Source organism: Panthera pardus, unplaced genomic scaffold (assembly GCF_024362965.1).
Source record: "Panthera pardus isolate Hobbes unplaced genomic scaffold, ASM2436296v1 HiC_scaffold_16, whole genome shotgun sequence".
Classification (NCBI taxonomy): domain Eukaryota; kingdom Metazoa; phylum Chordata; class Mammalia; order Carnivora; family Felidae; genus Panthera; species Panthera pardus.
The window spans coordinates 128,203,787-128,274,063 of record NW_026526721.1 but is presented as its reverse complement, the minus strand read 5'-3'; the positions used below and the strand labels follow the sequence as shown (position 1 = coordinate 128,274,063).

General features: G+C 42.5%; 1 protein-coding gene, 1 long non-coding RNA gene and 1 other non-coding gene across 11 annotated transcripts; 2 read left to right on the top strand and 1 right to left on the bottom strand.

The window, feature by feature from the left end:
- The first annotated feature begins 14,372 nt into the window (after positions 1 to 14,372).
- On the top strand, positions 14,373 to 14,479 carry LOC128777565 (U6 spliceosomal RNA). The gene has a single exon (XR_008422783.1). It is a non-coding gene; the product is annotated as a U6 spliceosomal RNA (small nuclear RNA).
- A 14,980-nt stretch (positions 14,480 to 29,459) lies between these two features.
- Positions 29,460 to 48,280, bottom strand: LOC109259298 (uncharacterized). Its single transcript, XR_002076622.2, has 2 exons — positions 47,447 to 48,280; positions 29,460 to 30,126 (listed from the first exon to the last, which is right to left on the bottom strand). It is a non-coding gene; the product is annotated as an uncharacterized LOC109259298 (long non-coding RNA).
- Positions 48,281 to 52,025: 3,745 nt separating this feature from the next.
- Positions 52,026 to 69,501, top strand: CDV3 (CDV3 homolog). Of its 9 annotated transcripts, none has more exons than XR_008422584.1 (6): positions 52,033 to 52,682; positions 53,462 to 53,538; positions 62,631 to 62,776; positions 65,571 to 65,730; positions 67,121 to 67,669; positions 69,197 to 69,501. XR_008422584.1 is itself a non-coding variant. In XM_019436765.2 (6 exons), the coding sequence occupies exons 1-6, from the start codon at positions 52,443 to 52,445 to the stop codon at positions 67,304 to 67,306; spliced, it is 681 nt and encodes a 226-aa protein (XP_019292310.1). In that variant the 5' UTR covers positions 52,033 to 52,442; the 3' UTR covers positions 67,307 to 69,501. The 9 variants fall into 9 exon arrangements, 7 of the variants coding, with proteins under 7 accessions (XP_019292289.1, XP_019292310.1, XP_019292281.1 ...); XM_019436765.2 differs by having other exon boundaries at positions 67,121 to 67,170; positions 67,299 to 69,501; XR_008422585.1 differs by having other exon boundaries at positions 52,035 to 52,682; positions 67,574 to 67,669.
- Positions 69,502 to 70,277: the final 776 nt, after the last annotated feature.

Below are 70,277 nucleotides of genomic sequence, written 5' to 3'. Positions count from 1 at the left end.
TGAGTCTGCGACTGGCTCCTTCCACTCACCTTCCCAAACCTAGAGGTATGACAGTGCCCCATTGTTCCCAGGCTGGGATACTGCACCACTTTATATGATCTCTGCACCCTGTACCTTTGTTCATAACCCATTTATCGGGCCCTACTCAAAGCAGCCAGGTAGAGCGTGCCTTCTGCTCAGTGCCAAAACTCTGGTCACACAGACAACTTTATCAGGAAGTTGCACAAGCTGGCCTCGTAGGGGTTCACATAGAACGTAGGGGGCCCTCGTAGGGGTTCACCATAATGGAGGAGGTCTCCTTATATAGGAGACTCCTTCCAAACAGGTGGCTGCTTTAGTTGACCCTAACATACATGTAGGTCACTCTTCTAACATTGTCACTTGAGCAACATTAAGATAGCCCTTAATTTTATTTTTGTTTATAATCGATGCCCTTATTATTTTTGATAGAACAATACATGCTCCAAGAATGAGCCATATGGTTATCGTGTGCCTCCTGATGATACACTGGGAGGGACAAATGTCTGTCCTATGCTATTCCCACCAAAAAAATGCATGGTCCAAACCTAATCATGAGAAAACATCAGACAAACTCAAATCGAGGGACAGTCTGTGAAATCACTGACCTATATGCTCTAAAAATGTCAAGTTTATAAAAGACAAGGAAAGACAGAGGGATTGTTCAGATGAAAGAGAACTTAAGAGACGTGACACCTGAATGTAACCCACACACCTGGGTTGTATCCCAAGCCAAAATTTTTCTTTTTTCTATAAAGGACATATTTGGGACAATTTACAAAATTTTAATAAGGTCTGTAGGTTAGATAACAGTATTGTATCAGTGTTTACTTTCTGATTTTTATAATTGTACTCTAGTTACCCAAGAATATGTTTGCTTTTACACCTGGGGTATGTAGGAGTAAAGAAACCGTCCTGTCTACAACCTATTCGCAAATGGTTCCCAAGAAAAAAGAAATACACACACACATGTGCACACACTCAAAATGATAAAGCAAATGTGGTAAGATATTAGTATCTGTGAAATCTAGATAAGGAATATGGAAATTATTTGTACCATCCTTGCAGCTTTTCTGTTGGTTCACAATTATTTAAAAATATAAATCTAGGGGCCCCTGGGTGACTCAATCGGTTAAGCATCTGACTTTGGCTCAGGTCATGATCTTGCAGTTCATGAGTTTGAGCCCCCCATTGGGCTCTGGGCTGACAGCTCAGAGCCTTGAGCCTGCTTCAGGTTCTGTGTCTGCCTCTCTCTCTCTACCCCTCCCCTGCTCACACTCTGTCTTTCCTCTCTCTCAAAAAGAATAAGCATTAACAAAAATTTTAAACAAAAATCTAAAAGCCTTCTCATTATAGAAATCTTAAGCCACACCAGAAAGTTCAAATAAGAAACAGTAAATCACTTAAAATCTCACCCTGCAGAAATACTCTGCGCTAGGGTTTGGTGATCATTTGTCCAGCCCTCTGTCTATGCCCACAGTGGGTGAGAAGTATTGATCAAAAGAGATCTGTTAAAGAGAGGCACCCGGAACAAATTATATGTGATTAGGCTCAAGCTACACAAGCTGCTTTTTTGAAAAGAAAAAAAAAAAAACACTGAGGTTTTAGTTTAATTCCACATGAACTTAAAAAAATGATATTGAAAGAAGTACTGAACTTTTGATAAATGCTTTTTTCACCTCAAGAAATATTAGTTGCTATAGGATTCTTTTGGGCCCAGAGTTAAAAATAAATAAATAAAGATAATAAAAACTGTTAAGAGGTTGGAATATTATATATTACTTTTAAATACATGTTTGTTTTATATATAGTATCAATTGTCCCTGTACTAGAACACATGTAATTATTAACACAGCTACACTTTCTTTCTTCTTTCCCTCTTAATGCTCCTTTTTTTTTTCTTGCTCACATCATTTTTACTTTATCAAGATTTATAGTATTCCCATTCCTTTCTGCAACCATAATTCCTTTTATGATTTAGACTTGGTCCCCCTATATTTATTTTTTTCTTCTTTTTTTTTTTAATTTAAATTCAAGTTAATTAACTACAGTGTAGTCTTGGCTTCAGGAGTAGAATTCTGATTCCTCTCTTACATATGACCCCCAGTGCTCAACTGAACAAGTGCCTTCCTTAATGCCCATCACCTATTTAACCCATCCCCCCAATTACCTCCCCTCTAGCAACCCTCAGTTCTCTGTATTTAAGAATCTCTTATGGTTTGCCTCCCTCTCTGTTTTTATCTTATTTTTGCTTCCTTTCCCCTATGTTCATCTGTTTTATTTCTTAAATTCCAGAGATGAATGAAATCATGTGATATTTGTCTTTCTCTGGCTGACTAATTTCGTGTAGCATAATACACTCTAGTTCCATCCACATAGTTCCAAATGGCAGGACTTCATTCTTCTTGATGGCTGAGTATTATTCCATTGTATATATACCACATCTTCTTGATCCATTCATCAGTCGATGGACATTTTGGGCTCTTTCCAAACTTTAGGTTATTGCTGATAATGCTGCTGTAAACATTGAGGTGCATGTGCCCCTTCGAATGAACATTTTTGTGTCCTTTGGATAAATACCTAGTAGCATAATTGCTGGATCGTATGGTGGTTCTATTTTTAATTTTTTGAGGAATCTCCACACTGTTTTCCAGAGTGGCATTCCCACCAACAACGCAAAAGGGTTCCCCTTTCTCTGCATCCTTGCCAACATCTATTGTTTCCTGAGTTGTTAATTTTAGCCTTTCTGACAGGTATGAGGTGGTATCTCATTGTGGTTTTGATTTGTATTTTCCTGATGATGAATGATGTTCAAAATCCTATAGGAGAAAACAGACAACAACCTCTAGGCAAGGGAAATAAAAGCAAAATTGAACTATTGGGACCTCCTCAGGATAAAAATCTTCTGCACAGCAAGGGAAACAATCAACAAAACTAAAAGGCAACCAATGGAAAGGGAGAAGATATTTACAAATGACATAACAGATAAAGGGTTAGTATCCAAAATCTATAAAGCACTTACCTAACCCAACACTCAAAAAATGAATAATCCCATGAAAAAATGGGCAGAAGACATAAATAGACACTTTTCCAAAGAAGACATCCAGATGGCTAACAGACACATGAAAAGACGTTCCCTTACATTTAAATGAACATGAGTACTTTTACCACAATATTGTAGTTCCTGAGCTCTTTATTTTCTTTCATCTCTTGGTTGAATGGATTTATCTTTAAGGAGTTTTCCAAAAAAGGCTGATGGCTAATGTATGCCCCACTTCCTGACTTTTCTCAGGTGTGAACATGTCCGACTGTCTCTGCTATATTTTAATAAGAATTTGACTAAGTACAATGCTCCTGGGTTGCACTTGGTTTCCCTCAGCACTTGGCAGACATGGCCTCATCATCTCTTGGCTTTGACTATTGCTGTGAAAAAGTCTGAGGCCAGCCTCACGCTTTACCCTACCTGCTTCTTCCTGGACACCTGAGTAGTTTTTTCTTCATTTTTCAAGTTGTTAAAGAAACCAGAGGGTAGATGTGCTTTGATTGCCATCATGTTTAATCAGTTTTCCCAAGTGTATGATATGCCCTCTTTGCCTGAAAATTCTATTCTCCTTTCATCTCAAGGCAATGTTTTTGGGTTATATCTCTGAGTGTTCTTTCTGTTCTGTTTGTTAGAGTCTCTACTTCAAAGCCATCAAAGGATTGCCTTTGCTCTTCTCTATGTCTGTCATTGTCTCTCTAGTTTTTAAAGTCTTTTTCTCTCTTTTCTCTGCATCCTCTCAAACCTCTCCACCAACATTTGACTGCCAGTCATGTCAGTTCATGACCGCATTGTTTATTTCATATCTAATAGCGTTAACTTTTCTTTAGTCCTGCAGTATCCTCTTCAACCCATTTTGTTGTCTTAGCTTATCGTCGCATAGGTCTTATTGTATGCAATTAATATTCTGTATGTTCTCCTAGTGCAAAGCACTTATGGAGAATAACCCCTGTGTGGGTGTTATTTTCTTCTATACAGATATCTTTCTCTATCATTTATTTTCAAATTACTTATTCAACATATATTTGAGTGCCTACCACTGCATGACAGCGATCTTTGGCAGCGCCACAAACAGAGAAAGAACTTGCTGTCATGGCACTTACATTGTGTGCATGTGCCTTTGCACATACATGGTACATGTGAACTAGGGGTTTGCGATGATATGCTTACATTGCATCTCATCATTTTACTAATGGTTAAGCTGAACGGTGCTACCCACGTCCTTCATCTCTCTAATGAAGTGAGATTGAATTTTCCTTGACATGTATTGTTTTCCCATTATCTGGAACCAGTTTGAATTCCCCTCAGAGCTTCAGATTAAATTACCCATGTTGATTCTAATCCACTTTTGTGGAGCCTGAAGATAGAATTGCGTGATTAAATTTATGGACTTTAACCTTACAAATGTGAATTCAGTTTGTTGTCATAACAAACTTTTCTTTATAAATTTAATTTTTAACTACAAATTATATAACCACATTTTCAAAAAGTTGGAAAAGAATATAGTCACCTATATATGACTCTATTGGAAAACTATTCTTGTGTGTGTGTGTGTGTGTGTGTGTGTGTGTGTGTGTGTGTTGTTTGCGGGTTTATTTGTTTGCTTGTTTTTATTGTTGTTTGAGTAACTGGATCATTACCTAAAAATGAAAAAGCTGAGGGAGCCAATAGGATAAGCCATGGTCTCTATAGTAACCTACAAGAACATTCATCATATAACTCTGGAAACTCTTTACTGACTGCTTAGAGGCAAAGTACTAAGCTTTTTCTAACAGTTTCACACAAATGAGCAATCCTAAAGGTGTTCCATATCCTAACTGTATTTCATGACAAAAATAACCACACGCATGGCTATAATCCATTTCATTTGGGATAATTTCATTTGGGTCCAAACCGGAAATATGGCCTCCACCTTCTCCTTTGTCTTCCTGTCAGTCAAGAATCATGTTAGTTTCTCAGGTGGAATGGAAAGGAATGATGTCAAGTATCCAAAATAAAGAATTTCCTCTCTAGATTGTCTCTAAAACCCAAGGAGAAGGCAAGAGGGATGACCTTTAACAAATTCAATAAAGACAAAATTGCCTCAAGCATCCACAAAGAAATTTTTCAAAGGGCATTACAGATTCTCAAAGGAACCAAGTACAGAATGATAATACCAACTCAGATTAAAGAACACTTCTGCATCCAAGGAGAAAACATATCTCTGAGTTTTCTGGCAGCCAGTGAAAAAAAGGAAAATAAAATACATGTCATATTTTCTTTGCCTTAAAAATGTTTTCCAGACGATTGGAAGACTCAAAATTACCTCCTATTTTTGAACACTGAAAAGACAATTTTTACATGGATCTGTATGTATAGGACCATGAACAGTGGAAGAGATGATATTCTCAGTAATGTTTTTTTTTTTAATGTTTATTTAGTTTTGAGAGAGAGAGAAAGAGAGAGCCTGCAAGCAGGGGGAGTGGCAGAGAGAGAGGGAGGCACAGAATCCAAAGTAGGCTCCAGGCTCTAAGCTGTCCACACAGAGCTCGACGCCGGGCTCGAACTCATGAACCATAAGATCACGACCTGAGCCAAAGTTAGACGTTTAATCAACTGAGCCACCCAGGCGCCCCCCTCAGTAATAGCTTCAACCAAAAATAAGGGGAGATCTACTTATAACTATTTTTTCTATGATCCCAAATATGAAGACAATATAGCAAGATGTTGTTTCATAAAGCCAGTGCCACAAAAGTCATTCCTAAAATTTCTGTCTAGATTCATGAATCCATTGTGCGATTTTCTTCTTACTCAGTGTTCTATTTTCCACTGCTCCTGCCTCTGTACATTTTCTCTGATTGTGTTTCTCTCCTGGGGATGAAAGCATCATCTGTTATAAGCCATTGTTCAACAAACCATGTTGACAGCCAGAACAGACTGAGTAAGCTGTCATCAGAGGCAGGTCCTGGTGAAAGCAGGAAGCAGAAACCATTCTTCCTTTGACACTCTCTCCTTTCCATGGCCTTTAGATCTCCAAGCCCCTGAGGGTCCTCAGTGCTGTCTGGGCTTACAACTGCCCGCTATGTCCTGTGCAGGTTCACCTCCAATATTGCCACAGCTTTAAGATTACCTCTTCTTTTTATTTCCTATCAAAACCTCCCTTTCCCCAGGGCTGAGTGCAGCGTCAAAAGGAAATGATGTATATCAACTCAGGTTCAGTTGGAGAAGCCGCACCACATGAACTCAGGAATAAGGGACTTGGAATTAGACCTTACACAGTGATAGGAGGAGCTGGGAAGTGCAGGTTGGAGAGGAAGAGTGAGATCAGAGAGTCACCAGCCTGTCCATCTGAGAAGCACCATCTGCTGCCAAAGTGGGATGCAAAGGGGAAGCTGGTAAGGAAATCTTTAAGGAGCTATTGCTTCTGTCGGCTGTGGGAGGTCCACAGCCAAGCATCTGGTGACGGGCCTGGGGCTGCCGTTGGTCTTCAGGGTCAGCACTTGGATAGATGAGCTGCTCTCAGAGTATAGGAAGACCAGGACAAGAGGAACCCGCTGGCACTTCATCTGTCACTGCATTTAACCACAATGAGAGTCTAAAAGGCATGGCTGCAGCTTCTCTTCCATCTCCCAAATTTTATGCAGGTTCCTCTTTTGACCAACTCTAACTTGAAACCATCCAGGAAAAAGGATTTGGAAACATTCTTCCCAATTTAAGTTGCTTGCTGGATACATTTCTTAACTTTCTCTCCCCTCGCCATTCAGTTGCGTAGAAGATGCAGCCATTTACCCTGTGGCTTCAAAAGCCCCGGCCACCACCACCAAACCACCCCTGCCACATCACCGAAGTCTCCACCACCAGCCACACCACCCTGGAAAGTGTGTACTCGAGACTGAGAAATATGGGCTTTCTCTGGATGCTCAGCTAATCAACCACTCCCCTGCTTCAAAAGATCAAAGGCTCCCAACTGCTCTCAGGATCAAGTCCAATCTCCCTAACCTAGTTTTCAAGGCTTCTGTGGTCTGGGCTCACTCCCCTTCCCCTGCTTTGTTTCCTATCACTCATCACCCACTTCTGCCTCTGGAAGTCTCCTTTCCAGCACACTTCCGTGGGTCCCTGACTCCCCTGTGCTCTTGCTGTTTCCTCACACTTCCTCGTGATGTTTCTTCTTCTCTGCCCTGCTTCTTTGCCCGAAGAAATCTTCCATAAGCCTCAAGACCCAGCTCACATGCCTGTCATATCCTTGAAGTATACCCCACCCTTCATCTCTGTATCATGAGTGCCACCTTTTTCACTTTGCATTACCTGCTGGTGTTTTGTTGGACTTCCAGTAGACTGTGAGATCCCCATGGCACACCGTCAGAGCCTACCCCAGCCTTTCTCCTCTTCCTACTTGCTAACATTAAGACCGATCGTATTGGGGAGGGCGGGGGGAGTGGGGGTGGGAATCATGAGCAGGCTAAACCAATCACGGTGACCCCGTTGTCTTTCGCCAGGGAGTGATCTAAGGTCGGGCACATGGCTCAGTTCTGGTCATTAGTATGTATAGAAAAGTTTGCCATTCCTCACTCTTTATGCACCGTGTGAGGGCACAGCAAGAAGGCAGCCATCTGCCAGCCAGGGAGAGCCCTAACCATGAAGTGAACCCTGAAAGCCTTGATCTTGGACTTCCAGTCTCCAAAACTGTGAGAAAATAAATTTCAGTTGTTTAAGCCACCCAATCTGTAGTAATTTGTTATAGCAACTCAAACTGCTAATCGATACATACTTAGATAGCTAAGACTTACTGAATGCTTATCATATGCCAGACACTGTTCTAAGTATTTTTAAAGCACCAATTCATTTAATATTCACAACTTTCCAGTGAAGTAGGTACAAGTACGACCATAGCCATCTTAGAGGTAAGGAGTCTAAGGCACAGAAAGACCGAGAAACTCACCCCAAACCACAAAGGTGATAAATAGCAGGGCTGGGGTGTGAACTGAGGTCGTCTGGCTCCCGAGTTCACACTCAGTCACTATGTTCTACTGCTTCTCAACAGCTGGCCTGGGTATCTGGTTCACCTTAAAATTCTCAAAGGCCAACAACGTGCCCAACACATGTTAAAGCATTTGTTAGACCCTGATGTGCCAGGCGTCTGCCATGCTTTGTTAACAGTCATCTAACTTCACCCTTACAACAAGCTTATCAGCAGGGTGGCTGATGTACCACCCCCACACACACACACAAACACACTGGCTGAGGGGGCTCCTAGTACATGGACTTTCAGTTTAAAACAGGGACAAGTTGGAGCACCTGGGTGGCTCAGTCAGTTAGGCGTCTGATTCTTGATATAGGCTCAGATCATGATCTCATGGTTTGTGAGTTCAAGCCCTGCATCAAGCTCTGTGCTGATAGTGCAGAGTCTGCTTTCAATTCTCTCTCTTTCTCTCTCTCTGCCCTTCCCGTTCTCTCTCTCAAAATAAATAAATAAACTTTAAAAAACAAAAAACAGGGGCAAGTGGGTCACCCCACCTAATCAGGTCAGTTCATAATTGCATTATGACTTTCATTGACCTAGATACTTTTTCTTCTTTGGAGGGCCCCTCCAACCATAGTAGATTTTTGTGGGCCCCCCAAAGTTCATGTTTTTAATGATAGAAGAAAAAAGATAAAATAGTTTCCTCAGGGGCACCTGGGTGGCTCAGTCGGTTAAGCATCTGATTTCGGCTCAGGTCACGATCTCACGGTTGGTGAGTTCAAGTCCTGCATCGGGTGAGCTTGAGCCCCGGGTGGGGGAAAAAAAAACAAAAAACAAAAAACATGAGCCCCTCTTTGGGTAAGCCCTGCTTCTCTCTCCCTCTCTCTCTCTCTCTCTCCTCTCTCTGCCCCTCACTCACTTACGCCCTCTCTCTCCCTCAATAAATAAATAAATAAATAAATAAATAAATAAATAAAAATTAAATATTTTTTCAATGCTGAAGGTTCATTTTTATTCCTTCTAATTTTAAAAGAAATCAAAGCATCTTAGTGAAGGTCCTAATAATATTATGTGCCCTAGTCGTGCCCACGTGCCTCCTGGTCCTAATGGATGCACTGGCCCCAGGTCATAACCTAACATAACTGCGTTTCACAGAGATTTTAAGTAATTGGCAAATATTCAAACATCTAGAAAATAATGGAACCAGGATTTGAACTCATGCTGTCTCACTCCAGAGACTGTACTCTTAACTGTTGTATCAGTGTTTTCAAACATTTAAAAAAAAAATTTATTACATTTAATTTATTTTTGAGAGTGAGACAGAGCACAAGTGGGGGAGGGGCAGAGAGAGAAGGAGACACAGAATCTGAAGCAGGCTCCAGGCTTTGAGCAAGCATTCAGCATAGAGCCCTACATGGGGCTCAAACCCACGAACTGTGAGATCATGACTTGAGCCGAAGTCGGACACTTAACTGACTGAGCCACTCAGGTGCCCCCAAATATTTTTGATGGTGACCCACAATAAGAAATAAATTTCTAACACAATACAGTATACACACACACAAATACAGCTGAATCAAAAGTTTCACATAACAATATATTTACCCTTCTACGCATAATTCACATTGATGTTTCTATTCTACTTTATTTGGTTTTATTTCACTTTTGTATTTTTATTTTATGTCTTTATGTTTATTTGCTTTTGAAAGAGAGAGAGAGAGAGAGAGAGAGAGAGAGAGAGAGATGGAGCATGAGCAGGAGAGGGGCGGAGAGAGAAGGAGTCACAGAATCTGAAACAGGTTCCAGGCTCTGAGCTGTCAGCACAGAGCCCTACACGGGGCTTGAACTTACGAATCATGAGAGATCATGGCCTGAGCCAAGGTCAGACACTTAACGGACTGACCCACCCAGGCCCCACTTTATTTCACTTTTTGAAATGCCAGTTGCAGCCCAACAGATTTCATGACCCATCAATATGCTCTGACCTAAACTTGAAAAATCTTGCACTCCACTGTAATTCCATTTAATATTTTTTGAATGAATGTCTTAGGTGTAGGGACAGGATAGGGACATCACCCAATACAAATATTTTCGGTCGAAAAACTGTCAGTTTGGGGGGTACCTGACTGGCTCAGTCAGTAGAGCTTGAGACTTTTGATCTTGGGGTCAAGTTTAGTTTTTTAAAAAATTTCAGGGGCGCCTGCGTGGCTCAGTCAGTTGAGCGGCTGACTTTGGCTCAGGTCATGATCTCGCGGTCCGTGAGTTCGAGCCCCGCGTCGGGCTCTGAGCTGTCAGCACAGCTCTGTGCTGACAGCTCAGAGCCCAGAGCCTGTTTCAGATTCTGTGTCTCCCTCTCTCTGACCCTCCCCTGTTCATGCTCTGTCTCTCCCTGTCTCAAAAATAAATAAACGTTAAAAAAAAAAAATTAAAAAATTTCAAAGTCTCATTCCAAATCTCTGTACTCTGTATCACCCCATATTGCCTACATCCAAAACAGAATAAATCTTTAAGAAAAAAAAAACTGTCTGTTTTATCTGTCTCTTTAACAACTGAAATAACATGAAAAGGAAACACATGTTTAGAAAGACAATGCCAGTGGTTCATTAAATATATTAAAGTATCTCCTTCCTAAAAAGAATGGAATGTGGTAAGAGCTTTGATTTTATACAGTTTTGACTTGAATAAGTCTTAACATTCCGTCCTTCTTCAGCAGTTTGTAAGACTGAAAGGTATGAAACCATGCTTCAGAAAACTCATGAACCCAGGGGCTAAAATGAGACAGTTCAATCTCTTAGGTCTATGTATGCCTACTTCCTCCTTGATTAATCAAACATGAGGCGTTCACTGGGTTTCCTTAATGGCGCGTACTAGAGGAAAAAGTGAATTTCAAGCTGGCTGGGTAGATAATAATTGTTGCTAAACTAGACATAAAATGCAGACCAGGCAATGTAAATATACTATTGGGCTCACTTAAAATCACCCTGATGCCTGTATGACTTCTGAACAAAGATGCTAGTGCATAATTAGATATTCTCAGGTGACACTGAGGAGCTGGCTCTCTGTCCGTCTACATTTGGGGACTAGTCTTGATAATGAAAAACCTTCATTCACTGGGACCCTCTGATAACCAGTGGTACACTCAATGTCTAGACTGGCACGGGCATCAAATAACAATTGGTCGATAGTGGATGAATAAAGGCCTGCATGAAGGAAGGAAAGAATGTCGGCATGATCTCAAATCAAGGAAGTTCAGACCAAGAAGCTATAAAACCCAAGCTCTCAAAGTGGGGCTTAGAAAAGGAGGGGAAGCAAGGAGAGGAAAAGGAAAGGACAGTTGAAGACATAGGTCACGTCATAGTGAGAAGAGTTCAGAACTGGCAGGCAGGGGGTATAGGATCTGACAATTTATTTTTTAATGTTTGTTTTTTGAGACAGTGCACCAGCAGGGGAGGGGCAGAGAGAGAGGAGAGAGAGAGAGAGAGAGAGAGAGAGAGAGAGAGAGAGAGAGAGTGAGAGAGAGAGAGAGAGAGAGAGAGAGAGAGAATCCCAAGCAGGCTCCACGCTGCCAGCACAGAGCCCGGCACTGGACTTGAACTCACCAACCATGAGATCATGACCTGAGCCAAAATCAAGAGTCTGACGCTCAGCTGACTGAGTCACCTAGGCACCCAGGTTCTGTCAATCTTGGTGTCTAACTTGCTGTATGATTTTGGCCACAGCCTTGACTTTTCTGAGTCTTGGTTTCCTCAACTATAAACTGAGTTATCTCTACTCAGTGACATTAAATTTTCCTTTCAGCCCCCAAATTTCAAAATTCTCAGATCTGAACTGAAAGCCCTGGCAATGGCAGGCTATGCATGCCACAGTTAAGGATGGAAGGCAGAGAGAAGTGAATTTCCTCTTGGAATTTTGGTGTTAGAAAGGGGTTCTCATGCCCAAGGATGTTGGGACCTACATTTTCACTGGTGGCACTGCTTTTCTGGGGCTGGGGTTAGCAATCCCTCCTCCTGCATTAATTTGCTAGTTACTCTGAGGAGAAGCCCCAGCACACACTGTACTTTATGTTCCTAATTATGAGTACATTTGATAAATTTTTTTATGTGCATGATCTCATTTTGTCCTCACAGCATTCTGTGAAGTAAAGACTATGCTTGATTATGCTGCAGATGAGTAGAGAAAGCTTCAAGGCTTTCTCTTGAAATGGCCCACCCTAAATCATTCAGGTGGGATGTAGTAGAGGTTGGATTTGAACCCAGATATATCTGCCTCCAATTTTCATGTTCTTTCTACAGCACCAGGCTGTACAAGTCTCCTGATTTGCAAGAAATAAGCCCCTCCCTCCCCACACATTTTGGCCTAACAGGAGGATTAACATATATCCCACCGGATACTTTTTATTTCTTTGTAATTTATAGCACACTTCTAAAAATGGATCTAGGGCAGCTCAAAATATTAAAATACATACTATAGGACAGTTTTTAAAATTAAAGGATATACGTAAATAAGTGCACACACACACGAATGCAGATTTAAAAAATGATAACAACTGAATAAGGTCTATAGTCTACTTAACAGTAATGTACCAATGTCAATTTCTAGCTTTGTTGTTGCTACAACTATAGAAGCTGTCTCCTTTGGAGGAAGGGTTCACATGATTTGGTACTATCTTTGCAACTTCCTGTAAGCCTACCTTATTTCAAATGACAAGTTTTAAATTATATAAACAAATAATAAAAAGATTAAGGGGAGGTCAGAAATAATTTAGATAAGAAATAATGTAGATGAGAAATAACCTGGGATCACATGCTGGGAAGTGCTAGTCCTCCACCCCAAATCTTTCTTCTCCCTGGGCACTGAAGCTAGACCTATGTCCCAGTCGTCTTTGGAGTTTACAACGGTCATGTGACTGAGTTTAGCCAATAGAATGTGAGGAACGAATGGGTACCATTTGCAAGCTGGTCAAAAAAAAGCCTCCCAAAGGCTTTCTTCCCTGCTCTTTCCCTGTGTTAAAAGAACACAGATGCTAACCAGAGTCTAAGAGTTGGTATAACAAAGGAGAAGCCTGAATGACTAATTACAGTGGGAGAGCTGCCCACTGACCTTTCCACCTTGGACTGTTACTTGCCTATTACTTGCCCCAAGAAATAAACTTCTATTTGTTCAAACCATACACTCTTTATGATTTCCCCTTTACATTCTTACAACTATTGAGGACTCAAAAAGTTTTGTTTATGTAGACTATATCCAGTGATATTTGCTGTATTAAAAATTAAAATTGAAAAATATTTAAAATACTTATCAATTCCTTTAAGAAGAATAGATCTAGGGACACCTGTGTGGCTCAGCTGGTTAAGCATCCAACTCTTGGTTTCAGCTCAGGTCATAGTCTCATGGTTCCTGAGATCAAGCCCCACATGGGTTAGTGTGGAGCCTACTTGGGATTCTCTCTCCCTCCCTCTCTCTCTGTCCCTCCCCCAGCTTCTGCTTGCGTATGCACTCTCTCTCTCTCTCAAAATAAGTGAAATAAACTTAAAAAAAATAATAGATCCATTACATATTAACATAAAAAGCATTTATTATAAAAAATAATATCTTCTAAAATGAAAAAAAATTTTACATTTTTATAGATCTCTTTAATTTCTGGTTTAAAATAGAAGACAGGCTAGATTCTCATCTCTGCTTCTGCATTTGATCTGTGAGATAAATTGTTTTTGTTTAAGTACATGAAAAAACCCAGCATCACACAGATACATGATTGAAAAAAGAGGAATATTTTAATAGATTTTTTTCAGATAATTGTGGGTATTTTTCTTTATACTACATCTAAAGTCTACAAGTGATAGTTTATTAAAAGTTAATTGCAATATAACATCTGAAATCATATCAATGAACTTTTCATATTCTGTTAAATTAAAATCCACAAAATAAACTTTTTGTACTCTGAGTGGATCTTTTACCCACGCATAATTTTGTAACATCATTCATTGGTCATTTAGAAAATGGTGATTCACTGAGCTATGCATATCTTCCAAATGTTGACATATGTTGTTACACAACATTTTATTTTATTTTATTTTATTTTAAAGTAGGCTGTATGCCTAACGTGGGGCTTGAACTCACAACCCAGACATCAAGATTCACATGCTCTACTGACTGAACCAGCCAGGAACGCCCATATTACACACAATATTTTAAAAATCATATGTGTTAATATCACCACCAATATTATCAGAAAAGTCTTTAAAGTATTTGGGAAGATGTAAAGTTCATAATGGCAGATATTAGTTTTCCAAAATTCTAATTATCACTTAAACCCTGAGTATTATCACTGGCAACAAATGCTGTCATTTGTTTTCCTTAAAATAACAGATTTGGGTGCTCGCTTCGGCAGCACATATACTAAAATTGGAACGATACAGAGAAGATTAGCATGGCCCCTGCGCAAGGATGACACGCAAATTCGTGAAGCGTTCCATATTTTTTACTGATGCATAGGGGCACCTGTACCCCAATGTTTATAGCGGCACTCTCAACAATAGCCAAATTATGGAAAGAGCCTAAATGTCCATCAACTGATGAATGGATAAAGAAATTGTGGTTTATATACACAATGGAATACTACGTGGCAATGAGAAAAAATGAAATATGGCCTTTTGTAGCAACATGGATGGAACTGGAGAGTGTGATGCTAAGTGAAATAAGCCATACAGAGAAAGACAGATACCATATGGTTTCACTCTTATGTGGATCCTGAGAAACATAACAGAAACCCATGGGGGAGGGGAAGGGAAAAAAAAAAAAAAAAAGAGGTTAGAGTGGGAGAGAGCCAAAGCATAAGAGACTGTTAAAAACTGAGAACAAACTGAGGGTTGATGGGGGGTGGGAGGGAGGGCAGGGTGGGAGGGAGGGCAGGGTGGGTGATGGGTATTGAGGAGGGAACCTTTTGGGATGAGCACTGGGTGTTTTATGGAAACCAATTTGACAGTAAATTTCATATATTAAAAAATAAATAAAGAAAGAAAGAAAGAAAGAAAGAAAGAAAGAAAGAAAGAAAAAATAAACATAAAAAAAAAAATAAAAAAAAAAAATAACAGATTTGGGGGTGCCTGGGGGTCTCAGTCGGTTAAGCATCTAACTTTAGCTCAGGTCATGGTCTCACAGTTCGTGAGTTTGAACCCTATATCTGGCTCTGTGCTGACAGCTGGGAGCCTGGAGCCTGCTTCAGTTTCTGTGTCTCCCTCTCTGTCTGCCCCTCCCCCGCTCATGCTCTGCCTCTCTCTGGGTCTCTCAAAAATAAACAGACCTTAAAAAATTTTTTTCAAGTAACAGGTTTGCTTCATTCAATAAAATGGTTGTCCAGTCTCCAAGCCTAAATTATAAGTTTTCTGTCAGTCATTCTTTCTGGTAAAACTGAAGTTCCATGAAAAAAGCATCTAGTTCATTCACCTCACAGCTGGATTGGGTGAGCGCTCTCCCCCCAAGACAACAGGAGTGCACTTCAGTGTGCGACAGCAGTCGCATATCCTTTGTCATTTTTTCTCTTTCTCATAGTTGTCTCGGCTTCACCATTGGCAGACCCTGAAAGACATGGATTCAGGGATAACCCATTTGGTTTCCTTTAATATCTTCAGAAGAATGACTGAAAATACAAGCTAAAATTATCACCATTATCTTTCCCTTTCTCTGATGACCTGTCTTTAAAATGATATATTTTGGTATATTTTATGAAGTTTTCTTTCTTCCTTTCTTTCTCTCTTTCTTTATTTCTTTCTTTCTTTCCTTTTCTTTTTTCTTCTTTTCTTTTCTTTTCTTTCTTTTTGCCTCTCTGCCATTTTTAAATGTCCTAGTATTCATAATATATGGTGCTGCCCTCAAATCATCAGGATTTCTGAATTCCATAACAGAAATTCTAGCAGTCCCAAAGGCTTCTGGGAAACTCTTGACCTGAAAGAGAAAGGAATGTCCCTTCTCTGGAAAAGCTGACTGATCATTTCTATCCAATTAAGATGGCCACATGCAGCAAGGTCACAGGATCAATAGTGATAATAGAAGCCCCATAAATGGGAATTCCAGACCCTTCTGATTCCTCTCTGCTATAGCCCCCCTACCTGCAGAGAATTCATTTTCTCTTTTTTCTGTTCTTTTCCTCTTCCCATCTTTCAAACTCCTTCCTGGGGCCCAGATGGACCCCCTGAATTTGATAATCCCCCCTCCTTCTTGGTTAAACTGACCATGAAAATCTCATAAGATTCCTTTACTTAATCCTCTGGTATTTGTTACCTAAGCTTTACTGTATAATTCTTTGTGTTTAGTTATTCTTGTTGGTTTGGGAATTTGACTTGAACCAGTCGTATTTGCTACTCTTCATCTCACGTGTTGCCAGTTTCCTTGAATGATTTTTAAATTAAAAGCCATAATGGATTCCCCACCTGTGCATCTGTGGAAGATGCTTTCTGTGGTGTCAATGTGGCTTGCCTCACCCCTTCTTGAGACCCCCTCAACCACCTTTATAAATGGGCCTTGCAGGCATTATTGTTATCAGTGCTCCTGCCCTTCCCAGACCACAGCTGACTGGACCAAGGGTGGATACCCAACTCCAGCAGGTCAATGAGAATTTTTTCTCCCAAGAATGTGCTGTTGGGCCGAAAATAAATTAGTCACATTTTGCTGTTGCTGGATTCAAAGATGGGTCAGCTCAGGAGTTGTGGGTAGGTAGAAAAATCAAGAAAGCTGTTCTACTGAGGCAGGGGCAGGAGGCAGATGTGAAGAGAAGAGTAGAGACATAGACCTCAAAGCTTTGGCAAGTCAGATGAAATCTCTACTTTGGTTCCCAGAATCTGTCCAACTCCTGGTCTCAGGCCTTGAGAGACCCTGTTTCCTGTGGGTTCCAGGACAGCCCCTGGGTGCTCCACAAAACTCCCCCTTTTTGCTTAAACTAGCTCCAATTTAACCAAGATCCTCCTTACCCATCTCATCCACCAGGCCTCCTTCAAGCCTAGGCACAAATATCCTTGCCCTGAGAGTCTTTATGCTTTCAGTGGAGTAACCATGTCTTGACCAGGATTTCTGTACTACCACAGACCCCTGCATGACCACAGTTCCCACATACTACCATAGTCCCCTGCACAGCCTCAGTCCCTGAACTACCACAGCCCCCTGTGCTACCACAATTCCTTGCATGACCATAGTCCCCTGCACTACACCAGTACCACTCCACTACTCCACTCCCATTACTGCCGTTGGTTCATAAGTTTATCTGTCATCTATTAGACCTGAGCCCTTAGATGACAATGACAATCTCGTATGGTTAGAGCAGCACCTGGGACCTAGTAAGCACTAAACAGATTTTTTTTTTATGTTTATCTATGTATTTTTTGAGAGAGAACAAGTGGGGGAGAGGCAGCGAGAGAGGGAGAGAGAGAATCCCAAGCAGGCTCTGCACCTTCAGCACAGAGCCCAACATGGGGCTCAATCTCATGAACTGTGAGATCATGATCTGAGCTGAAATCAAGAATCAGACGCTTAACTGACTGAGCCACCCAGGTGTCCCACTGGCTGAGTCAGTTAAGAGTGCCACTCTTGATCTCAGCTCAGGTCATAATCTCACAGTTCACGGGTTGGAGACCCGAGTCGGGTTCTGCACTGACAGCACGGAGCCTGCTTGGGATTCTCTCTCTCTCCCTCTCTCTGCCCCTCCCCCACACGTGTGGGTGCACTCTCTCTCTCTCAAAGTAAATGAACATTTTAAAAACAAATAAATACATAAAAAGATTTTTGAATGAATGAGTCAGTGAGAAAGTGAAATTTATGAGTGTGGAATTCACTTGTCTATTATTTAACGACTCCCATTCAACATTTCAAGTTGAAATATTTTAGCTGCTCAGGAGAGCTAGAAGGCGTGCCCCAAGGGAGCAGGTACTTCCTGTCCTGTGACCGGTGTGGCCCCAGTACCCAGAACAGCTCCCAGCACAGCAGACACCTAATGTTAGTCAAATGAATGAATCAGTTAGCAGGTATGTAAGGAAGGAGAAGTAGGGGGTGTTTGAGCTGCAAAAAATCTCCCTTAACTTCCTATAAATCCTTGCCTGTGGATGGCAATTTTTTAAGTTCTATTCATAATTCTTGCCCTATTATTTGCATGCCTTTTTAAAGAGAATCTACAGAAGGAAATGAAGTGCTCATTTAGAAGGAGTTATAGACCCCTGGTTAGGCCTACCCATCCCCCAATTCTGCATTTCTGAGCAGGGCAGAAAGGCCTCCAAAGTTCTGCTGTTTGCTCCTCTTTGTCATCTCAGGAAAGATTTCTCTTCATTGATGCCTGTAGCCTCATATTGGCATACATACAAGTTTGTAAGGCCTGCCATAACAAAATTCCACAAACTGGGAGGCTTAAATAACACAAATTTATGTTCTCGTAGTTCTAGAAGTGGATGTCCAAGATCAAATAGTCGGCAGATTTGGTTTCTTCTGAGGCCTCTGTCCTTAGCTTGCAGATGGCTACCTTCTTGCTGTGTCCTCACGTGGTCTTTCCTCTGTGCACACGCATCCCTGATGTCTCTCTGTGTGTCCAAGTTTCCTCTTCTTAATAAGGAAAGCAGTCACATTGGACAGGAACCCACCCTAATGACCTCATTTTAACGTAATTGCCCTTTAAAGGCTCTCTCTCCAAATACAGTCACATTCTGAGGTGCTGGCGGTTAGACCTTCAACATCTGAATTTTGAGAGGACACAATTGAGCCCATATAGTATTATATTGGCCAAACACACTGGAACCAATTAAATATATAATGATAAGATAATGATTAAATTCATTCAAGAAATATACCCTCAGTGCCCCCAGGCCTGGGTACTGCACTGGGTGCTCAGTCCAGTGGGGGCAGGGGGCAAATGGGCAGATCATAAGGGAGGCAGCCTAACATGACACTTCCAGGCACAGACCCTGGATGTAGATTTCCTTGCTGCCCACTCTCCACTTATTGACTGGATGACTGTGGGCAAACTGTTGAACCTTCTATGTACCTCAGTTTCCTCATCTGTGTAGTGAGGTTCATAACTGCACTTACCTCATAGGTCTGTTTTGAGAATTAAATATTTATAAAACACTTAGAATAGTTGCTGACACCTAATGCTGTATTGTGTGGTAAGTAAATGAATTTGTGAGCGTCCACGTGAGTCATTGAAAATGAGGTGTGCAGGAGACTACATTATTGGCCCCAATTTTACCTCCCTCCTTGTATCCATGTGCTTTGCCACGTAACAGTGATTCCTCCACAAACCTTGGAGTCTACTTCTTTGTCTCTTTACTTCAGGCTCACGCACATGACTTGTTCTATCCAAAGGGATAGTAGCAGATATGAAATCGGTAGATATTTGAAGGGTACCCATTGGGTGTGTCCCCTTGTGTTTCTCTCATCATCATGAGAACATGCTGGAACTAGCCTGCTGATCCTAGGGGCAAGATGGAGACATATGGACCAGAGTCATTCACACTGACCCACAAACCCCTACATGAGAACTAATTTACTGTGTCTGTATACTAAGACTTTGAGGTTGCTTGTTACACAGCAAGAACTGACTAATAGAAAGTTGATTGAGACTATTTAATGGTGTGAGGAAATGTTCCCACTAAATTAAGTGGTGGAAAGGCAGATAACAAAACCATTTGTACAGTAAGATCCTATTTTTATTTTAAATAAGTGTGTGTGTATCCCTAAAAAATAGACCAAAGTGTTAATCTGTGGTAATTGCTGATTGGTGGTGATATTTATTTTGTGTGTGTTTCTCTCCATGCTTCAAATAATTGCCTTTGGATTGTGAAATGTTATTTGAGATGATATCTAGACAGATGTAATGAGTGGTAGCTGGGTATTCTGAGCAGTCCCTCCATGGTGCCTGTTCTTTCATCCCAGACTTCAGTCCAGATTCTTCTATGGTAACCAAACCCACACTACAGTGGGGTTGCAGGCCATACAGAATGTCTGTGATTGTAGGAGTTTGGAAAACGATTTGTAAGATAGCCTTTCAAGGTGAGACAGCTTGTTAAGATTCTCTGGTGCCCTCTGAATGGTTCCCTCAGGGCTTGGAACATTGTGTTTAATGCATTTTGGACACAGGCCAGGTCAGTGCTGAAATTAGAGGTTAACATCTAGTTTAAGAGCAAAACAACAGAGGGCCTGAGGAGCAAGCTTGAAATACCTGATTTGCTTACAGCAATTACTTCATTTGTGGCCACATTGTCCCACACCACTGCAGTGGCCTCCCCAGGTGATCAGCTCTGGTAAATGGAACCTGACTGGATGGGGCCTGGCTTCTCCAGACAAAGCAGAATAAAATGGGCAGGTCTCATTCATAATCTACACTGGCACCACAAGTGGTTTCCAGGCCTTGGGAGGGAAGACTGTTGCTATTTTCTTTTTTCTTTTAATCAACTTTGTTGAGGTATTATTTAGAGACAATAAAATCCATCCATTTTAAATACACAGTTCAATGAGTTTTGACAAATGTATACACTCTTGTAACCACCATCACAGTCAAGATATAGACCTTTTCCATCACCTTGAAAGGTTCCTGCAGGTCCCCTTGCAATTAATCCCAACCCCCACCCCAGCATCAGGCAACCACTGATGTGTTTTCTGACTATAGATTAGATCTGCCTTGTCTGGAATGTGATAGAAATGAAATCACACAGTATGTAACCTTTTGTGTCTGGCTTCTTTTTCTCAGTATGATGTGTTTGAAGTTCATCCAAGTTGTGTGTATCAGTAGTTTGTTTCCTTTCATTTATTTTTTTAAATATTTATTTTTGAGAGAGAGAGGGGGAATGAGTGGGGGGAGGGGCATAGAGAGAGAGGGAAATACAAAATCTGAAACAGGCTCCAGGCTTTGAGCTGTCAGCACAGAGCCTGACACGGGGCTCAAACTCCGGAATGGCGGAGATCATGACCTGAGCCAATGTCAGACACTTAACCAACTGAGCCACCCAGGCACACCCTGTGAGTTTGAGCCCCATGCTAGGGGTAAAACCTACACACAAAAAAAAGATGAATGAATAAAGAAATTGTGGTTCATCCATACAATGGAGTACTATTTTTTAATAGTATTGAAATATATAGAATATATAGAATATGGTATAGAATAGTATTGAGCCTGGGTGGCTCAATCAGTTAAGGGCCTGACTCTTGGGGTACCTGAATGGCTCAGTCAGTTAAGTGTTCAACTTTGACTCAGATCATGATCTTATGGTTCATGAGTTCAAGCCCCACATCAGGCTCTGTGCTGACAGCTCAGACCCTGGAGCCTGCTTGGGATTGTGTGCCTCCCTCTATCTCTGCCCCTCCCCCACTCTCTCTCAAAAATAAAGAAACAATAAAAACATTTAAAAAAAAAAAGAGTCCAACTCTTAATTTCGGCTCACAGAGCCTACTTGGGATTCTCTTTCTTTCTCTCTCTCTCTTTCTGCCTTTCCCCGACTTGTGCACACATACTCTCTCCCACTGTCTTAAAATAAATAAACATTAAAAAAAAATAGTATTCCGTTGTATGGATGAACCACAATTTCTTTATTCATTCATCTTTTTTTTTTTTTTATGTAGGTTTTACCCACAGCATGGGGCTCAAACTCACAACGCTGAGAGCAAGAGTCACATGCTCTACCAACTGTGTCAGCCAGGCACCCCTATTCATTCACCTTTTAATGGACATTTGGGTGGTTTCTAGTTTGTGACTATTATGAAAAGCCTTTTTTTTTTAGTTTCAACTGTACTTGTTCGGTGGGTTTTATGGGACTCACTAGCTACTGATTGGATAATTTTCCCGGAAGCTTGCTTTTGAACTAAGGAAAAAGTAGATGATCACATGAGTTGATAGTTTATTCATTCATTTAAGCACTCATTCAGTTAGCCATTTATCCAATAAACATCCACTCACCACCTACTATTACCACCAGTAATCGTTTAATAATATTATTTATTGAGTGCTTAGGGAACAGTAAGGTCACCGTGCTTAGAATGTACCTGGGATGATACTGCTCATTTCTCACAGCAATCCTGCAGGATAGCTGTTAACTGGCCTCAGCTTTAAGTGCTTTCTTCAACCAAAAATGCTATGCAAATAAAATTGCATTTTTTAAACAAAAGCATTTTCCATACAACTGAGGTCTTTCATTTATTTATTGGCCTTTCCTCCTCTCTCTCATTCCACTTCCTGTGAATTGATGAGGTTTTATTACATCTCTTCTTTAATCAAGACCAAATGGTCTATGACATTGCTCTGGCTTTTATGTTTATTGGGGTTGAAGTGGCGCCTGGCTGACAGAGGAAGACATTACACTCCCAACATCCCTGGTGTCTGAGGTAGATTGGTATTCATTCCCAGCATACACTGAACACTTCATCTTCCAGACACACAATTGAGCCAAGGTGCTATATAAGTCAAATAAATAAGTAAAGCCAAGGACACTTCTGTCCTTATTGGGCATGTGGAAGTATAGTTAACTTTCTCTGAGTTTCTACTGAATGCTAACACTCACCAGGAACTTTGGAAAGAGAAAGGAAAAAAAGAGACACATGAAAGACTGTTTTGACTCTTGAGGAGTTTAATCAGTATGAGAGCCAAGAATAAGCTGGAAGAATGGTTATCAAGAAAGTATAAAGAAGGAGAGAAAATTAGCATTTCTTGAGATTCTACCATCTGCCAAAGAATGTGCTAGTCCAGTGGTTCTCAAAGTTGACCAGTCATCAGAAGCCCCTGGAAGGCTTGTTAAAACATAGATTGCTGCTCTGCCCCCTGGAATTTCTGATTCAGATCTGGGACAGAGCTCAAGAATTCATACTTCTAATAAGTTTCCAGGTGATGTTGATGCTATCAGTCTAGGGACCACACTCTGATATCCACTCAGAATTGTAAATATGTGCTAGATACATCTATTTTCTCATTTAAACATCCCAGGAGCACTATTAATTAGGTCTCATCCCCATTTTGTACATGAGGAAAGTAAGAGTTCAGAGAATTTTCAGAATTTGCCCTGGGTCCACAGCTGGTAAATGGCAAAGCCAAACATTGAACTTTGATCTGCCTCACTCTAAAACCCATGATTTTCCCCCTATTTCAAACTTCTCCCAAATGCTTCCTGGAAAAAGTAGACATAGAATATTATCTGAGTTTCTCCATGTTGTTAGAATCTCCAGGATTTGGGAGTAAACAAGCATGGTGACATCATTTAGGATCACATGCTACTAAAATAATAAGGCGGTTAAGTGAATGGTTTGGAAAAGATCCAGAATGTAGGAGTCAATGTCCCTGACCAAAACTACCTGATTCTTTGAAGCTAACTCAGAATTCAAAAAAAAAAATTCAAGGCAACCTATCCTCTCCATTTTCTCGTTTCATAATGAGAGAGCCTGGTTACAAATCAGATTTTCATCAGACTATCTCCCTTCTGCTTCCCATAAGCCTCTGGCTGCATGAATTCAGCATTAGAAACAATTCTATTAAAATGTGTAAAAGCAAAGACTTCAAACTTAAATAGGTTTTCTCATGTGAACAAAGCAATTCTATCTTCCTGTTGATTTTTTGTCTCCTAAAAGTCTTTAATTCAGACACAAAGTACCAATTTAAGAAGCGAGAGAGGAACTATCACTATAGATTCTACAAGATTAAAACGATGGGGACATCTGGGTAATTCAGTCACTTAAGCATCCCACTCTAGATCTTGGCTCAGGTCATGATCTCACAGTTTCATAAGTTCGAGCCCCACATTGGGCTCTGTGCTGGTGGTGCAGAGCCTACTTGGGATTCTCTCTCTCTCTCTCTCTCTCTCTCTCTCTCTCTCTCTCTCTCTCCTATCTCTCTGCCCCTCCCCTACTCACACTGTCTCTCTCTCTCTCTCTCCCTCTCTCAAAATATATAAATAAACATTAAAAAAATTTTAAACGTGATAGGGTAAATTTATGAACTTTATGCCAATAAATTTAATGATTTAGATGAAATGGATGAATTCTTTGAAAGATACAAACTACCAAAGCTCACTGAAGAATAAGTAGTAAACTGAAAATCTATTAAAGAAATTAATTTATAGTTTAAAACCTTTCCATGAAGAAAATTCCAGGTCCAGATGGCTTTACAGGTGAATTCTACCTGACATGTAAGGAAGAAATAATATCAATTTTTTACAAATTCTTTTGGAAAATTGAAGAGGAGGGATTACTTCCAAACTAATTCAATGAAGCTAAAATTACACTGAAATGCAGACTTTCATTCAAAATTAAAGACTGTACTTAAGGGGAGAAAAATGTCACAATTTGGTAATGCTAGCCAATATGGAAACCTGAGCTTCATAGCAGCTCCTGGGAATAAGCGAGATTCATTCATGTTCCTGTTTTGCAGATAAGGAAATAGGTGAGAAAAGCTCAAGCTACACACCTTTCCTCTGGTGGTAGGGAAGGCAAAGATAGGAAGACATCAAAAATAAACTATTTCACAACTTCCGTGTGAATGAGGTTAGAAAATGTTCAAAGTCACCAGAGAATGTTAAAGAGGGTCCTTAGAGTAGGACCCCAGAGATGGCAATTTACCTCATGGGAAGGTTTTTTAAAACTTTTTATGACAGAGAATTTCAAACTTATCTAAAGGAGGTAGAATATAATGATCCCCCCCCATAACCCACACCGAACCCCAAACAACAACAATCAACCAGCCTATGCATCTAGACCTTCATCCATTTCCTCTAACATACATTATTTTGAAGCAAATACCACCTATAGTGTCATTTTGCCCATAAATATTTCAGTACGTATCTCTAAAACAGGGCCTCTCAATCTTAGCACTGTTAATATTGAGAGCCAAATAAGTCTTTGTTGTGAGGAGCTGTCCTGTGCATTACAGGATGTTTAGCAGCATCTGTGGCCTGTACCCACTAGAGGCCGGTAACACCCCTTCTCCTCAGTTTTGACAACCCAAAACATCCCCAGACATTGCCAAGTGTCCTAGAGAGCAAAATCTCAAAACTGAGAATCACTGCTCTAAAAGATGAAGACGTTTTTATTTTGTTTAAACATCGGGTTTTTTTTTTTAATGTTTATTTATTTATTTTGAAAAAGTGTCAGTGGGGAAGGGGCAGAGAAAGGGAGAGAGAGAAAGAGAGAATCCCAGCAGGCTCTACACTGTCAGTGCAGAGACTGATGCAAGGTTAGATCCTACAAACTGCGAGATCATGACCTGAGCCAAAACCAAGAATCAGATGCTTAACTGACTGAGCCACCCAGGCACCCCAAGATGAGAACTCTTGTTGAATCTAATGGGAGTTCTCTGTGCTTCTTGGATTTTGATGTCTATGTCTTTCCCCATGTTAGGAAAGTTTTCCACTATGATTTGCTCAAACCTTCTACCCCTTTTTCTCTCTCTTCATCTTCTGGGACTCTTATGGTTCGGATGTTATTCCTTTTTAATGAGTTACTGAGTTCTCCAATTCTTATATCGTGCTCTTTTGCCTCCGTAGTTTCCCTCTTTTTCTGCTTCACTAGTCTCCATAATTTTCTCTTATATGTCACTGATTTGCTGCTCTGCTTCATCCATCCTTGCTGCCATGGCATACATTCAAGATTGCATCTCAGTTAAAGCATTTTTAATTTTGTCCTGACTAGATTTTACTTCTCTTATCTCTGCAGAAAGGGATTCTATGCTTTTTTCAACCCCAGCTAGTATTCTTATTATCATGATTCTAAATTCTAATTCAGACATCTTGCTTATATCTGTCTTATGTCCCTGGCTGTAATTTCTTCCTGTTCTTTCTTTTGGGGTGAATTCCTGCTGAGTTCTGTGGCTCACGTTATGCAGATTGTGTTAATCCTCAGATCAATTTTCTAGATGTGCAAAATGGTTTGGTGCTAATCTAGCTGCATTTCAGGGATGAAAGAATCAGAGTACTTCCATGCTGCACCACCATCTTGGCCCCTTCTCCCCAAGATGAGAACTGTTTTTAAAAATACAGCTATGGTACTATTATCACATAGAAATAATTAATAACTTTTCTGAATGTAATTAAATATCTAGTGTCCAAATTTCTAATTGTCTCATAAATGTTAAAAAGTTCATTCTTCCAATAGTTTTTTTTTTTTTTTTAAATAAGAATCCAAATAAGGTCCATACACTGTGATTGACTGATATATCTTTTGGATATCTTTTAATCTTTAGGTTTCCCCCCAGTTTTTATTTCTTCATTCATTTATTTTTTCCCTAAAGAAAAGAGATCATTTTACCTATAGAGTTTCCCACAGTCTGGATTTCACTGATTACACATTCATAAAGTAGTTTAACATTTTCTTTGTGATCTCCATTTCCTACAAATTGGTAGTGAGATCAAGAAGCTTAATCAAATTCAGGTTCCAAGGCTACTTCAATGTGACATTGTGTTCTTCCATGGGGCACCTGATATAAACAGCCACCCATGATCAATACCATTCTAATTCAATCATTCTTTCTCCATTTATTGACTGAGTTTTTCTCTAAAGGGAAATTTTCCCTGAGAAGCAATTGTTTAAGATTAGTAATGGCCACCTGCAAAACTAGGATGATTTATGATTCTGAAGCCTTGTCCAAACGCAGTATAAAGAAAGGCAGAATTAATGACTGATGTCTGATATGGGCATGTGTTGGAACAGTCAGTAATTTCTATCCCTAATCTGATTTCTTCTCTATTTTAGAACTGAAGACTCAGTAGAAAGAAATAAGACCATTAAGAGTGGCTTAGAATGTGCTGAATGTGATTATGGAGTCAGGGTAGTCTCAGAATCAAAGTGATTATTTTTCTTGTTTGTTTTTAATGATAATCCCCAGTGTTGGCAATACACAAGGAATACCACTTTGGAATACTGTTTGTGAGAATGTAAACTGGCACAACTTTTCTGAAGGATAATTTGATAATATGTAACAAAACCTTAAAAGTTTGCATATCCTTTGACCTAGAAATGCTACTGCAAAAATTTGTCCCAGGGATGAGCAAGGAGACTTAGCCAAGATTGTTCATGGCAAGTGTATAATAATGAAACATTGGAAACAACCTAATGTTTGTCTATAGGGAGATAGCTAAAGGCAGCATGCTATCCAATTGATGACCTTGCAGGTTTGAATATTACAGAATACATAAGGGCATGGAAAGATGTTCATGATATATTACTGAGTGAGGAAAAAAAAACATTTCTGAAGTAGTATATTCAGTAAATCTCATTTTCTATTTTTAAAAAAGGAATTTATGCATATAAGTACATGCATGGGAAAAACAGTCACCGTAGATGTATCAAAATATTAAGTTAATATTGAATTATTAATATTACCCCATGGTAAAATTAGGAGTAATTTCTATTTTCTTCCTTTTGCTTGTATGATTTTTCAAAATTTCCTATAGGTAATTCACATATTTTAAAGGAAAAAGTTTTAATAACAAGTACTTGTAATTAGGGTTGCCAAATGAAATACACCATGGGACATACTTACACTAAAAAATTATTGTTTGTCTAAAATTTAATTTAAGGAGGCATCTTGTATTTTTATTTGCTAAGTCTGGCAAGCCTACTTTTAATGCAGAGTAGCCAAAGGAGAAGGAAGGCCTGGCTGGCTCAGTCAGTAAAGCATGTGACTCTTGATCTTGGGGTTGTGAGTTTGAGCCCCATGTTGGGGGTAGAGATTACTTAAATAAATAAATAAATAAATAAATAAATAAATAAATAAATAAAATATTTTTTCAACAGTAATCAAAGAAGAGATTGGGGTACTTGACCCCAACGTGCTGGCCCCTCTGAGGACAGGAGAGGAAATTATTGTTCCAAGACTTTTAAGCCAGGAAATAGGATTTAGTGGAATAAGAAAAGATCAGTTTAGAAGCCACACAGTCCTTGTCTGAAATTCGGACTCTACTACCCCCACCAGTTTCCCCATTCCCTGCCTTTCCCCAATACCATTCACCCCACAATAGGTATGTCCTAGGGACGAGTTACTTGTCTTCCCTGAACCTCAGTAATAATGCTTGTCTTGCAAGGATCACATGAAAAGTGTGTGATGGCACTTTGTAAATTGCAAAGTGCCAGGCAGCACATTATTATCATGTTAGTAAATTATACACACAAGGACATGTTGAAGAGGAACAAAACATCTGCCACAGATGACTGTAGAATTGTTCCTTGTAGAAGATTTTTGATGGCTCTCTGAGGTCAAAACAACTCAAGGTTTAGTCACTCGGAGACTGAACCCATATATTAACATCTATCCAAATTGTTCTTACAATCCTATTTATAGATGCACTGATCACTAAACATTGTGGAAATACTTTGCCGCAAGTCGGTTGCTAAATTGGTTGGCGAGCAGCGGGCCACGAGTGGCTCAGAGGAAGCCTGTGTTCTTTACGAGTTTGGCAGCTCATAATTCCAGGCCCTCACCTTGTCCTCACACACTAGTCGCGGTCACCTTGGAAACTGCCCTATTCTAGATGCAGAGCACAGAATGCATTGGCTGGCATGGAATTAATCAGCAGCTGCTTCTCTCTTGCTCTGTTATTGACAAACCATCAGTACCTCTCAAGCCACTTTAGGGAGGATCCATGGTGGGGTTTCAAGGCTCTTCCAGGGGAAAATTAACACCAGAGGTTAGGGTTTATGGAAGAACAGAAAAATAAAACAAGGGAGAAAGAAATTAAGGGAGAAGGAAAGAGGAAAGGAAGAAGTAAAAGAAGAAAAGGTCAGAAGGAGGCAAATGAGATTATTATCCTATTTTACAGATGAGAAAACTGAGGCCTAGCAAGGTCTCACAACCAGTAAATATCAGAGCTGTATTTCAAATCCAGGAGAAATAAAATCCATGGAGGAGGAAAACAAAATCCCCTAAGGTGAGTGAATTTTCCAATGTCCAAAAAAGTTCCTGATGGGAATCAGACACTCTGGAAATAGTGCCTCAAAAATGCAACTTGTGGCATGACACAGGCAGGATGCAATGAGAGGTGGCCATCTGCAAGCCAGAAGAGGGCCCTCACCCAGAACCCAGCCCTGATCTTAGACTTCCTAGCCTCCAGAAATGTGAGAAATAAATATCATCGGTTAAGCCTCCCAGTCTGTGGTATTTAGTTATACACAGCCCGAGAAAACTAAGACATGGTAATTCCATGGTTAACTTATTAAGGAATCACCGAACTATTTTCCACAGCAACTGCACCTTTTTCTATTCCCACCATCAGTGTTTGAGGGGAGAATGCCAGTGTGGAGTCCCACCATCCTCAGCTTCAATCTTAGCTCTGCTACTGATGTGACTCAGTAACCTCCTCACATAACCTCTCTGGCTCTCAATTTCCTCACTGGCAAAATGGGGGTAATAGAGTTGATGAGGATTACACGGATGACGTAGGAAAAGCTCCTAGTCCACGCCACTCAGTACATGTCAGTGGTTTTGTTACTGTTGCAGAGAGAATCACAAAATCTCAGTATGGGAAGGGGCCCAACAGGCACAATACACAATTTTATTTCCTGGATTATCACAGCAGGATTCCACATCATGTGTCCTGCCAGAATATCCCCATCACTGCTCACCGTGAGGCATTAAGTGTGAGAACCAGTTCCTCTGGACATTGGGATAGCATTTTCCAAGTGGGTTGTTGGAAACGTGGCTTTCACAGAGTATAAATGAGGGTTATGAAGAGGGAAAAAGAATTCTGAGGTCAAATAACTTTGGGAAACACAGGGTCAAAAACCCTAAAGCAGGTTCCTTTCCTGCAGGACTTCTCAGAGCATTGAGCAGGGTTGTACACTTTGAAATCACCAATGAGGAATGGAGTCTGCAGCATTTCCTCAACTTCCCTGTCCTGGTAGACCTTTCCCAGCTGGACAAAGTCTGCATCCATAAATGAGGCATCTGTCCCCACAGTGCAGAAACCACACACAACCACCAAGGTCGCCCTCAGCCTTGAGTTCTAAATATTCACTCTCAACCACAGCATTGCAAAAATTTTCTCCTTTGCCACTTTGTCCCAAAAGGCAGTTTAGAAACTGCAGCCACTGCTGCTCTGCAGTCTTCCTTAGTGTCCCCATTCATCCCTGCTGCGTGAAGCCAATCTCCAAGTACAAATTTCAGGTGTTAGATAATCTTCCGAGCCTGAAAGAAGAGAATCACCTTGTCAGGCCTGAGGAAATCCGCCCTCCGCATTCCCATCCTGAAGCAGGTCCTGGACGAAAGTGGGCAGGGCTAAGTTTCCCTTCTCAGCCAGGTTTTTCAACTGCTGTGTTCAGTAAATTTCCAGAGCCACTAGAACTCACTAGAGTTCTGCAATTGCCCCTTCGTATGCTAATGCACTTTCTTAAAAATCCATGATAAGTTTGGAGGACATAACTAAGAGATATGAGGAAAGGTCAGGATCTGGGACAAACCAAAAGACTTAGTAATTTTCTGAGACACTAGGAAAGGGGCTGGAGGCATTGTTCCAGAAGACCTGACCTCCAACATTCGCACATAATGCAGATGAATGCAAATAAGTTACGCCTTCTGTTGTCACTTCCAGAATGGTGAATAATTCCATCTCAGTGACCAGAGGAAATGACTCTCACTTCACATACAAGCTTACCTTGAGTCTTTTATTCTCAGGGACACTGAGGAAACTCAGGGCTTTTCCTGAACCCTGAACTAAAATGAAAAAGACAGTCCCGGGTTGACCCCAAGACAGGAACGCTAGCACGGGTGAACCTTCGTTAAGCATTTGCCATGTGACAGATGCATGTGGTCCCACAGCCAGAGAGGAGAGCCAACTGCACACACATGCATGTGGCTGGGATTAATCCTAGCCAGCCCCAGGACCACCACCGGCAGCTCCTCAGACGACTCAGCTGGAGTTTGGGAAACTGAGCAATGTCTGCAATGTAAGGAATCCAATCCACCCGACCCTTATAGACCCAGTCAGAAGGCAGCAGCTGGGGGTGAAGCCTTTGGGAAGATTTGCTCTAGTATGCTGGGCACGGGTTTGTCTTTCACTGACACCCTCGCACAGAGCAGGCCCTGGAAGTAGCCAGAAGGAAGGCCGGCTGAGCTCTGCGGGTAGGGAAGACGGACCTCTGCATGGGAGGCAGGGGGCCTGGCTGCAGAAACTATGGGGTGGCATGCATCTGAATCTTCAGCTCAGGACAGCAGCAAGTGTGCTGAGGAAGAGAAGCAGCCTGCTGTGGCAGGCCGAAGGTCAACAGCGTGGCTGCACCCCCGACAGGCTGGGTGATCTCACCAGGTCATTCCCCTTTTCTGACCTCAGCTTCCTTGTCCGCAAAAAACGAGATGGCTGGTCTAAATCTGTTGATTGGGATTTGTTTCTTCTTCTTCTTGCAATAAAATTCATGTAACATAAAATTTGTGGCTGCTGACATCTGGCTCATTCCCTGTGTTGTGCAACCATCACCACTCTCTAGTTGCAAGGCATCTTCCTCACCCCAAAAAGAAGCCCGTACCTATTAAGCAGGTTATCCCCCTGCTTAACCCCCCATTATCCCCCACCCTCCAGTCCCTGGCAACCACTAATCTTCTTTCTGCCTCTGCAGACTTGGCTGTTCTGGACATTTCATACAAATGGAATCATACAATAACATGGCCTTTCCTGACTTGGCTTCTTTCACTCAGCACAATGTTCGCAAGGTTCATTCATGTTTATCAGCACTTCATTTCTTTTTATGGCTAAATAATATTCCATTGTACAGATGTACTACTTTTTATCTACTCATCAATTGATGCACATTTGGGTTGTTTCCACCTTGTGGCTATTGTGAATAGTCAAACATTCGAATGTTCGTGTACAAGAATCTGCTTGGGAATCTGTTTTGAATTCTTTAGGGTATATATCCAGGAGTAGAACTGCTGGGCCGCATGATATGATGGACCAAATATTTGTGTCCTCCCAAAAGAAGGCCTAAGCCCCAGTAAATGTGATGGTATTTGGAGTGGGGCCTGTGGGAGGTAATTAGGTTTAGGTGAGGTCATGAGAGTGAGGCCCCCATCATGGGATTAGCACCTTACAAAAAGAGGAAGAGATTAGAGCTCCTTCCCAACCCCCATGTGAGGATACCGTGAGAGGCAGCCAAGTGCAAGCCAAATAGAGGGTCCTCACCAAGAACCTAGCCCTGATCTCAGAATCCTAGCCTCCGGAACAGTGAGAAATAAATGTCTGTTATTTAAGCCACCTAGACTATGGCATTTTGTTATAGAAGCCCGAGCAGACTGAGACATATGATAATTGTATGTTTAAGTGATTGGGAACCCTGAACTATTTTCCACAGTGGTTGTACCATTTTCCATTCCCACCATAGATGTTTGAAGGTTCTGTTTGCTCTTCGATCTCACCAACGTGGGAACTTTTTTAAGCAGGGAGGGCATTTAGTAATAAAACTATTTCTTCTGGGCACCTGGGGTGGTTCAGTTGGTTAAGTGTCTGACTTTGGCTCAGGTTATGATCTCACGGTTCAGTTTGTGAGTTTGAGCCCCGTGTCAGGCTCTGTGCTGACAGCTCAGAGCCTGGAGCCTGCTTCATATTCTGGGTGTCCCTCTGTCTCTGCCCCTCCTGGCTCGTGTTCTGTCTCTCTGTCTCTCAAAAATAAATAAACATTAAAATTATTTTAAAGACAAGGAGGGGGGCGCTTGGGTGGCTCAGTCAGTTAAGTGTCTGACCCTGGCTCATGATCTCACAGTTCAGTTTGTGAGTTCGAGCCCCACATCGGGGTCTGTGCTGACAGCACAGAACCTGGAACCTGTTTCGGATTCTGTGTCTCCCTCTCTCTCTGCCCCTCCCCCCACTCACTCTCTGTCTCTGTCTCTGTCTCCCTCTCACAAATAAATATACATTAAAAAAAAAACTACTTCTAATGAAATCTTTCTTGGAACCCTACCATAACAAAACAAGATTAAAGAGAAACTGTCAGGGTGAGGTGATGGCACCTCTAAAATCCTAGGGCTCTAAAGAAGAACAGTGTGAAACCTGTTGCTCCAGATAGGTTTGTTGGATCCTTCCTGGCTTAGAATCCAAAGATCCCATCTTGACCTGCTTTCCAGATCCATCCAGGTCCTCAGAGGTTTGGCTTAGAGAAGACTCACCCCATCTCCATTCCATGCTTTTATGGAACCCCTGAGGTTGCAGCCCTCTTCCAGATGCATATGGGGCCCATCTGTGCAAAAATCATCTGGTTCTCATGAAAATGAAAATTCTGGGATTCCCACCCCAGACTTACAGAATGGGAATCTTTTTCAGAGGAACCCTAGTATTTTTTTTTTTTTACATACTTCCAGATGTATTTTGATGTCCCCCTGTTTGAGAACCACTAGACCAGAAAGGGCTGAGAGGTGAGGGAGCCGAGGGTAAATGCCTAAGTTAATGAGGCCAAAGAGCTACTATCTCGCTGAATTGTGGCGACTTTCTCCTTTGCTCTTTAAGTGAAAGAGAGGCATTGGATTTTGCTTTGAGATCCAAGCGCCAACTGGGGCTACCCAAAGGTCATATTGGCACCACTTCTTTCCCACAAGACTATGAAGTTCAAAGGATAAGGACCCTCTTAGGCCCCTCAGAAACTGTGCACAGTGTTTAAGCATTTCCAAGTGCTGTTATTTTTTTTTAATGATGGTTATTATGGTTACTTTTTTGAAATTTGAAAATATAGCAGATCAGTCATAAAGCAATGACTATTTATGCAAGTTTTAGCAGTGTTAAGCAATGCCTTCCTTGTGCTGAGAATCAACATTATTTACTTTGGGAATCTTGCCCAGATTTCTGTTAACTCATTCACACATAGTTTCTCCTCCCAGCCTTGTGACTCAGTGAGGTTTTTCCCAGCTGGGGCAAGGAAAACTGTTATATACAGACCTAATCCAGTGCAATGAACTCATCAAGGATCATCAAAAGCCCCCTACTCCAGTTACACCCCCAGAGCAGAAAATCACTCTTCAGGCTCTGTGGGACTCCTCCAAGAATGAGTAACTCCCCACCTGTTTTGGTTATCCATTGCTATGTAACAAATCTTGCCAAAACTTAGTGACTTAACACAACAACCATTTTATTAGTTCTCGCTGGTCTTTGGATTGACTAAGCTCAACTGAGTAATTCTGCTCCATGTGTTGTCTGTTGAGGCTACAGCCATCTGGGGGCTCAACTGGGCTGAAGAATCCAAGCTGGCTCACTCACATGGCTAATGGCTGATGCTGGTGTCAGGTGGGAGCTTAGCTGGGCCTGTTGGCTGAAATGTCCTATACATGGCCTCTTCATGTGGCTTGGGCTTCCCACAATATGGCAGCTGGGCTACAAGAAGGAGCAACCCAAGATCAAATGTTTCAAGAGGGAGGAAGTGGTTCAAAGCACTGATTGGGATTAAACCCTAGTTCTAAGGCTTTGGACAAATTACTTAATCTCTTAGAACCTAAACTTCTCCATCTACCACATGAAGATAATGCCTTTCTCATCAGATTGATGTGAATACTGAGGTGGTATATATGAAGCTCTTCACGCAGTGCTCCAAAAACAAGACTGAGTTATGATCATGGACACACCAACACCTAATCCTGGGACACCCTGGATAGTGCATGCTGGATCTCCCCACTTTTTCTCCCAGGTTTATTATACAAATTCCCCAGTTGCCATCTGTCATTTGAAGAAAAGGGAGAGTTGCTGTCTTCAACGGGATCCTGCCAGTCTGATGCAGAGATCAGAAACCGACATGACTCCTTGGAATTTATCTAAAAAGGAAAAAAATCTTACAAGTATTCAAAGATATTTGTAGAAAACATGTTACAATAACATGCTATCAAACTAAATGTCTATCAATAGGGACTGAAATATGACACACTCATATTCTACTGGATGGCTTTTGCTCTTAGGGTATCTAGGACCTGATCATCCTCCCTCTTAGAGGGAAACTCTAAGACAGGAAATAAACACCCCTGCTGTTCACTACAGAGGCCAAAAGAAGGCAGATAGGCCCACTCATGCTCCCTGGAAGGCAACATATAGACAATGTATAAGCATGTGAGCTGAGTGTGGCCAGGGAGATTTTCCTGCCTGAGGCTTTGCCCACAAAGGCACAAGGACAGTTAGTGATTTTCAAGACTGTCATGTTGGCAGTGGAGCCTAGATTCCAGTGACATACAGGCAAGTGTCTGGTGCAACAGAGCTGCCTCCCTGACCTAGACAACTCAGCTTGGAACTGATATATATGAGATAAATAAACTTTTATTCATTAAGGCCACTCTAAGTTGGGCTTTTTTTTTTTTTAATTATTATTATAGCAGCTTAGCTTATCCTAGTTACGGTGACTTTAGAATATGGTCACATTCCTTCCATTGACAAGGAGAGCCTATATCTCCTCCTCTCAAATCAGGGCAGGATTGTGAGCACTTAGATCAAGAGACTACAGTGAAAGTGACTCCCAAGGCTAGGTCATGAAAGGCCACACAGCTTTCTCCCTGCTCAGTAGAACACTAGCTCCTGAGCCACCCTGTAAGAAGTCAGACTACCCAGAGGCTGCCACACTGTGAGGAAGCCAAGCCATACAGAGAGGCCATGTATAGGCCCTCTGGACAAGAGTTCTAGCTCAGCCCAGGATTCAAGTCATCCCAGCCAAAGCTCCAAACATGTGAATGAAGAAGCTTCCAGATGATTCCATTACCCTCCCCCTTCACCAGCTTTTCATCTCACTCCTTGTTTGAGTTTTCCCAGCTGAGGTCCCAGACATTGTGACGTCATCCCTGCTGTATCCTGTTAGAATTCCTGACCCACAGACTATATGAGCATATTAAAGTGGCAATTGCTTTATTCCACTAAGTTGTATGAATTGCTATACTACAATAGCAAATAGAACACTAAACTAACATGTAATAGATTCTGTGGACTATTATACACCCTTACAAAAAATTCCTCTTTTATTGATTCAGTTAGCCAGATTTGGTTGCTGTTGTTGCAATCAAGAATCTTCATGGTGGACTGGGACAGGGGGAGGGGTGGGCGGTGCACCTGTGTGGCTCAGTCAGTTAAGCATACAACTTCAGCTCAGGTCATAATCTCACAGTTTGTGGGTTCGAGCCCCACATCAGGCTCCACACTATCAGTGCCTGGGGTTCCCTCTCTCCCTCTCTCTCTGCCCCTCCTCACCCCTCTCTCCCTCAAAATAAACAAATAAACAAACAAACAAAAAAAGAACCTTTATTGGTGGATATACAATGAAACACTCCACAAAGCTTAAACTGATGTAGCTCTATGTTAACTGTCCCAGAAAGATGTTCACACTGTAGTTTTAATGAAAATGGTAGGTTCTAAAACAGGTACAGACTAGTTCTATTTTTGTAAAATAAAACTATTTTTGCATAGAATTCTAGGATGCTATGTACTAAAATTATACAGTATTGTGTTTAGGTATTGGAAATACAGGGAGTATTTTCTTGTGCTTATCTGTATATTCTAATTTCTTACTAATGAATATAATTACACAGTTACTTGCATAATTTTTTTAATTAAAAAACATTTTAAAAAATAAAGCCAACATTATAGATCAAGGAATTTGAGAGTGGTTGGCACACCTCTCCACCTCTCGGGATTTTGTACATTTTCCAGTGAGAAACCCAAAAGTACAATCTTTAGGGAGTGTGATAGCCCCTAATAATTCCTCCTCTCCCTATAAACATATGCTGTTTCTCACATCAAGAAGTAGTGTTTGGGCATTTGACTGGCTCAGTAGAGCATGCAACTCTTGAACTCAGAGTCATGAGTTCAAGCCCCATGTTGGGCATAGAGATTACTTAAAAAAAAAAAAAAATAGGGGCACCTGGGTGGCTCAGTCGGTTAAGCATCCAACTTCTGCTCAGGTCATGATCTCTCGGTTGGTGAGTTCAAGCCCCGCATCAGGCTCTGTGCTCCAGAGCCTGGAGCCTGCTTTGGATTCTGTGTCTTCCTCTCTTTCTGCCCCTTACTGCTCACTCTCTCTCTCTCTCTCTCTCAAAAATACACATTAAAAGATTAAAAAATATATTTTTAAGTAGTGTTTAGTTCCCCTTTTCTTAAGTCTAGGCTGTTCTTGTGACTCCTTTGGCCAATAGAATACAGCATGTTTGAGGATATCTGATCTCAAGCATTAGGAGGACTGGTAGCTTCCGTTTCCTTCCTCTCACATACTTGTTCTTGGGACATTCTCTTAGAACCTAGCCCAAGCCCTGTGGAGGAGAACCAAGACTCTCCTGTTGGTAGCCTCAGCTGAGCCCCTAGCTAATAGCCAGCACCAACTGCCAGCCGTGTGAATGAGTCATTTGGAAATCTAGCCCAACTAAGCCCCAGGTGACTTCAGCTCCAACCAACAACCTATGGGACAGAAGAACCACCCAGCTGAGCCCTGTTAATCCACAGACTCATAAGAGGTACTAAAATGGTGATTGCTTTAAGCCACTGACTTTTGGGATAATGTAATAGCTAGTTTCCAAGATGGCTCCAATGATCCCCACCCTCTGATATTCACACCCTTGTATAGTCACTTTGTACATTGTACGAGGGCTTGTCTGTGTGACAAACAGAATATAGCAGAAGTGATGTGTGTTATGTTACTTCCAAGATTAGATTATAAAAGATCTTGTTGTTTCTGTCTTAGTCACTCTCTCAGATCACTCTTCATGTTGTGAGCAGCCCCAGGGAAAGAAATCTACATAAGGTGACCAACTTGTCACCAGGTTGCCCAGGACTTTCCTGGTTTTAGACTGAGAGTCTCATTCTGAAACCCCCTCAGTCCTGAGCAAACCAGGATGGTTGGTCACCCTACACTCCTGATAAGGAACTGAGGCCTTTGGACAACAGTGAGCTAGAAACTGAAGTCTCCTACCACAGCTGTATGTGATGTGCCATCTTGGAAACAGATCGTCCAGCCCCAGTCAAGCCATCAAATGACCACAGCCCCAGCTGACCACTTGACCACAACTTTGTAAAAGACCCTGATCCAGAACCACCAGGCAAGTTGATCCCAAATTCCTGATGCCCCAGAAACTGTATAAGATAATAAGTATTTGTTATTTTAAGGCGCTAAATTTGGGGCAATTTGTTAAACACCAATAGATAATTTAAACAGGTGGCCTATTACACCCAAATAGGTAACAGAAACAGGGAGCATGTTCATATTCTCCACCCTGTTTGAAATAGCCATGATAATCTTTCTGTTTGGGGACTTCCTTTACCTTCCTGAAAATCAACCCAAGGGAATTTTGCTTCTAGAGTTCCTGAAGAGCAGTGCTGCACATGGCCCCTGCTTGCTGTTGGGGAGCTCAGTCCAATTCTAATTATCTTCCAAGCTCTAACAATGAATCTCTTGGGCTCCCAAGGTCCTCCCAACTCTCCGTTTCCAAATGCTCTTGAGGCCATCATGATTCCCCAAAAGGCCTGAGATGCTTACCCAGGCTGCTTAAACAGCCTTCTCTGCTGGAAAGTATCCCCTGATCTCTGACAACATGAATGTCTGCATGCAGAAAACAATGCATGGGATGCATATGTCTGCAGAACATGCAGATGGTTTTATGAGGGTCTGGGAGACTTGACCTAAGTTTTTTTCCAACCAGCACCAAGGTATTTGAGATTTTACCTTTTAACTTACTTAGGAAGGCTAGTTTATTCACAAGCACCTTCTTCTGGACGGGTTTTGAAGACATCACGTTAGTCCAGGGGAGCACAACAGGCGGGTGGGCACCTTAAAAGCCTCTCTTGGCTCCTCCTTCAGTCTAGTATGGTTTACACTGACTCTGTCTACAGGCAGGCTTTGGGCTCCGCACATGCAAGGCACCCAGCGCGTCTGGGCAGGCTACTGTGTGCACCCAGAGACCCAAAGACACCTGGAAAATAGATACAGATACAAGAAACACGTGCAAGCCATTAGTTTCCTGGAGCTGCCATAACAAAGTACCACAAACTGGGTGGCTTAAAATAACAGAAAACTATTCTTTTAGAGTTCTGGAGACAAAAGTCCAAAATTAACATGTCAGCAGGTTTGCTCCCTTCTGGGGCTGTGAGGGAGAATCTGTTCCATGCCTCTTTTAGATTGTGGTGGTTCGCTGTCCATCTTTGGCATCACCCCAATTTCCTGTTCACATGGCATGCTCCCTGTGTGTCTCTCTGTGTGTCCAAATTTCCCATCCTAATTGACGTCATCTTAACCTCAGCATCTGTAAAAACCCCACTTCCAAATAAGGTCCTATTCACAGGTACTGGGAGTTAGGACTCCATCTTTGGGGAGAACACAGTTCAAACCATAACACCAAGCATTTAATAAAAACAGGAAATATCCATGAAATGCCAGGCACTTGCTATGATAGGCATTTTATACACACTATTCTTAATCCTCACAAAGATTTCCTAATTTTATAGCTATAGGAACAGGATTGGAAAGATAACAGTGCTTATCTTAACTCATATAGCTAGAAAATGTAGGGTTCTGAAATCAGATAGCCTGGCTTCACCACTTACCTGGGAGGGAGGCCTTGGACAAGTTATTTAACCTCTCTGTACCTGTTTCTTTATTTGTTAAGTGAGGGTGATAATAATCATGCCTCCATCTATGCTGAGTTGTTGCAAAATCTTTAAAAGACAATGCACAGAGTCTGACACATAATAATTACTGAACTCACGTAGCTGTTATTATAAGTAGTAGAGTCAAGATTTAAATCCACATCTCCTTAGCTCTGATACCTTCATTCTCTCTCATCTATGATCCAGCATAATGAGGTGCCAGGCACTTTGGCATCCATGATCTCACTGAATCCTCACGATCCCTGGGAAGTCAATATTTCTGGATATATTTTATGGATGAGGGAACTGAAATACAGAGAGGTGAGGTGACCTGACGAAGGTCACCTAGCAAATAAGACACTCTGATCTAGCTCTGCTGACTGTAGTATTTTTCCACTACGTTACCCATCATCCCATTGCACAGATACAAGGTTGTGGAACACTCTCCTCTACCGTAGTTTGCTAATAATCTCTGGGTCTAAGGTAGTCAACCAAGTTGATGAGGTCAGTCAGTGGCCCACCCCAAGGCTGTAACAGTCAGCTCCTGCCAGTTCAGAAAGCTCAGCGCAGAAGGTATGCTATTTTTTCTTGAGAAAATCCTTCAGAAGGAAGAACTCTTTCTCACACACACACAAGCACACACACGTGCACACGCATGCATGCACACACAAACATACAGAATGCTTACACAAGGACGCACCCCTGGAACAAAGTCACTAACAGTTGAAAGGGAATGGGCCATAGAAGAAGATGTCTCAGTTAGAAAGCCTAAAAATTAAGAACCAGCTGCTAGGCCCAATCCAAAATTCCCTGGCAAACTAGGGTCGAGAAGATTCCAAAAGGCAAAAATAAAATCCAGGGACGCTTGAGTGGTTCAGTTGATTAAGCGTCCAACTTCAGCGCAGGTCATGATCTTGTAGTTTATGAGTTCAAGCCCCACGTTGGGCTCTGTGTTGACAGCTCAGAGCCTGGAGCTTGCTTCAGATTCTATGTCTCCCTCTCTCTCTCTGCCCTTCCCCTGCTCATGCTCTGTCTCTCTCTGTCTCTCAAAAATAAATGTTAATTTTTTTTTTTAGTAAAATAAAATAAAAACCAAAAAACCATGCAAACACCTCAGAGATAAACTCCCTCAGACTTCTCTGCCAGGACGGAAAGAGAGACAAAGCAGCTAGGTTCTCTGGCCTGGACTTTCTCAGATCTTTGTACCACCACCTCTGTCCAGCTGCTCTTGCACACCACAGCTCAGCCCTACAAACACCTAAGGAGAGTGGTCATGGAATAATGGCCACCCGTAGGCCTCCTCTGGCCCATAGACAAGTTTTAGTTAGCCTGCACACAGTTTTTAAGTTAGTTGTTAACATTTCGGGTTTTTTTAATGTCTGTTTATTTTTGAGCGAGAGACAGAGCACGAGCAGGGGAGGGGCAGAGAGAGAGGGAGACACAGAATCTGAAGCAGGCTTCAGGCTCCGAGCTGTCAGCACAGAGCCCAATGCAGGGCTTGACTCATGAGCTGTGAGATCATGACCTGAGCAGAAGTCAGATGCTTAACCAACTAAGCCACCCAGGCACCCCAGTTGTTAATATTTTAAAAGAGAGACATTTCACATAATAATTCTTGGTTTTTGCGCCTTAGGAAAATCAAAAGTTCTGGCCAAGTGGCTCTGTATCTGAGAGGTAACTGTGAGCCAAAGCTGAGTGGTGGCTGCCTCCAGGTTGATTATTTTTATACCTAGACCACTTGACTCATTTATCTTCCTTGCCTGACCCCTCTAGGAATGTAAGTTTTTCACTCAGGGCAACTGAGACCTCCCGTCTGCTAGCAAATAAAATAGCACCTCACCTGCCCTGGCATTCAAAAGTCCTTCAGAGCATGGCTCATTCAGACTTAACACCTGTGACTATACTTCATTCCAAATGTATCTACTCCTTCATGTCCAAAGGAGTCCCTTGTCTTCCCACACTGGTACCTTTGCTAGTGCTTTTTTATTTCCTCTAAGATGCATTTCATTCCAACCTGGCCAGAACTCTCCCACACTCACTGAGGTCCATATGAAGGCCTTCTCAGAAACTCCCAAGTGGATGTGAGCTTTCTTTCATTTGATGCTCCAAAGCACCTTGTCATTTTGAAGTACTAGCTCCGGACTCTCAGGGCTTCACACATTTGCATATTATAATTTTTCTCCCTGTGATTCATTCCCCCTCAGCCAGTAGTTCCAGTGGAGCCCAGCCTTGCGGTCAACTTCACCATAGCATTAGCATGAATAAGGACACTTCAGACCAACCTGGTCACCAGAAGAATACCACTGAACTAATCCCTCAGTTCATGCCACCTGGAACAGAAGAATTGCCTGACTGAGATCTGCACACATCTTTGACTTTTGTGACAATTGTGAGATAGAGCGAAAGGGTTGTTTAAGCCACTAAGTGTTAGGCCAGTTTGTTACACAGCAGTAGGTAACTGAGACAGTTGGGAATCTTGCTATTGATTTTCTTCACGTCTTTTTATGAAACTAAAAATATATACATACACACACAACTTAGAGAAGGGGAAGATAACTAGTATTTATGGAGCTCCTAATTTGATTTCTGTCTGACAATTTTACATGCATTACCTCATCTAGTACTCAAGACAACCCAGCTTATATTATTATTTATGCTTAAAAAAAAGAAGAGGGGCGCCTGGGTGGCTCAGCCCTTTCAGCGTCTAACTCTTGATTTCGGCTCAGGTCATGATCCCAGGATTGTGGAATCAGGCCCTGTGTTTGGCTCCATGCTGAGCATGGAATCTACTTAGGATTCTCTCTCTTTCTCTGACCCTCTCCCCCACTCACTCTCTAAAAATAAAAAATTAAAAAAATTAAAAAAAATTAAAATTAAAATTAAAAAAAGGAAGAAGAAACCAACCAAAGCCTAGAGAAGTTCAGTAACTTGCAAATGATCACGTAAGTCCTGAGTGGGGGAAATGGGAATTGAATGCCTAGTCTGCTCTATCCAGCTACAAAATCCTTGTTTTTGTCACCACCTCACATCTCCACACCACCTCTCTGGGCTCAGATAGTGGTCTACACTCCTCTTAACCTGACACCACATGTGGTCTCTTCATGCTGCCACAAAGCCTTCAGAACCTTCCTCTTAAACGACCATACATTATTCCAATTATAGTTTACATACCATTCCCCTCCTGTGGAGCATTTACATTCCTTCCAAATCTTTTTGCCATTAAAAGAATTCTGACAGTTGCATTCTGCTACAAAGAATAGGAATTCCGAGGGCGGGGTGAGCCTTTCTTGGGTTTCTTTGGTATTACCAGGAATCTCATCAACGTGACTCTTCCAGCCCTCTTCCCACCCACCCTCTGACCCCTGACTGCCTTAGTGAACCCCCTCACATCAAGCTGTGGCCTAAGGAGAGTGTCCCAGGTGGAGCAGAGGAGGGGAGAAAAACAATCCCCTTGAAACTCGCACCCATTTGGCCCAGATGAGTTCATCACCCTTTATCAGTGTTATGCAGACCTCATTAATCTTAAATCGCTTTGATGGCTGGAAAAATGAAGACTGTGTCAGGATTCTTGTTGATTTTGAAAAGATTATACACATCCTGTTATTTCAAAAGGGCCAGGTGAAAGATTTTTAAATCCTGTTAAGAATTTTAGCCTATATCCTGAGAGAGTAGGTAGACATTAAATGGTTTTAAATACAGGAGTGATGACCTAATCTGATTTTTTTTTTTTTAACTAGAAAGAACACCCTTGTTTGGAGGACAATGACAGGATTTAGTGATTGAGAGGACAGAGGGTGGAGGCTAAGGGAGGACTCCAGCAAGACCCTAGGATTCTGCCCAGGACAGCTGGGTGGGTAGGATGAGAAGCAGTAAGGGAATAACAGCACAGTAGTCCCCTTTGGGACCAGGTGAGCTAGGGGCGCCTGAGGGCAGCGCCTGGGACAAGCCTACTTCCGCAGGGACCAGGGACACAGGCCTGGGAGAGAGGGCCCCCTAGGCCAGGAGTGAGAGGGATGTGGAGGGTCACCGGCAGGCCCTGCTGGAGAACTGCGCACCCTGGCGAAGGCCCTGAGGCCTCAGCAACCCATGAGGCTGCTAACCCTTTCCTTCCCAGGAATAGAATCCTGAACTACTCCATCTTAAGGAGCTGTTTGAGCCAGTCACCGTGTCCCTGGAGGTTTTCAGGTCAAAGATTCCCACTGATTTTATACTTAGGAGAAAGCACTACCCCCCAGGAAGTAGCCCCAGGAAGAAAATCCCCTTGTTTCTGACCTCCCAAAGATCTGCAGTCAGCCAGACACAAATGCCAAGGTGACCTGCACAGTCTTGGATCCGTTCTTTAAGAGGAGCAAAGACAGGCTGCTGGGGACAGGCAGTTTCACCCCACCTGGGCATCTGGGAGCGTGAAGACGGGATGGGTTTTCCTCCAAGCCATAAAAGAACAGGTTGACTTCCTCAGGTGAGTAGGAGGGGATAGAACGCTCTAGGAAGAGGGACCGGCCGTGCAAAGATCCAAAGAGGGGGAAATACAGGACAGGCTGGAGCTGAGGGAGCTTTGCATGACTCTTCTTAGATGCAAGGGGATAAAACTGTTTCTACTACTCAGACTCACAAGTCTGTGACGTTCTGGGGCAACAATCTAACCATGGCCCCGAAGGCTTCTTCGTCATTAGTGGCTGAGACAGAAATTTCCTGTGATGTCATCTGGGAAAATTGCTAGGAAGCTCAGTCCCTAACTTGCCCTGGCCTGACCTCTAAAAAGCAACTTTCCAGAGCCTGTGGATGTGCATTTTTTGAACTAGCCTCGTCTCTCCCTGCCTCTTCCTTTCCTACCTGTATTTTTCCTTTTGCCTTCTTTCTATTTAAACCTTTAGAGGAAGAGATAAGCTATGTAAAAATAAGCCTATAAAACACTGAACCTATCATCTTTCAAAAGAAAGCCAGTGTCCACCAAATCTACAGAGGGGTCAGTGGTGCGGCGGGTCTCATGGGTGGAGCTAGATGGAGGCCAGGTAGGCAGGGTCCAGGGAGGAAGTACAGGAAGGAGCAGGCCTGGGCAGAGGACTCTGGGGACAGCAACTGAAAGCACAGAAAATCCTGGGGGAACCCGGAAGGTTATTAGTCCAGCTACATACTTAGAGTCAGCTTCAACTGAGGCTGGTCAAGCAAACCCAAGTCATTTTGTCCCAAAAGTCATATTCAAGAGTTAAGAGAAGAGGGGTGCCTGGGTGGCTCAGTCAGTTGGTTAAGCATCTGACTTTGGCTCAGGTCATGATCTTAACAGTTTCGAGCCCCGCTTCTCTCTTTCTCCCTCTCTCTGCCCCTCGCTCACTTGTGCCCCCTCTCTCTAAGGAAGAAAAAAAAAAAAGATTGAAGAGAGGGGATTTTCAGGCTTCATATTTTCTACCCCCCGTCCCCCTCCCACCACCAATGAGGTTCCCTTTTGTGTGGGGTATCCTGGGAGATGTGAAGGGCCCAGGGATGTGGAAATCGGGTGGGGAGATTATGACAAGCACTCTTGAACAACTTCAGATTTGCTGCAGTTTGGCGGGGACAGCAGCGGTAGGTTGGGCTCTGAGCTGCTTTGCCATGGGTGTGGGGGCCAAGAGGAGGAAGAGACACCATACCCCTAGGAGTCTTTAATTAACTTGGCCATTTTTTTTTTTAATGTTTATTTTTGAGACAGAGAGAGACAGAGCATGAACGGGGGAGGGGCAGAGAGAGAGGGAGACACAGAATCAGAAGCAGGCTCCAGGCTCTGAGCCATCAGCCCAGAGCCCGACGCGGGTCTCGAACTCACGGACGGTGAGATCGTGACCTGAGCTGAAGTCGGACGCTCAACCGACTGAGCCACCCAGGCGCCCCAACTTGGCCATTTTTGCTGAGAACTTACAGGTGGAATCCTTCTCCGTGGAGCTGTGTTTGGCAGCAGGCTCAATATATAACATGTAATCGTTACATACATTTATAGTTGTTTACAAATACACAACATGGTATTTGCTCCTCCAGGGCCAAGACCCACAGATGCCGGTAAGGAGATTTGCCAGCAACAAGGGAGAAAGCCCCAGGCAGCCTCACAAAAGTTTTCCAGTTTCTAACCTTCCAGCATTCCTCCGAGGCCGGTGGGGAGGGACTATTGGGGTGGCAGATGGCAGAATCATACCATCTAGGACTAAGTCCGTGCAGGAGGTTGGGTCATCATCATCGAATGCTTTCTTCCTCTGTGTAATCATTTGACAGGAGGCTAATCAGTGCTCACCTGAGGAGACCCCTAGCTCAACCTTCAAACCCCGGACGGGGGAGTCCTAGGCCGGAAAGTCCTGCTCTGCTCGAGCTGAGTGGGAGAGGGACTCCCCAGCTCAAAAGACTGAGTGGGACAGCAGGTAGCAGGACAGCAGATGTGCTCGGTCTGTCACTAGGCAGACAGGGTACTTTGTTATGGCTATTTTGATCCAGACATCTTGAGGACACAGAGAGTTTAGCGTGAGTAAAAACTATATGATCAGGGGCGCCTGGATGGCTCAGTCAGTTAAACATTCAATTTTCGATTTCGGCTCAGGTCATGATCCCAGGGTCGTGAGATCAAGCCTGCTGTTGGGCTCCACACTGAGCATGCTTGGGATTCTCATTCTCTCTCTCTCTCTCTCTCTCTCTCTCTCTTTCCGGCTCATGCTTGTGCTCATGCTCTCGCAAAATAAATAAATAAACATTTTTTTCAAAAACCTACATAATCATATTTGAGAGAAGATGCCAAAATACTAAGTGATTTCATACATAGTAACTGCAAACATGAAGGATGAAACCTTATTTTTAACAGCCAACAAATGTTCAGTGATTGTCTACTCTGGGGATGGCACTCCGTAGGCATAGCACCGAAGACCCAGTAATGAAGAAGAAGCAGGGTCAATGAGGACAGATAAAAGGAACAGTCAGCAAACACCCCCATATAACTCTAATTCATGATACATGCCTTAGCAATAACATGAGCACTCTTTTTTTTAATGTTTATTTATTTATGACAGAGAGAGACAGAGAGAGACAGAGCACAAGTAGGGGAGGGGCAGAGAAAGAAGGAGACAGAGAATCGGAAGCAGGCTCCAGACTCCGAGCTGTCAGCCCAGAGCCCAACGTGGGGCTTGAACTCACAAACTGTGATCGTGACCTGAGCCGAAGTCAGATGCTTAACCGACTGAAACACCCAGGCTCCCCAACGCGAACACTCTTAGTAACAACAATACCTAACATTCATTGGGCTGACAATTCCAGGCACTGAGCTGAGTGGTCTTCAATTCATCCCATCATACAGTCCTCACACAACTCCACAGGCAGGTGTATTTATCAGCCCCCTTACAGATGAAAACACCTAAGGTGCAGAGAAGTTAAGAGACTCGCTAGGTAGGAAGAGGCGGAGCTGCTACTTGAACCCAGGTCTGACTCCAGAAAGTAGGCCCTTGACCCTGAAGTAAAGAGCAGGAAGAGGAAGTAAAGATCTTGCCTTCAGCACGGGGGAGATCTCTCTGCACTCCCCGTACACTCACCCTTTCCTTGCCCTTTTTAGCCCAAGTAGGAATGACAATTCCATTGACCTACTGGCCTAGTAACCAGGGCCAGACAATTTCACATCTACTTGTTGGGTCATGAAATAGGATCAGGAACGGAGTTAGGGTCAGAAATAGGATGATCGTGCCTTGCGAACATAATTATATCCCTTGCACTCTGTGATCAAAATGAGTCAGAAGGTTTTGCTTAATGTCAGAGTCACTTGACTGGCTCTCAAAGAGGTCACCCAGGGTAGTTTTACCTTGATGAATTTTCCACAGAGCTGAACCTGCTTCACAGCCAAGTCGGTGCTCTGAGGTTCAGCTGCCTGGAGAAGCCTGACTCCCAGTAATCCAACACATAGGAGGCTGAAGTATATAACCAGATACTCACGTATTCATTAACAGTTGGTATTAGTCCTTCAAGAGCTGGAATGCTCCTCCCTCAACTGGAGCACCCTTTTCTCAATATCAGCAATCAGAAAGCCAAATCACCCATCAGCTGGCTGGTTACTGAGTGTATCCCAAGAGTTGGCCTAGGCAGATTTCTTTCAAATCAGGGTGGGGCTTAGTGAGTCATCTTTACTTCACAGCAGGGCACATCTGTATGAGCTCCAGTTTCATTTGCTCTTTCCTGGACAGTGGTGGATAATAAGTGTCAGCTCTGGCCTCTGGGCTTTACCCTACTTCTTTTTGCTTTCTCTTCTCCAGCCTTCTCTCCCTTTCTTGTTTCATGCTTTCTCCATACAGTACAACTGATTAGGTTGCTGACCATTCAATTGTTATCACGTTCCAGCCCTGCCCCCCTGAGATTACATGAGGGAGATGACCTGATGGGTGGGTTGGTTGATCCAAACTCTCCATTTATTTATGGACTTTTTGTGTATATTCTCAGATATATTAGGTTGAACCATATGAGATTGCTATTTGGGTAGGTCAAAAACAAAGAGCAGCAACTTTATGTGGTATAACTAACAACAGACCAGATTTATTAGGGGTGGGCTTACTGAGTCCAACTCCTTTTTGCAAGCCTTGATGGTAAGCGTGTGTGTATATGGAGGGTCATACATGGCAGGCTTTTATGTCCCTCTGGAAACAGGCATCTCTGGCTAGCCATTAGCATCTGGGACTTCATTCCTCTTGCTGTCCATTCACCCTCTGACAAGGGCCTTAATGTCAAGGATGAGCCAAGGAGGGACTTGAGGTTGAGGGAGAAAGTCAAACTCTTTGTTATATGTGACAGAGTATGTGTTCTGAAGCCAACAGAGAACAATTTTAAGGAACACTTTTAGATAGTTCATATTTTGTTTATTCCCCTATTCATGTGAAAAAATTAGGGACTACTGGAGACATTTTACATCCTATAAACATCAAACACCTGTGTGAAATAGGCTCATGCCCGACACCATTCCTACCTTCCAGGGTTTTCACTGGTTATAGTTGTATGTACATATACCTGTGTGTCTGTTTCTGGTAGCAGATTACCATATGGTAAGCTCTGTGAGGGTAGGGCTTATCTCTGACTTACTGGTCTTTAATTCCTATCATAGGGCCTGACATACAGTAGGTGCTCATTAAAAAAAATGTTTTATATAAATTAATGAGCGAGTGAATGAATGAATGAGGTTAAACAACAAACAAATCATGGAAATACCAAGAAGGCATCAAATACCATACCAAACAAAAGGTCTCTGGACCTTTAAAGGTCAGGAACCAGGCTGCCTGCAGAAGTCAGCAAGGCTCCCCAGGGAAAGTAACCTGAAAACGTTTGCTCCCCAACTGGAAAAGGTTGGTGGAACAGCTCAGGCAGTAGCACAGTCTGCCTCACAGATGTGAGAGAGGAAGCCACAAATGAAAAGAAGCCACAAATGAAAAGTTGTTCCCTATTTCCTGGCAAGCTCTTTGGTCAGCATGAGCCGCATTCCTTTGAGCTGAGCATGTGTGGAATTTCCAGTCTAGGTAGCAGAATGGAACTTGGAACAAATAGCTCAGCAAAAAAGAACCCGGGGACAATGGGACCAGACCCAGCTGCCCTTTGCCAACTCTTGAGCTCACAGAATATTGGCTCAGTGGGCCTTGTTGAGGGAGATAAATGATGTCTTTTGGGCTGTACCACTTCAGAGGACTCAGAGAGACATTTCCATGTTCAGACAGCACTAAAATCCTTAGAAGATATGCTAAATATCTAGGAATGGTCTGAGTCCTCACCATGTTCAACTTTCCATCTAGCAAGGACAAATTAAGGTCTGTTTTGCTTTACAGATGGGGAAGGTCTAAATACTGGAAGGTAGAGGAGAAGAAACCTTCATCAAGAGGAAGCTGGAGGATCCTTCAAGGTGAGGACAGGTGATGATGAGGGGGTGATGGCAGGATTCAGGGCCCTATGTGATCAATCTGGAGGAAGGAGTCAGGGGAAGTTTAAGAGGAACTGGTGGGAATATATGCTGTCAGTTTCAGGGCAGAGGATTCAAATAGGAAGGGATCAGCTTCTTGGAGGAGACAGTAACTGCAGACAATAACACAAACACAAAGATACTGGTCTCTCTACTGGCCTGACCTGAATTTCTTACATATGATCATGTTCTAGGAGCATGTCATGAATCACACTGAAAAATGTAGTGGGGATTTCTGCTGTGTCAACCCTCAACTGAGGTTCCTTCTCTGCATTTTCCCAAGGCATTAATTCCTTCAAGACACTGATATATTGATGGAGACCTAAGAAAGGAGAGACTGAACTCCAGTTACTCATATCTCGATCTTCTTGATTGTAATGGAGTTGAAGGCAGGAATGACGAATTATTCAACCTAGAATAAGCTACGTAACCTTAAATATAGCTAAATAGGTGCTTCATAGATGAGGGAAAAAAGAACGAAAGGAAGGAAGGGAAGAAGGGAAAGGAAGAAAAATGTTACAAAGATGTTAAGGGAGATGGAGTGGGAGCAATACTTAACTTGGCCTGCATCACAGGAAGATAGGTAGTGTCACAGAAGGAAGTTACCTAGGGCCCATCTTGAGGGTGGGGCAGTTAATGTTTGGGGAATAATATGTAAGCTTGCTGTTGCTCAAGGCTAGGTACCTGATTTACTTTGTTGACATATTTTGGACTTAGTTCTTTTAATAAGTAGTGGAAGTGGGGGAGGGAGGGAAGACACCTTTAAATGGCGAAACTATAAAGGAAAAGACAAAGACGCAGCTCCATTTACTGGCTGTGCTGTATCTACCCCATGAAGCTACTAACATAGTCTGAGTCATTTCCTCAGTGGCTGTTCGCTCCTCTGTCCTTAGAAGGAGGAAGTGGAAAGTCTAATACATTACGGTACCTTTTTCTTTTTCTAAAATTTTTTTAAAAGTTTATTTATTTTGAGAGAGTGAGAGTGGGGGAGGGGGTAAGAGAGAGAGACAGAGAGAGACAGAGACAGAGAGAGAATCTTAAGCAGGCTCCACACTCAGTGCAGAACCCAACGCAGGGCTCGATCTCATGACCATGAGATCATGACCTGAGCCAAAATCAAAAGTGGGTGGCTCCACCAACTGAGCCATCCAGGCACCCCTAGGCCACCTTTTTCATATGAAAGGATTCCTGGAACACCTGGGTAGCTCAGTAAGTTAAGCCTTGGACTTTTGATTTCAGCCCAGGTCATGATCTCTGGGATCAAGTCCCACAACAGGCTCTGAGCTGAGCTTGGAACCTGTTTAAAATTCTCTCTCTCCCGGGGTGCCTGGGTGTCTCCATCCAACTTTGGCTCAGGTCATGATCTCACGGTTTGTGAGTTTGAGCCCCGCATTGGGCTCTGTGCAGCCTGCTTCGGATTCTGTGTCTCCCTCTCTCTGTTCCTCCTCCACTCACACTCTCTCTCTTTCTCAAAAATAAAGATTTTTAAAAATTAAAAAAAAAAAAAAGATTCTCTCCCTCTCTCTGCCCATCCCCTGCTCACATTCTCTCCCTCTCTCTCTCTCTCTCTCTCTGAATAAACTTAAAAAAAAAGAAAAAAAGGATTCCTTTCATTCTCAAGGCCCACAAAGTACTTAACATAAGACCAGGTTTGACATGGGTGTTTTATCCGCACCCTATGACACATCATTCTCCTCCTTTTATCAGATATAAAAGCTAAGGATAAATTGCAGCCATCATCTAGACTCAAGTCAGGGCAGGGGGCACTATTTAAATGTATTAAAAAGTCACATATTTCGCATCCAATGCATGTTAATGCTGGGAAGGGAACAGGTCCTCTTTTCCCACATAGCTAATACCCCCATTTCACAAATCAGAAGTTTGAAGATCATATTTCCTTAGCTCGATCTTGATGGACGTATCTAGCAGTAGATGGAGTCCAGACAAAAGTCAATCCGTGTCTATCTACCTACTGGCTTATTAAAGATCTTTTCTTACAGAACCTAAACGTCAAGCCCACTATTTTCCTAATAATTATCTCATCACATGAAAATTAAAACTCGTCAGACCAGAAAGAGTGGAAGTATAAAGTATAAAGTATAAAGAGAGGTACCATCTCTCCCACCACTAGTTTAACACAGTACATTTCCGTTTCGCTAAAAGTTCAAGCCACAAGGCCACAGTTCATTAAAGGCGAGCAGACACGCGTGCACCCTACGCATGCGCTCAGCTGGGACCCACCCGCCCCTTTCACCGGACCTCTTCAGCCAAGTCACCAATTAGCCCTCTAAATGCCCGCCCTCAAGGCTAAACCCTCGGCCAATCGGAAGAAAGGAGCCATCAGGCACATCACTTATGTAGCATACACCCTTCTCTCCCCTTCCCAAGGCCCCGCCCCGTCTGAGGCAGGGATTGTCGCCTAAGTGCTTCGTTCTGGCACCTGATTGGCTCCTTTCCCAGCTCCGCCTCTGTCTCCTCCCACAGCCCTCCCCACCGCAGACCTACAGCGGCGGGCGGAGCTAAGTACGCAGGCGCGGGCACTGCCTCTCTTTTCTAGTGGCCCGCCCTCCCTCCTCCCCCTCCCTCCCCTCCCCACCCCCTCTCCCTTCCTCTCCCGGCCTGCGCGCGCGTGTCTTCCTCCTGCACGCGCCGCCGCAAGCCAGGCACTCTCGCCGGAGCCTCTGGCCCGCGCGTTCCTTTTCCCCTCCGGCTGCGGGGCCGACGGGATCCTGCACCGCCGTCGCGGCAGCAGCTGCAGCCCCGGCAGCCTCGAGCGGCGGGAGCAGCGCGCGATCCCCCCAGGCGGACCGTACCACCGCCCGCCAGCTCGTGGGGGGAACTGCCCGCCCTGCCACACACGCCTCGGCGACCCCGCCGGGCTGAGGCGTCGCCGCGCCCGGGAGCGTGAGCGCAGAGCCGGCCTCGACCCCGAGCTCGGAGTCCCGCGGGCCGCGCCCGCCGCTGGCCCCACCCATCCGGGCCGTGGAGGCTGCGGCCATGGCCGAGACGGAGGAGCGAAGCCTAGATAACTTCTTCGCCAAGAGGGACAAGAAGAAGAAGAAGGAGCGGAGCAGCCGGGCGGCGAACGCCGCGGGAGCGGCGGGCGGCGCCGGCGGGAGCAGCGGAGCCGCGGGCGCGGCGAGCGGCGGGGCGGGAGCGGGGGCCCGGCCGGGCGACGGCGGGACCGCAGGCGCGGGGGCCGCGGGCCCCGGGGCCGCCACCAAGGCCGTGACTAAGGTGAGGGGCCGGGATGAGGGGCCGGGCCGCGCGCTTGCGCCCATGTGCCCGCCCCCGCCGGCCGCCCGCCCGCCCGGGGAAGCGTCCGGGAGGGGCGGCCGGAGGGCGGACGGGCGCGGGGGCTGGCCATGTGACGGGGGCTTCCCACGCCAGGCCGGCTCCCCTCTTCCCGCGGGACTCTCCCCTCGCCCCCAGCCCGCTCTCGCCCCTCCACCTTGTGTCGCTGGCTGGGACCGAGACCCGGACAGCGGCACCCTCGAGGAGAAATGGGTCTGGGGCCGAAGTGCCTGGCCCAGAGCAGCATTTATCGGGTGACGTCTACTCTGAGACTCTTGAGTAATTTGGTGTTCCGACTTTAGCCCAGTAGTCTGAGCTGAATTTTCTAACAATCGCATTTGTGGCAGCTCGAACTGGCAGGGCTTGGCCTCTAAGCCTGTAACAGAGTAAGTCTCATGACTACATTGAGGTAGACGTTTAGTTGTGGGGTTACTATTGACTTTTTCGTTCCACTTTTCCTGGTTGCTTTTAAAGTAACCGCTCTCTTGAAGGAACTGGTGGAGGTAAAAGAAATTTGCTTGGGCACGTTTGTCCTCCAGCCTAGTTTGCCCTCCAGTCCTCCCTCCGATCCCTCCGGCCTCTGGATCAAGTAAGGGCTTTGGCCAGAAAATGAGTCTATACTTTAGGTTCCAGATATTTGATCCCCTTTTCATAGTCTGATATTTGCCTTTGTTGTATTTTAACAAATAGATTTGTTTGATCCAGTGGTGTGTGTTTTACAGGATGAAGATGAGTGGAAAGAATTTGAACAAAAAGAGGTTGATTACAGCGGCCTCAGAGTTCAGGCGATGCAAATAAGGTATGGTCTGTTTACTTCTGTGTTTAGATAACCCTTAGGATAGGTGTTGTATGTTTGGTTTTTCTCTAGCCCCAAAGCAGCTAGACACAGTGACCTCATGCTTTAGATACGCTTATTAGGGCTGTAAGGATTGTGTCTTCCTCTCTCTGATGGCGGTCCTTTCTATATGCTGATCAAATCAGCTGCCAGCTCCAGAATCCTGTGAGAGCTTGCCTACTTATTTGAGACAGCTAAAATGAAATGGATTTTGTGGCCTTTAAAATTTTTACTTTTAATATTGGTGGCTTGAACGGCGTGGTTTTCACATCCTGTCCAATAAGCAAGTTCATATATATTTTTGTAGGTGAAGCATACTTAGAAATACGGATTTTAGGTGTTCACACAATGAAACCAGCCTATGTAATCAACAGCAAGTTCAAGAAACTAAACATTGCTGCTACAGAAGAAACCTAGGTGCTTTGAGTCACTGCCTTCATTCCCAAGAATAACCGCTATCCTAACACTGTAGATCAATTTTCCTGAGGATTTTATAGGAGTGGCATTGGATAGTCCAAGCATGTTAAACTTTTTAAAGTTTAAGAAAACAGGACTTTTTTAAAAATTGGGTTGGTTGCCTTAAAGTATTTGAAATTAACATACTAAGTTCAATCTATGGTATTTTGTTTTAGATTCCTGTAAATAAATGTCATATTTTAATGGGCTCATAAGGTAGAAAAAACAAGTGAATATATGGTTCCACCATTTTGAGATAAAAACTCTTTAATCTCAGTTTAAAGAAATAAATGAGATCCTAATGAACTGCCTCCAGTTTAAAGTTTGCAATTTGTAGACACCAGTGACCACATGGCACACTGACGGAAGTAATTTTCCTTAACCAGAATACAGCCTTTTGACTTCTCTAAATGGTGACATTTACGGCTTTGAGTAACTGACTCAAAAACCAGGACTAATATTTTTGACATTTGTTGCATTCCTTCCATAGCCAGGCATTATGTCCTAGGTTCTTTCACATTGTTTCATGAGCTTAACCAAAGTGAAACCTGACTGATAGTGGGAGACTTTTTAGGAAATGAGGTTTTTCCACTCTTGAAGTTCTTTTGTAGTAATGTTACGTAGACATGATTAGACTACGGTTTTATTCCCAGCCACTTCTTGAATTTGTGTGTTAGATGTCTTTGAAGAGGTGTGGTTTAGAAAATATCCCTGTTTCGGGCACCTGGGTGGCTCCATTGGTTAAGCAACTAACTAACTCTTGATTTCGGCTCAGGTCATGATCTCAGGGTTGGTTTGTGAGATTGAGCCCCTTCGAGAACCCTGCTTGGGATTGTCTCTCTCTTTCTCTGCCACTCCCCATGTGTGCGCTCCCTCACGCTCTCTAAATAAACTTTGTTTTTTTTTTAAGAAGAGAGAATATCCCTGTTTTCCCCAGGGCTTGCCCTGTAAAAATGAAGAGGAGGTATTGTGAAGTTCTTAATCACTGGGGGGTTGTAGAACTGCCTGTGTATGTGGTTCCTGTTTGGCTGTAGAATAAGGCTCTAGGTCTGCCTTGCCTGACCACAGGCCCTTGACTGCACGTTCTGTAGATTTGAATGGACAGGAAGGATGACAGTAAGTGAACTTACTGAGCAAGAGTAGCGCTTTCTGAGGGAGAAAGGTTTCAAATTCACTGAATGCAAGAAACTGATTTTGTTTTATTATGGAGGATATTACCTGTTTTTCTGTCGTTGACTCTAAATTCCATACCCATATTCAGAGTTATTTTTGGCTACTCCAGAGGTGATGAAATAGTTCTTAAGTCATTTCTTTCACCTTTGCTAGGGGCACAGGTAAATCTCAGCTAGGCTAGTATGAGTGTTTAAGTTCTGCTTGACCTGAAGCAGGCCAGCTTTTATGTTGTTTTTTCATTATTCTTAGCATGTAGTCATTTCTCCTAAGTGGTCCTCCACAGGTTTTCCCCTAACCTTCTAACATTGAAAAACCTACCTTCAGGAAGCTGTTTTTGTGGATCCTCCCGTCATTGTGGAATCTAGAGTCTATATTTCCATTCCCTTCATAAACCATTCAATAAAGAGGAATCTAACAGCCTTCAGGAAAAACTTGAGTGTGAGAAGTCCTGTCATCTGAGGCTTAATAATAATGACTAATATTTTCACTTTATATATTGAAAAACCTTGTAAACTTTGTATTAAATGTTCTTGACACTGAAACTCAATTGGGTTGGGGTCCCCAGGGAAAGACAGTTTGGTTCATAGGAATGGAAGTAGGTTACTCAGTTAAGTGGGGTGGAGATGATAATGTCTCGAAAACATGGGCTTTGGAGATAGACAAACTCAGGTTTGCATTTTAGCCTGCCGCTTATGTGTGACCTTGGGCAAGCTGGTTGGTTGTTGAATGTTGGTTGTGATCTACAAAATTGAGACATGCTAGGATTGTTGTGAGGATTTTTGAGCAGGGTATTTGTAAAATACCCACTTGGTGACATTAATCATCTCTGTTCAGTAGGTAAATTAGGATGATTCAGTGTTGAGAATTTCTGTTATTTAACCATGAGGTACCTGGTTTATAATACCAAGATTTGAGGGAAAGGGTAGTGGAGATGCATAAGATTATCATGTCTGATAGACTTTGGTGAGTCAGTTCACAGTGGACTTAATAGGAGAAAATTACATGTTCGGGTTGGCATTAGTATAACCATACAAACAAAAATCCCTCTCTCAAGAGCCTTAAACACTGCTATCGACTTCCAGTTATTGTCTTCTATAGCTTGGTCTTACTTTTTAGGCAGAAACCCTTAGAAGGGGGCAGAGAAATGAGATCTCTTTTCTCTGAGAAGTTGGGGCGGGTGGTTCTTTATGCCTTTAATCTGTTACCTTTTTCTGTCTGAGAGGCAGCCTTGCCATCTCAGAATGAGATAAGGGAATATGAAACTTTGGAAATTGACATAAAGTATCTTGAGGGGGCACCTGGGTGGCTCAGTCAGTTAAGCATCTGACTTTCAGCTCAGGTCATGATCTCACAGTTTGTGATTTTGAGCCCTGCGTCGGGCTGTGTGATGACAGCTTGGAGCCTGCTTTGGATTCTGTGTCTCCCTCTTCTCCAACCCTGCTTGTGCTGTGTCTCTCAAAAATGAATAAACGTTAAAAAAAATTTTTTTTTTAAGTAACTTGAAATTTTCAGACTTATAAATTTTTTCATCTAGCTTTTTGCTTTGAAACATTAGAAACCTCAGAAAAGTTGCAAGAATAGTAAAATAAGTGCCCATTTATTTTTTGCTTAGATCTACTGATCATTTTTGCCTTACTTGCTTTATCTTCAGTCCGCTGCAGGTATGGCATATCACCTTAAAGTTCTTGACACTACTCCTCAGGTAGGTTAGCCTTCATGGACCTTTATTGAAGATAAGTGTGCATTTGAGAGAGGAAATTTTTGAGGGGCACCTGGCTGGCTCAGTTGGTGGAGCATATGACTCTTGATCTCATAAGTTCAAGCCCCACGTTGGGTATCAAGACTACTTAAAATCTTTTTTAAAAAGAAGTTTTCAGTAGCAACAAACATATCATACTAACATCCTGTCTCACATTTACCAACTAGCTCAAGATTTAATTGCCAAGAGTATTATAAGAGCTTGGGGCGCCTGGGTGGCTCAGTCGGTTGAGCATCCGACTTCGGCTCAGGTTATGATCTCACAGTCTGTGAGTTTGAGCCCCACATCGGGCTCTGTACTGACTGCTCAGAGCCTGGAGCCTGCTTTGGCTTCTGTGTCTCCCTCTCTCTCTGCCCCTCCCCCACTCATGCTCTGTCTCTCTCTCTCAAAAATAAACAAACATTAAAAAAAATTTTTAAAGTATTGTAAGAGCTTGTGTCAAATTTTGTGTCTAAGTTAATAGATATATTCAAGGTCATCGTTTGTAGACAAGTTCTTTGGAGGGGTGCCATTGGGATGGTGATAAAAAAAGGGACCTAATACTGGAGCTTAGATTGTTGGTTGATGGTAGGACCTGTGGCCTCTCCTCTCTTTAAAATGGATTTTTGGGAGAGAGAAGGATTTCATTTAATATTTGAAGTAAATGTTGAGCATTTGTCATCTTTAAATAAAGAATTGAGTTCTTGGAGCCCAGTGGGTGTTTTTAGGAACCTTGTTAAGAGATGTAGACCTTTAAACCCATTAAGTAGAGCTGATTAAGTTGTTCTTTCAAGAAATCATTCCTGCATCCAAGCTGGATTCAATTGTAGCAAATACTAGTGTGACTGAAGTGTGCCAGACATCAGGGTTGTAGAAATAAGTCCTGCTCAGCAGCACTTTCAACAATAGCCAAATTATGGAAAGAGCCTAAATATCCATCAACTGATGAATGGATAAAGAAGTTGTGGTTTATATATATAAAATGGAATACTACTTGGCAATGCGAAAGAATGAAGTATGGCCTTTTGTAGCAACATGGATGGAACTGGAGAGTGTTATGCTAAGTGAAATAAGTCATACAGAGAAAGACAGATACCATATGTTTTCATTCTTATGTGGATCCTGAGAAACTTGACAGAAGACCATGGGGGAGGGGAGAGGGGAGAGTTAGAGAGGGAGGGAGGCAAACCATAAGAGACTTTTAAAGACTGAGAATAAACAGGGTTGCTGGAGGGTGGGGGGGTGGGGGGGAAGTGGGTGATGGGCATTGAGGAGGGCACCTGTTGGGATGAGCACTGGGTGTTGCATGGAAACCAAATTGACAATAAATTTCATATTTAAAAAAACAATAATACAAAAGAAATAAGTCCTGCTCTACTAAACGTCAGTAGATCATTTCAGTGATGTGCAGAGTGCTGTGGAACACAGGAGAGAGACCCTTGGTCTGCCGTGAAGAGGTTGAGAAAGTCTTTGGAGGAGGTGCAGTGCCATTTTAGGCTGCCGGCATAGCTCATCGGGCATGTCCGTCTTCATTTTGCTGTTGTCTAACAGTGGTTCGATAATAGGGTCAAACCAATGGAGGTACCTACCATTCTCATAGAAGCACAGCTACTAAAATCCTAGCATTGGGATGCATAAATTCTCATGTAATGTCCCTTGAGATAAAGAGGTAAGAATGTTCCATTTTTATTAATAAACTGCTGCAGGATGTATAATCCTGATCAACCTTCCTGAAAGTGAATTTCTCAACATAGAGAAAATTTCTGTGTCATATATTAGAGCTCTAAAGAGGATAAAATGAAAGAGGCAACATGAAAGAATAAGGGCTTTGGAGACCCAGGGATTGGCTCCCCTACTTTGTAGCTCTGGGGGAGGGACTTAATGTCCAAGTGTCAGTTTCCTCCCGTGTCAGTGAGCCTCCTGCCTGCTTTGGTGGTATTGAGAGGTTTAACTTTGCAAAGTGGTAGGACACTTCCCGGCCTCTTAGATCCTCTGTAAATACTCCCTTTGCTAGCATCATCATTCCGCCTTACGACCAACAGTGCCTTATGGACTTTTGCATATTTAAGACTGTATACTTTAAGTTGTGATAATATACTTACAAGTAGCAGAGTAGTGTTAGGAAATGTGAATTTTAGCTGATAAGAAGCTATGTATATTTTATTTGGGTCAAACACAATTTTAGCCTATTGACTTCTGTGGGAATAATTCTTTGCAACATTTGTCTTACTACAGTATTTAGAGATTTGACATTTCCTGGAGTGTGTAAATACAGAAAAGTAATCAGATATTTAAATCATTTCTACCCTGCCCTTAGTACTATGGCATTTTGGCAAGGCTGTTAGCATCTCTGGCCCTTAGTTCCCTCTGTTGGATGAAGGGTCCTGACTAGACAGTTTCCAATGTTTCATTTAACTAATACTTCAGAATGTTAAGAAACCAAAATATTAAGTTGTCTTGTGTTTATTATTACAGATATACAATTCTTTGAATTAAACAAATCACTCTTATTTCTTAGGAATAGTTTATAATTTAACGGGATTTTTAGATTAGTGATTCAGTTCTTCACTTGTCTCTGAGGGTGAACAGGTAATAAACACTAGATAGTAAAGGAACCTTCTTTTACAGTGGACCCTCAGTATTCTGTCAGACCAAATTGGGGGTTTTATTTAATGTTTTGTTGTGAATTACAAAAACTATACATTAAGGACATTTGAAAAGTATAACAGCATAAAGAAATGTATTAGAATTATCCATAATCCATTCGGCTTAGGGATTATCAGTGTTAGAATTTTTTGGTTTTTAGTTAATTGTTTACTACAAGCTGATAATTCTGGGGTTTAGATGTATTAATCACCAAATATTAAAGCAGTTTAAAGAAAAGTCTGTCTTAAGAGTCCGGTATATGTATTTGAAAAATAGTGGTTCAGCACATTTTGTTGAGTTAACTGTTTCAAAATGTAGATGACCAACTGAAATGAAAGCTAACATACCTTGGGGTATATATGACAATACAAGTGCCATGAATGTTCTTAAATCTTTGTGGGGATCTTCTTGTCTAGCCTGGATTGGGATGCTGCGACATTACTAACAAGTCTGATGTAACTAGGTATATAACACGTATGTTTTTACTCATGAACCAATATTAAAGTGTAACTGCATTGCTGTGGGTTCAGAAGTGAATTTTAAAAAATGGGGGGTGGTGGACAGTACTAATGATTGGATACCACTGTTAGACTCCTAGATAAATTAGGACCTTACTGTCCTTACCTGGTCATTCATTCCACATATAAACTTTAGAAAACAAGGTTATAGTGTTTGGTTTCTATTTTTAAAAATCCATTTAAAGGGTGCCTGGGTGGCTCGGTTGGTTAAGTCTCCAACTCTTGATTTTGGCTCAAGTCATCATCTCATGTCAGAGCCCCATATCAGGCTCTGCACTGACAGTGTGGACCCTGCTTGGGATTCTGTCTCCGCCCCTCCAGCGCACGCTTGTGCGTGCACGCACTCTCTCTCTCTCTCCCTCTCTCAATAAATAAATAAGCTTAAATCCATTTAAAAAGAACATTTTTTTAAAAAAAAAATGTTCATGTTGTGGATTTTAGAAATTTTGAGTTTTGTTCCATCTTAGTTGTTTCTTAATAAGGCGGTGGCATCTGTGCTGCTTGTTTGAAAGCTCAAATGAATATTAAAAAGCAGGTAATAGTAAACACTTAACTGCTTAGTATATGCCAGGCACTGTTCTCAGTGCTTTGTGTCTGTTAACTCACTTAATCTTACTGTTCTCCCCATTTTACATTTGTGGAAACTGAGGCATACAAAAGTTAAGTGCTATACTCAGTCTCCTGACTAGTAAGTGGCAGAACCAGGCAGTCTGGCTTTAGAATCTGCTCATAACTACGTGTTGCATGAACAAAAATAAAATCACGATTTCTAGTACCCAGCTACTTCTTTAAACATTAAAAAAAAAAAAAATTATTCAGGGGTCCCTGGGTGGCTCAGTCAGTTTGGCATCTAACCCTTGATTTCAGCTCAGATCATGATCTCAGGGTTTATGAGATGGAGTCCCACATCAGGCTCCAAGCTGACAGTGCTGGGCCTGCTTGGGATTCTTTCCCTTTTTCTCTGCCCCTCTGCTGCACACACACTCTCTCAAAATAAAAAATAAAAAATAAATAAATTTAAAATCATTTTTAAAATACCTTCCTATTTAATATTAGGTATATAGATTTTGTTTTAGTAAGTCCTTGGTTTAATTGACATTGAATTGAATATTACTGTCATGTTAGTATAGGCCTAACATTTTAAACAGCAGCACTAGATTCTATTATATATTAACAAAAAGGGAAACTGAAAGGTGGCTTGGCCATATTCTCTGTTCTTTTTTCCTCTTGAACTATAGTCTCAAGTAAAATTGTGCTACAGATGGAGATTGAAGATGCGTCTGTTCCCCTCTCCCCTTCCTGATTGCCACCCTAGACCTCTAAATTTGGTGGACATTGTCTTTGAAATTATTTGTGTGTGTGTCTTTAAAGGAGACCATTAGTTATTCAAGAAGGTTGTCTTATAGCCAGGACTTCCCTTGAAATGGAAGGAAAGCACACTTAGATGTCCTTTTGCAGAAGCCAAGAGAGGCCATGATGATCCCAAGGTCACATGGTAGGGTGTACATTGTTACAGCCATGATCACTGATTAGATATCAAAGGGAGACATGTCTTAAACGTGGAAGGCCAGGGACAGCTTTAGGCAACATCCTGTTTTTTCAATAGGAGAGAAGAGGGAGGTTGATAGGCTGAAGTTCTAGGAAAAACCACCATTGTCATAGAACGTGATTCATGGAAGGGTTGGTAGTCTGCCAGAGGTGGCATCAGCAAGGACAAATAGTTGCAGAAAGGAAGTTAGATTTGACAGTTAACTCACTGATTTCTGACTCCAGCCAATAAAGAATAAAGAAATCAGAAATTCGCATTAAAACCACTGCAGACAGTCTTAGGATGGTGTGTTACCATGATGTATGTGTCACATTTATAATCACTAGTAAAGCCGAAGACTGAGTTTTTGTATTCTCTTCTTTTTTAAACAGGTGACATATCTGGTGATCGGGACCAGTTCTAGATATATTCCCTGTGTCACACAGTAGAGACTGGCACTAAAAAGTCTGTAGCAGTGGTGTAAATACTGAACGCAGATTTGTTTTCTCTATTGGAATGTGAATTCTAATTTTGAGAGTTTTTTGTGATATGTACTAAACAATTAGCCAATGACACACAACTTCCAAAAATCATTTCATCCCTGAAAATAATGCTTACCATCAGTGCTAAACAAATGGGGGATTGGGGCTCTGAAGAGGTTAAGCGACTTTTCAAGGGTCACACAGATATCAGCATTGATAGAACTAAGGGTTTGGATTGACACTTTTCCTGGCGGTTTTATAATTGAATTTCCTGGGGCACCTGGGTGGCTCAGTCGGTTGAGCGACTGCAGCTCAGGTCATGATCTCACAGTTTGTGAGTTCGAGCCCCGCGTTGGGCTCTGTGCTGACCGCTCAGAGCCTGGAGCCTGCTTTGGCTTCTGTGTCTCCCTCTCTCTCTGCCCCTCCCCCACTCATGCTCTGTCTCTCTCTGTCTCAGAAATAAAACATTTAAAAAAAAATTTATAATTGAATTTCCTCATTTGCTTTTCCAATAGTGAAAAGGAAGAAGAAGATAATGAAAAAAGAGAAGATCCAGGTGATAATTGGGAAGAAGGTGGAGGTGGTGGTGGTGGTGTCGAAAAATCTTCCGGCCCCTGGAATAAAACCGCTCCGGTACAGGCACCTCCTGCTGCAGTAATTGGTAATCTTAATGTTTTATTTTCATGAAGACATCTACGTATGGTTTTACATATGGTTAGCTTTCAACTGAATGAATGCTGTGGTAGAATAAGAGGGGTTCCTTTCTGTTCTTGGGGGAGAGGTTTGTATATGTCTGTTTAAAGATTTTTACATCCTTAGGAAAGGAATTTAGAAGTTAAGATATGTGCTTTTCTGTAGGCTTCTTACATTTTTATGTAAACTAACTTGCCAAATTTAAATATTTAAGTCATTTGTTTTACTTTTTGACAGTTGGCTAATGGATGATTGAGTACCTGTGTTTCCACCTGTGTTTCTTTTTTTTCTCCCCATTTTACTGTCTTGAAGCATGAATTCTCACACGGGCAGATTGTATCACTCGTTTTTTATACAGAATAATACAAAGAATAACAAATCTTACTGCCCAGAGATCACAGATAACTACTGTGTGTCAACATTTTTGCATCCTTTTGAGTACTTTGCTGTGTTACCTTTTTCCATTCAACTTTGTGTTTATTTTTGAAGGCATGTGAGGGAGGGGCAGGAAGGGGGGTGAGGGGAGGGACAGTTTCCAAAGCAGGTTCTGTGCTAACAGCAGAGCTCTTAACATGTTTTACTGCATCTGTCACTGATCCCTGATGACCTCAGCATTGCTAAACTCCGTTTCCCAGTCTCTGTCCTCACTCGATGTTCCCCATCCTCAACATTTGCTGTAGCTCATCACCCCTTTGAAACACACTCTTCTGTTGACTTCCAGGACACCACGGTCTCCTTGCTTCCTCAATGGTTGGCTCTCAGACTCCCTGGCTGGGGTCTCTTCTTCCTCCCTGCCTCTAAGTGATACTCATCCCCAGCGCTCAGCCCTTGCCACTCTCGTCTCTGTGGCCTTACTCCCCTGGCAATCTCCACATGCCAGCGACTCCAGAATTCACATCCACTCAGATCTCCCCTGACCTCCAAACACGTAGATCTTAACCACGTACCCAGCACCTCAATATTCACATATCCAAAACTGAACCCTTCACATAGAGTTGACCCCGAAACAACATTATATGAATTACTGCAGTAACCTGTTAAGTGGTCGGCCTGCTTCCCTACGTACACTGTTCCCAGTGCAGCCAGTGGCCAGTGTAGTGATCATTTCAAATGTGACCTGAAAGTGTCTCAGATGTTGACAAGCCTCCAGTGGTGTCCCCTCTAATCAGAATAGAAGCTGAAGTTCTCAGACTTGCAGCACCTTAGATGCCTGTCTTGGGATCTCTTTTTCTGATTTTGTCTTTTAGTCAGGTCCTTGCTCACTCTGCTCCTTGGACATACCAGGCACATTGCTGCTGCGGGCCCTTGTGCATATGTTTTCAGCCTGAATTCTCTCCTTTATATTGGGAGTCTCTAAGTAAGCTTTTTCTGTAAAGGGCCAGATAGTAGGTAATTTAGGTTTTGAGGGCCATACAGAAGACTATTTTAATTACTCAGTTCTGCTGTTACAGCACAAAAGCAGCCGTAGACCATACGTACACCCATTGAGTGTAGCTGTGTTCCAGTAAAACATTTATAAGATCAGTGTCAGACCTGATTTGGCTTGTTTACCAACTCAATATGTTGGCCTCCTTCTTTCAGGCCTTGTTCACTTTTCACTCGTCACTGAGTCCCTACCCATCATGTGTTCCCTGGACAGACCCTTCCCCCACCTTAATTTTTGGTATGGCACCAATTTTTACATATTTGATTTCCTTATTCTGGGATAACACTGTCCAATAGTACTTTTTTGCAGTGATGGAATAGCACTGTTCACTATAGTAGCCACTAGCCATATGCAGCTATTGAGTCCTTAAAATGCGACTGATACAACCAAGGAACTGAATTTTTAAGTCTTTCATTTTAAATAGCTGCATGTGGCTAGTTGCCAGAATATACAGTTCACGAAAGCCGGTCCTTAACATTTGTATGCCCACTACGAACAGTACCTGACACATAGCAGGTGCTTAGTAACTAATGAATGCATGTTATATTATGGCTTTCCCACGCTTAATTAAAAGCCGTATGAGACAATAACCCTTTATGCATTATGCATTATGTTGCAGCTAATAAATGATGTAGGCTTTTCTTTGAAAGGAAGTTTTTGATAAATGGAACAACATGTAAAATACTGAATCCATGTTGAGAATGGGGAGAAAAATGATAACATAGCAAAAAGCCAGAAGGCTCTGTCCCCAAAATGTTAGCCATCATGGAAGACTTTGGGCTGTTCAGCGATTTAGTTTTTTCTTGCTTTTCCTGTGTTTTATAAAATAAGATCCATTGATGATATGACAGTGAAATTAAGGGTATCGAGTATATTTTTTTTATTAGTCTTTTAGAATTAAAAATATATACGCAAGCATTTTAGTAAGTAAATTCTTTATACTGGCATCTTATTTAACCCATCAACCAAGTAAAGAGGTGATTATCCACATTGCCGATATATATACTGAGGGCTGACATGGTCATACTCTGAAAGGCAGTCCCTCCTGGGCCTGCCTCCCAGGTCCAGCAGATTTCTTTCCCACTTCCAGTAAGTTGAATTCTAGAAAGAAGTCATTTACATAGGTAATTAAAATTGTACATGGGAGAAAAATTAGACTACCCTAGAAAAATAAGAGTATTTTCGCTTTCAGACTCTCAGGTAACTTTCTGTTTTCCAGAGACTGTCATGTAGGTATTGTTTTTTTCTGTAATTATCAAATGATTGGGAATGTGAGAATAGCTTATTAAAATGCCAGGCGTTTGAATGGTTTCTCTAAACTGTTATGAAATGTCAGTTACAGAAACCCCAGAACCAGCGATGACTAGTGGTGTGTATAGGCCCCCTGGAGCCAGGTTAACCACAACAAGGAAAACACCGCAAGGCCCACCAGAAATCTACAGTGACACACAGTTCCCGTCCCTGCAGTCCACTGCCAAGCATGTAGAAAGCCGGAAGTAAGTACTCCAGCTCTTGCCTTTTTATCTTGGCGTGCTCTGTCCCTTGGCCAGGGAGTGGGATGTAGGAGATGGGAAAACCCACCTGGGCTGGGGGAGGGGGGTCGTTCTCTTGTAGGTAAAGCCCAGGCCACAGCTGACAGGCAGCTGAGAATTAGGGTAGGACTTACCTGCCTTAGGGCTGGAAAGGGGGAGGGCTGGAGGGGGCTGTGGGGAAAGAGCGCCAAGAGACCAGGTCTCTTTATCCTTGGTTTATATGTTGTTCTGTAGCTATGACAAGTCATGCCTAGTTTAGAATTCTTTCTAACATGGAAACTAGAAATGTAAGAGCGGTATTTTCATTGTATTCCCAGTTGATGTGAATAGATGAAAGATGTTGGCATTTATAAATCTAATATTAAAATAATCTTATTTCAGCAGGTACTTAAAATGAATGCTACCTGGAGTTAAATGACCACATTTGGCACATCCACATCTTTTTTAGGGACATGAATTTTTTAAAGTAAATAAAACGGGAAGAAATGTAAAAGACATTAGATGGAAATACTGTTGGGGGGGGGGGGGGAGGTAGCTTTTTTAAAGTAAATCCAAGCCTTTTTTGCCTCTGAGAGCCTAATTTAAGCCTCCACTTTATCTGACCCACTCCCATAAGGAAGAAGTGAGGAGAAATCATTGAATGATGAGAACTTTACTTGAATAAGAAAACCATTGCCCTTATGCATAAAGAAAGAGAGGTATTATTTATTGTTTGCTAAAAATAAAAGTGACTCTTAGAAGGAATCACCGTGTCATTAGATAGCCTTTTGACTTTCCAGTTGTCTTCAGGTTGGTCCCAAAATAGATTTGCCACCACAGAAAACAACACCATAGAGCCTCAGTACTCATGTTTTCTGTTCCTTTGAAGCCTAGAAAATGATTTGATGATGATTTTATATGCAACTTTCCCCTGTCAAAAGCAGAGCATTCCTAAGTCAGAATGGCGTAAAGCAGAGAGGATCCCTCACTTTCTGAAAGTTTGCACTACACTTCACTTTTACAGGAAGACCTATGTTAGTGCGCGTTTTCGCTACCTGAAAGAAATCTGGAGAGATGTTCACTGTTACGGGAAAAGGCTATTGCCATCCTAATGTACGTCTTCTGTAAAAGCAAGTGGTGTAACAGGAACTTTCAGGAAGCAGTGCAGGAAGGGAAGCAGTGTAGGAAGGGAAACCTGTACCAGTTTCCCTTCCTATTCCTCCCTCAGGATACTTCTAAGGGGTGACTTGTTTTTTGGGGGGTTTTTTTGTTTTGTTTTTTGTTTTGATTGGTTGGTTTTTTTAATTTGAGGAAGAATTTACACAACAACCCAGTGAAAAAGAAATATTTACTGATTACATTTCTTTTCCCTTAGGGATAAAGAAATGGAGAAGAGCTTTGAAGTAGTAAGACACAAAACTAGAGGTAGGGATGAGGTTTCAAAAAACCAGGCCCTTAAACTTCAGCTAGACAACCAGTATGCTGTGCTTGAAAATCAGAAAAGCAGCCACACACAGTACAATTAAGGAATGGTCTTTGCTAACCCTTCTAAGGTAACTAGACCACAGCTAACCACCAGGAACAGCCATTCATCATCTGATCTCTGCTGGACCCACGGCCGATGCAGACCACTCGATATAAGTGACCGTCCCTATTGCACTATGGAAGCATAAGTGTCACACTGCTCTTTGTGTTGTATTGGATGTAGGGGGATTCTCATTGTTCTATAAATGCGTGAACTAGATTCAGCAGTGTTCTTTCATTATTACTCTGCAAGTACAAAAACAAACTGCAGCCAGTGGTCATTTCAAAATCTTTTTATGTTCAGATACTGAGCCTTCGTAAGGGCTGACTACCTCAGGTTTGCTGCACTCGTCGCGGACTTCTTGTGGATCACAACTTCTGGACACGAAGGTTACAGCTAGTAAGTGTCGGTGTGAAGCTTGAAACCAGCTCTCCTGGATTCCTATCAAATCCTGCAGAAAGTCAGCCATCTCGGTTCTGATCTGCTGTAAAAGATGAAGATTTAAGTGACCTTAATTAACCTGTCCTGTGCCCCACCCTTAAGGAATACTCTGTAGTGGGCTGTGTTAGACTTCCTGGAACGTGCCGCTCTCAAAAGAACTCCTGTGTTCAGATAATCTGTGTAGTAGGGCTGTGATTTTATAATTTAAACTTTGAGTTGTATCCTGGGGTAACCATAAGTTAAATTCAACCAAACTTGGGTCCACCCAGTGGGAAAGGGGGTGGGGGGGAGTGATCTTTCTTCTTTTAGTGATTTCTTATTATTTGGGTAGTGCTTTTTCTGTGTTCCACATTAAGGCCTTTTTTTTTTTTTTTTTTTTTTTTGGAATAAGTTCTTTGACAGAGCATATTGCTTGGTTGAATAAGTAACCTGAAATATGCGTTAGGATTGTGAAACGTCTCGTGAAATTTGCCAATCCCTAGAGTGGAACCAAATAGCCTTTGATGTAAAGGGCAGTGGATGCAGGGGGCTCTCCTTCAGGTGCTGCTAAAGCCTCCTCTGATCAGGTCTAAACTGTACAGTAAACTGCAGTGGAAAGAGTAAGGGCTCTGCTCAGGCCACGTGATTCACTGACCTGTCCTTATAAATCCAGAGCAACGTGAGCAGAACCTTCACCTAAAACCCACTTGGGTTTTCACGGATCTTGCGTGATCTTTGACAAGATTTCCAGATACACTTGTGCCCAAATTGTTAAGGTATTGGACCTTCCGTAGATGCAATGACTGTGCCAGCTTAGCTCTGTTCTCAACCTTTTGGTATGTCTGTGTTCGTTTGAAGAGTCAGGGGCGAGAGGGACAGGTGATGTAGCACTTCTGTTTTTAATAATTACAGCTTAAACTATCCAGTAATTTTTAGTCCTTAAAGGGACTTCAGGAAGCTACCCAGGATTACTGAGAAGTCTTTCCATCTAATGAGATAGTCTGGTAATTTACTAGTTTTGTATCTGGTTCAATAGAAATACTTCAAAGTGGTATGTGACTGCTTGATGCAGAGTCTGGGTTTCTCTGTAATAAATCCCTTTGCCAAATGCAGGAGTTGCAGACTTGCTACTGGCAAGAGTGAAGCAAACGAGCGAGTAGAGTGAGTAGAACTATTCCTGTGTGGGGGCATCTCCTGTGGGAGTTTAGTCTGATGAAAGTGTCAGTGCAGGAATCAGCTCCTGGGAGTTGACAGTATCTCCTGACAGGACCTGCCCACCACACCTGGGCCCTAACGGCGTTGTTGGAGGCGGCAGGCAGGATGCCTGGCCTCTGGTGTATTGGGGCGAGTAGCTGAGCCAGCCAAGGAGAGGTTGGATGATTAAGCAAGAAACAAGGGATTCTTGGTTAAACTGAAGACTTCGTTTGGGAACCAAAAATCTTAACAAATAGTCTCTTGGACCTTGAGCCACATATTTCCCCTGAAAAGTATGCATTTTTTTTCCAGCAAAATTTTGTTGGGGGTTACGTTATTGAGGAATGAACTGAGATGAATATGCGCAACTTTTATTTAATGGCATACTACGCTAGAAATCTGAAGACCTGCGGGAGATATAAAGTTCCAACTCTTGTTATAACTTTTTAAAAGATTGTGAAATTATAAAAATGCACATGAATCAAGTTTTAATATACTGTATGATGGGTGGGTGAGGCTGTCCATTGTACCATTTCTTTCTTTGAATTCTCAGGCATGGTTTGGCAGTGCAAGAACTCTGTAACATTAACAAATTCAATAAAAGGTAAATATATGGATTCTGGAGTCTGATAGTCTTTATTCCTTTTCCCCCACCTCCCTCATAATTTTTATTCTTAATCTTTAACCTAGTCTCTGTTTTTGAAAATGGCGAATTGATGTCATGCCTCCATTGCTGTGGGAGGATGATAATCTCATCTCGGGTAAAACTCCCATTTGATAAATGTTTGCAGAGTACTCTGAATGTTAAAAAGACATCTGGAATGGAAGCGGTGGACACTCTTCACCAAAGTTAAAGCGTTGAAATGTACTTTTTTTGTTACCATATTACATTTTGTTGTCCCAAACCATGGCAACAGAATCTACAATCTTTACTGTGTGGAATAAAGATCTGGGGCCTTACCCCTTGAAGCTTACAGATTTCTCAAATGAGCCATTTTAAATTTCGGGATTTAGTCTGCATTATAGTCCCCAAATTTCTAAGCTAGAGAGTGTATTTCAAGTCCCTTTTGGTAATGGAGTTTAAATGTTTAGTGGTAACAATTGCTATTTGGTCATTCTGGCTCCTCGATTGAGTGTTTTGACAGCCCTATTTAAAATAATGTACGAGACGCGTGGGTGGCTCAGTCTGATGAGCATCAGGCTTTTGATTTCAGCTCAGGTCATGATCCCAGGGTTGGGGCCAGTGTGGAGCCTGCTTGGGCTTCCCTCTCCCTCTGCTCTCTCTTTGAAAACAAACTTTTTTTTTAAGTGTTTATTTTGGAGAGAGGAGGGGCAGAGAGAGAGAGGGAGACAGAATCAGAAGCAGGCTCCAGGCTCCGAGCTGTCAGCACAG

What these genes read in the sequence shown, in the direction of transcription:
- CDV3 (XM_019436736.2), top strand. Translation starts at nt 52,443, where the DNA reads ATGGCCGAGACGGAGGAGCGAAGCCTAGATAACTTCTTCGCCAAGAGG. An exon ending in ACCTCCTGCTGCAGTAATTG is followed by an intron (nt 62,777 to 65,570) that starts GTAATCTTAATG and finishes ATGAAATGTCAG; the next exon opens with TTACAGAAACCCCAGAACCA. An exon ending in AAGCATGTAGAAAGCCGGAA is followed by an intron (nt 65,731 to 67,120) that starts GTAAGTACTCCA and finishes CTTTTCCCTTAG; the next exon opens with GGATAAAGAAATGGAGAAGA.